The sequence below is a fragment of the Capricornis sumatraensis genome, chromosome 14 (assembly GCF_032405125.1).
Source record: "Capricornis sumatraensis isolate serow.1 chromosome 14, serow.2, whole genome shotgun sequence".
NCBI classification, from domain to species: Eukaryota; Metazoa; Chordata; class Mammalia; order Artiodactyla; family Bovidae; genus Capricornis; species Capricornis sumatraensis.
Genome location: NC_091082.1, coordinates 78161661 through 78233189, shown reverse-complemented (window position 1 = coordinate 78233189; position 71529 = coordinate 78161661). Strand labels below are relative to the sequence as shown.

The 71529-nt window shown below is 46.0% G+C and overlaps 2 protein-coding genes across 2 annotated transcripts; both read left to right on the top strand.

The window, feature by feature from the left end:
* Positions 1-41091: 41091 nt before the first annotated feature.
* On the top strand, positions 41092-53834 carry ATF3 (activating transcription factor 3). The gene is made up of 4 exons (XM_068985990.1): positions 41092-41164; positions 47343-47586; positions 50898-51005; positions 52399-53834. Exons 2-4 carry the CDS (start codon positions 47347-47349, stop codon positions 52594-52596), a joined length of 546 nt encoding a protein of 181 aa, XP_068842091.1. The 5' UTR covers positions 41092-41164; positions 47343-47346; the 3' UTR covers positions 52597-53834.
* A 5645-nt stretch (positions 53835-59479) lies between these two features.
* On the top strand, positions 59480-61192 carry GARIN4 (golgi associated RAB2 interactor family member 4). The gene has a single exon (XM_068985597.1). It carries the CDS (start codon positions 59480-59482, stop codon positions 61190-61192), a length of 1713 nt encoding a protein of 570 aa, XP_068841698.1.
* The last annotated feature ends 10337 nt before the right edge of the window (positions 61193-71529 follow it).

Here is a 71529-nt window from a genome sequence, read left to right as displayed (position 1 = left end):
TTTTCCCCCATATTCTCCCTTTATATCTTTTCCCCTTCTTTCCTTCCCTCTCTTCCTTCTTTTCTCTTTCTTATGCTTTGTTTGTTCCTTTTAGTAGATGTCTTCCTAAAAAAAATAAATCTTGAAGAAGATAAGAAAAGCTAATTAAGTCTCCTGGGTCTGGAAGGATTATTTTCATCATGCATTTTTTGACTGTTTCAATTTCTGATCATGTGCCTATATACTTTTTCCCAATTTAAAAAAAAAAAAAAGGTTAACTGAAACAGTATTTTACACTTTCTCTTTTTATTTTTTTACGTGTCTTTCCCCCGCCCAGTTTTGAGGCTAGCCTATTTGTTCTTCCCAGAACAGCTTCCAAAGGGAAATGGGAAACAAGGAAAGTTGATAGGAACCAAATGCCCGTGTGTCCACAGCATTGATACAAGGGAATGGGTTAGCCTAACAGGATGAAGGAATTTTTGGCCTTTTTTCCTTTTTTTTCTAACTCAAGATGTAAACATATTTCCATACCATTAATTATTTTATGATATCATTTCACATGGTTGTGCAGGAGTGCTAAGTTATATTAATATCTTGTACTGTAACTTATTTCATTAACACTCTCTGTATTAAGCATTTGTGTTAACACCAGATTTGTCAGTGTTTCAAATGATGCTGCAATAAACATTTTTGTAGCTAAATCCTTGTGCATAACTGTTCTTGTTCTCATTAAATATCTCTTCTCAAAGGAGAATAAATATATTTCTCAAAGGAAAATAAATCAAAAGGCATACAACTCCTAGTGCCTTTGATGTGTATATTGCTCCTGATATAATTTAAAATTTCTGTAAATGAGAGAAAATTTCTGTAAACAAGAGGAAATTTCCTTCATGTTTGTTAAATTTTATTTACAATTTATGAACTTTGTGTTCGGAGTCTTTGCCCTCATATCTGTTGGTAGCTTAATATTTGCAATGATTTAGAATGTTTTACACATATAACAAATATATAGACAAAACCCTCCTTTTCTAATATTTTTAAAAAACATAATTAATCTCTGGCTTGATATTTGCATTTAGTGTTGGTTATATTTATATGTCTTTGACACACAAAGATTTTTGGGTTTAAAGTAATTAGGGCTTCCCTAGTGGCTCAGATCTATCAATGTTTTCTTTTCTGAAGAATGACCCTTTCTACATAGAACTTTGAAATTTATTTCATATTTCCCTCTAATAAAAAAGTTTTAAAGATAAAGTTTACATACATATTTACAGTGAAATTCTCAAATCTCAGGTCGATTATTCATTGAGTTTTGATAAATGAAAATCCATAAATCTACAAAGATTTAAAAATTCAAAGGGTACGATTTCTCTTTAAGCTGGTGGTTGCACATATTGAAGAATAGATGTTAATCATTAATATATTCACATAATATATTAATCAGGGGATTGTACACTTTAAATGGGTGAATTGTATAGCATGTGAATTTTATCCAAATAAAACTATTAAAATATGTATAGAAAGAAATTAATATCATCCCAGAAAGTTCCCCAGTGTCCTTCCCCCATAGGTCCTTACTCTCACTTTACACCAAAGGCAACCGCAGCCTTTAGTTTCTTCTCTGTCAGTTAGTTTTGCCTGCTTTAGAACTTTATATAAATGGAATCAGGCAGCATGAACTCTTTTGTGTACAGTTTGTTTCACTCAACATGATATTTAAAAAATTCATCTGTGTTGATGTGTTCCAAGACTTTCTTTTGGTTGTCAAAAGTAATAGTTCATATGTGTCTATATTACAGTTGCGTGTCCATCCTCTACCGATGGACATCTGAACTATTTCCAGTTTGGGGCCATTATGAACATTCTTGTGCATGCACTTTTATGGGCATATGCTTTCCTTTCCTTTGGGGAAATACCTAGAGGTGGAATTGCTGAGTCATAGTGTGAATATTCGGAGAAGGCAATGGCACCTCACTCCAGTACTCTTGCCTCGAAAATCCTATGGATGGAGGAGCCTGGTGGGGTGCAGTCCATGGGGTCGCTAGGAGTCGGACACGACTGAGCGACTTCACATTCGCTTTTCACTTTCATGCATTGGAGAAGGGAATGGCATCCCACTCCAGTGTTCTTGCTTGGAGAATCCCAGGGATGGGGGAGCCTGGTGGGCTGCCGTCTCTGGGGTCACACAGAGTCGGACACGACTGAAGTGACTTAGCAGCAGCAGCAGCAGCAGTGTGAATATCAGCTTCCCTGGTAGCTCAGACGGTAAAGCCTGTGATGCGGGAGACCTGGGCTCAATTCCTGGGTTGGGAAGATCCCCTGGAGGAGGGCATGGCAACCCACTCTAGTATCTTGCCTGGAGAATTCCATGGACAGAGGAGCCTGGGGGATTACAATCAATGGGGTCACAAAGAGTCGGACACAACTGAGTGACTAAACACAGCACACGGTGTGAATATATGCTTTCATTTCTTTGGGGGAAATACCTAGGAGTGGAATGGCTGCGTCAGAGGATGTATATATAGACTCAGTTTTATAAGAAACTGCCAGACTTTTTTCCAAAGTAGTTGTATCATTTTATACTCCCACCAACAATGCATCAGAGTTTCAGTTGCTCTGTATTCTCGTCAACTTTTGATGTTGTCAGTCTTTTTCATTTTAGCCATTTTCTGTTGGGTGTGCAGTGGTGGCTTATTATAGTTATAATTTACATTCCCTTGATGACTTAAACTACTAAACTTTTATTTATTTATTTATTTTTACTAAACTTTAAAAAATGTATTTCTAGTCATTTTAGTTTTAATGGTTTTACATTTATATATTTACACCTATTTATCCATCTAATGTTATTTTTATTATATGCTCAGTTGCTAAGTCGTGCCCTACTCTTTGAAGCTCCATGGACTGTAGCCCACCAGGCTCCTCTGTCCATGGGATTTCCCAGGCAAGAATACAGGAGTGGGTTGCTATTACCTTCTCCAGGGTATCTTCCTGATCCAGGGATCAAACCCATGGCTTCTGCCATGTCTTCTGCTTTGCAGGTGGATTCTTGACCACTGAGCCATCTGAATCTTTAAATTTATATTTTCTTAATAGTTAACCCAGCCTAGTTTATTAAGTAATAATTTTTCCCTACTGACTTGCAATGCTGTGTTTATTGTAGATTAAGCTCTTGTGGTTAATATAGTTTCAGAATATCTATTCTGTGCAACTGATTTGTACATTCATATATTTGTTCTTTAGTCAGTTCTGCACCATTTTATTTACACCTGCTTCCTAAAATTGTTTAATACAGGGCAGGGCCACTTTCTCATCATTCCTTTCCATGTTCAACATTTTCTTTGCTGTTTATACCTTGTTATTCTTTCAGTAAACATTATTGTGATAATATCAAGTTCTGAAAAGAATCTTATGAAATTTTTATTGAAAGTATATTGAGATACAAACTAATTTGAAAAATACCGACATTGTTGCCATGGAACAATATCCAAATTCTCTTCTGGATTTGTCAGTAACATTTTGTAGTTTTTATTATATAGATCCTTTACTCTCTCATTAAAACTATCCCAGGGAATTTAATAGAGGTTTTCAATGTCATCATTGCTCATTTTTACTACTGTAGTTTGAGTTTTTAAAGTTATACCTTCTAACTGGATAGTATTTCTATGTAGAAAATCTACTGGCTTTTGTATCTCTTTTTTACATATAGCAGTTTTCTGCTAGGATGTATACTGTTAAATTGGTGAGAACTTCCTTCCAGTTAAAAATCAAATAAAATTGGCAATGAACTGTATCCCTGCTTGTTTCCTGATTTTAATACTATTACCTTAGTATTTCATTCTCACAGGTAGTTTTGAAATAAATATTTTGTTATTGTTAAGGAGTTCTTAAATTTCTGGTCATTTTAAAATAAGGACTAGTTGACTTTTCTGCATCTGTTGAGAATCTCATTTGGATTTTCTTTTTAAACTGGTGGATGCGATATATTATACTGTTGGATTTTTCAAATATTAAGACATAAAACCTTTTCACTCTAGGTTAAATCCTTTTGGGGTTATTCTCTTGATACTCTGTTATCTGTGTTTGGATTTGTTCTCTATGTTCATAATTTAGATAGATTCATTATTTTCTTTTTTTGAGCTTTTTTTTTTTAGGTTTTGACATCAAGGTTATCTTTGTGAAGTAAATTAGGTACACGTTCCAAGTCTTTCAGTGTTTTTAAATAATTATTGAAGCATAGTAATTACCTAATTCTAAAGATCTGAAAGATTTTCCCTATACAGTTTTCTAGGCCTAGACATTTTTTCCCAGGAGGGAATTCTCTCCATCTTTTCTTCCCTTAGTTTCTTCAGTGTGATTAATGTATTTAGGCTTAATATTTCCAATTTTTGCAATATGTGTATTTACAGAAGATGATTTCCTCTAAGTTAAAATTCATAACTTACAATTTTGCTAAGTGTTATCTTATGTTTAAACTATATCCTCATCTGACATTGAATCCCTTCTTTATATTTCCATTTTATTATTTGCAAGTTTTTCCTTTCTTCACTTTCTCTAAACTTTGTCTATCTTATTGTTTTTAAATAAGCCCTCAAATTAATTTTATAAATTTTCCTATATTCTAACTCATTTAATCTTGTTGTTGCCTTTATTTTTTTCTTTCTCTTGACTTTCGAGGGATTTTATTTTTGTTGTTTTTGTTATTAAATCCTTGGACTGAAAGCTTTCATTTTGCCTTTCCTTAAAGATAATGAAAACTTGAAGACCATGATTTCATCTTTCAGGATACCTTAATAGCATTTCATAAATTTTGATATGGTGTGTTCTTACTTTAGTTATCTTCTAACTGCCATGATCTTATACTTTAATTGTTATTTTGTTTTAATTTCTGTTTATTAATAGTGTTATTGCCCTGTGATCAAAGAATTCTGCTTGTGTAATTACTGCTTCTTAGACTATCTCCTATTTATGGTTGTATGCATTGCAAATACCGTCTCCTGTTTTATAATTTCTTTCTATTGCGTTTGTATGTCTTTTTTTCTTGTGCATAATCTTTTGATTTAATGTAATCAGATATATCCCTCTTATTTGGTTGTTTGTATGTTTGTATATTATATAAGAAATCTTTCCCTTCTTGGTGATAATAAATGTATTTTCCTACATTTTCTTCTCAAAGTTGCAAGCTCGCTTTCACATTTAGGTCTTTAGTCTTTATGGCTGGGGGAGTAGGAGGCGGTTTTCTCTTGTTTCCCACCTGGGTAACTAGTTTTCTCAGTCCCTCTGTTTCCCCCACTGTTCTGTGATGTACAGAGAGTTTCCTCATGTGTCTAGGTCATTCCTGGGATTTTGTTCTGTTCCATTCATCTATTTATCTGTCCCCTGACTCAATACCATCACGGTCTTTTAAAATATCAAAATATCTAATAAGACAAATCTACCTTCTTCTTCAAAGTTGTCTTGATTCTTCTTGTCCCTTTCACAAGAATTTCAGAATTATCTTATTAAGAATCACACACAAATACACACACATTTTGAGGATTTTTAAAATTAAAATTGCTGTAAGCCCATACATCTATATGGAGAAAATTGACATTTTTATGTTACTGAATACTCTAATGAACATGGTATTTCTCTAAATTTATTTAGGTCTTTATATTGTTCAATAATGCTTTTATAATTTTTTTCACAGAGGTCTTGCACTTGTTTTAATAAATTTAATACTAAGTGTCACATAATTTCTACTATGGTGGATAGAATTCTTTTTTTCCTATTATATTTTCTAATTAGTGACTACTGCTAAGAATGATATTAATTTTGTGTGATCTTTTTATCTAGCATCCTCACTGAACACCTTTTAACTCTAAGAATTTCTCTGTGAATCTTCTTGAATTCTTTATGTAGACAATTACATTTTCTACAAACAAGAACAATTTTCTTTCTCTTTTGGTCTCTGTCTCCCTCCTTTCTTTGCTAGTGCAAAGAAGACCAGTCAAGACCCTTAGTACTACGCTGAATACAGGCTTCTAACTGCTATCCTTATGTTATTCCTGACTTAGTGGACATGCCTCTAAAACATAATGAGTTGGTATAATATTTGTAAAATTTTCATATATAGCCTTTGTCAGGTAAAGAAAGTTAACTTCTATACCCAGTTTGCAAACATTTTTCTTTAACCACAAATGAATTCTGCATTCCATGAAATGTCTTTTCTGCATTTATCAAAACAACACTAAAATATAAAAATAAAGGAAAAGGCTTTATGTCTCTTTTAACCTTTAGTAGGGTTTGTAACCAATTATACTTTCAATTTCAGACTAAGTCCTATTTGGTCATGATGTCTTCCTTAAGATTTTATCTCTACATGAAAAGTGAGAGTAAATAAATTTTTCTTTACTTGTACTTTATTTGTCTGACTTTAGTATCTCAAAAAATAAGTTAAATAATGCTCTTCCTTTTTTCTCCCTCATTCTCTGAAATGAGGTTTCTTTTGTTTGTTTGTTTCTAAACAGTGTTTATATTTTTGAAGATCTAGTAAAACTATTTGGGCCTTGTTTCTTTGAAAGATGGAGACCTTTTGATTAACAATTTTTTTATTAGCTAAGGCTTTATTCTGATTTCATCTGAATAAATTACCAAAATTTATTTGTTCTTTCTTAAAAATTACCCATTTCTTCCACATTTCCATATTTATTGACATTAAATTTTTAATAGCATTCTTTTACATATTTCTCTATCTCCACTGAATCTATTTCTAACCTCTTTTTATTCTAATTTTCTGTTTGTGGGGTTTGATGATTTTTTTTCCCCCCATTTTTCAGTTTTGCTCAAGGTTTGTCTATTTCTGTAAGTTGTTTCAAGAAATCAACTTTGGGTTTTACTCATTCTCCCTAAATAATATTTAGTTAATTTTTCCTCTTATATTTATGATTTTCATATTTCTGTTTAAATTTTTCTGCTATTCCTGTTTTCTTAAGTTGATCACTTTATTTACTGAATATATTTTTAAGGTATTATGTATCCATTGTTCTTTTGACTACAACAAAGGCCCCAGCACTTTTTTTCCTCTTTATTTTTTTTATTGGAGGACAGTTGCTTTACAATAGTGTGTTAGTTTCTGCTGCACAACAACATGAATCAGCTGTATGTATACACAAAGCCCCTCCGTTTGAACCCATCCCCACACCATCCCACCCCTTTAGGTGGGACGAGCTGAGCTCCTGGGCTATACAGCAGCTTGCCACTGTGTTGCAGATGGTAGTGTGTATATGTCAATCCTATTCTCCCAATTTGTCTCACCCTCCTGTTCCCTCTCTGCGTCCACAGGTCCCTTCGCTGAGTCTGTGTCTCTTTCCTGCCCAGCAAAAAGGCTCATCTGTACCATCTTTCTAGATTTCCATTCATATCCCAGCACTTTTTAGTAAACTGGTGAATCCTGCTTCCTATCTTGTTGTTTTTGTTTCAGAGTTGTAATTTCACTCTTTTTAAATATTAAAAAAAGGTTTTTGTTTTTTGTGTTTTTTTTTTTTTTTTGCAGTCAATAGCTGGCTATATTTACTAAAGTTTAATTTAGTAGTTATTTTAGTGACAGTCAGTAATTGGTAAACCCTTGGTCTTGGCATCTCTGAAATGTCTTTCTCAGGATATTGAATTCTGGATTGACGATTACTTTCTCTCTTCACTTGGAACATACCCCTTGTCTCCTAGTATCTATTGTTGTCATGAGAAGGCTGCCATCAAACTAATTTTCATTCCTTTGCAGGTAATTCATCTTTTATCTCTATTAACTTCAGACTATCTTTTTCCTTAAAGTTCTGAAATTTTGCTACCATGTGTTTAGGTATGAATTTATTCTTATTTCCATGCTTGGTACTCAAATGTAATTTTGATTGGAAATCTTCGGGTCTGAAAATGTCTCAGAACGATCTCTTTAAATACTGCTTGAGTGTCCACTCCTTGCTCTTCCTTCAGAATTCCCCTTAGATAATGGTCAGTGCGTGTCTCTAAATCAATCCTCCACACCTCTGAATATTTTCTCTTTCTCTGCCTGGACTCTGGGTGTGTTCCTGGCACCCTCTCCACCTTACTACTGCACTCTTCAACTTTACTCAGACCATAAATTTTCTCATCCAGGGCATCTTAAATTTCAATGATTGCATTATTCATTTCTGAGATTTCTAGTTGAGTCTTTAAAAATAATAATAAACCTGGTATTGTTTTTATCTAGTTTGTTTTATAATTTCCTAATTTTTTTTTTTAGCCCTCTCTTTAGATACCTTAGATGTACTTATTCTAAAGTCTTTGTTAGGCTGATTTATAAAGTTAGTTTCAATGTGGAATAAAATCTTGTCCTGATTATTGACTTCATAAAGACTGTCTTTCTGAGCATTAAGTTTCTCCATGTATTTTGGAATTGAATGTGCAGGCTCATTTCAGGTGGAAGTCATATTTGATTTGTTTCTATTTTCTTTCTCTCTCTTCTTCACTCATCTCTCCGTTTTCTTCCACTATCTCATTCTCCCACTCAGTCCTCCACTTCTCAACTTCAAACCAGAGTTTCTGATGGCATTTCAGGGTCACTGCTATATGGCAATGACAAGGACACCGCAGATCCAATCACTGACTCATTCCCAAGGACCAGGCCATGTCTGCATCCTCCTATACTCCTAGGGCTGCAGCTTCTAGCAGTTAGAGCCCAGGCAACTCCCTGCAACCTCAGCCTCTCTTCCCAAGTTTGGGAAACTGAATTCCGTGTACTTGTTGTTCAGTTGCCAGTTGTGTCCAACTCTTTGCAGCCTCATGTATGCCAGGTCTCCTTGTCTCTCACCATCTCTGGGTGTTTGCCCAAGTTCATGGCCATTGCATCAGTGATGCCATCCAGTTATCTCATCCTCTGACACCCTCTTCTTCTGCCCTCAATCTTTCCCAGCATCAGGGACTCCATGTATTTCCCATCATAAAATCATTAAGCTCCATAAGGAGAGGGACTGTATATATTTTGATCACCACTGTATACCCAGTGCATGAGATAATGACAACATATAGTAAGCTGAATGAATGAATGATGACTAACATGTCGTGCATGTGTGCATGCTAACTCACTTCAGTTGTGTCCCATTCTTTGCGACCCTATGCACTGTAGCTCTGTCCATGGGATTCTCCCGGCAAGAACACTCAAGTGGATTGTCATGTCCTTTTCCAAGGGAACTTCCCAACCCAGGGATCGAACCCATGTATGCCTGTGGCTCCTGCATTACAGACAGATTCTTTACCCCTTAGCCACTGGGGAAGCCCTAGTATACTGTAAACATGACAAAAATTTTGGAGTTGAACCTGGGACTTTGTTTACTCCCGGTCCCCCTGGAGCATGGTCAATCTAATACAGAGGATAACTGGCATCTGTAGAAGAGAAGGGACACTGGTGTAAGAGTTTAAAGATCTTGTTTTCAGGATGCCTCTGCTCCTTGCCTAGCTAAATCAGTTAATCATCCTAAGGCCAGAATTCCTCTTTTATAAAATGAACATCCACGGTTGGACGGTAGCACTCTGTGCAGATGGTGTCCAGCTTTGTCAGCCTGGATTTCAGAGTGAGAATAATAGAGCAGATCTGCAGCTGATGGATATGTAGTATGAACAAGAAACAAATTAATTGTTTTTAAGGCACCAAGATGTTTAGAGCTGTTTGTTACCTACGTAACCCAGGCTATCCTAATGACACAATTACTTACCTGTATCACTCCTCTCCACAGAGTTTGAACTATTGGGGGGAGGGTCTTCTTTTTTGCTGTACTGTTCCCCAATATTCAGTTTACTATGTAAATATGATCATTGTACTTTATTTTCACTACTAAGGACAGGCACATTAAAAGCCAGTAATTATCCCACAGTTGCAGTCTTCCAACATTCTGAGAAAACTGTGACATTTGTCTAGAATCCTTAGGACACTAACACTATTTTCAGAAGTGTCATGGTGCTCTTCATGGAAACGGGAAGACAAAACTTTTGACCTGAATATAATTTAATTTTTGCATGATGACATGCAACATTATCACATGCCTCAGTGACTCAGTGATGCCCCGACAGGAAATGCCCTCTGAGGGTGATGCTTGGTCCTGGGTTTCTGGGGAGCTGACCTGCTGATGGTGGTGTGTGGCCTGGGGTGGAGAATCCAGCCACCTTCCTAACTTGTTCCCCAATGTTCCCTCAAGGTGGAAAACAAGAAAACTAAGAATGCAGAACAATGACGACACAATTCAGTTCTGAGCTGATATCTACAAAAGGTTTAGCAGCGCCCTGAGCAAAGTGCTTCCCTGGTGGCTCAGACGGTAAAGCATCTGCCTGCAGTGTAGGAGACCTGGGTTCAATTCCTAGGTTGGGAGGATCCCCTGGAGAAGGGAATGGCAACCCACTCCAGTACTCTTGCCTGGAAAATTCCACGGACTGAGGAGCCTGGTAGGCTACAGTCCATGGGATCGCAAAGAGAAGGACATGACTGAGCGACTTCAGTTTCAGTTTGAGAAAAGTGTATATGGCCCAAGGCATCTCTTCCGGGTGTGGTGGACTTTCGTTTCTTTTTTGTTATCGCTGTTGTTGTTTTTACCACTGGAAGCATGCTGCGTTGAATTTAAAAGGCAAAAAGTACTTGTGATTCCATAGATGTTTGCCCTGCTATAAATATTAAACTTCATGATATAATTGTTAATGACTTAAGGGAAAGAACCAACATAAACGAAATATGGCCTGCTTTCCTGTTCAAGTCACAAAAGTCTTGCTCACTGTGATTCTCTGCTTATATGGGCTTCCTAAATGACTCAGTGGTAAAGAATCTGCCTTCTAATGCAGAAGACACCAGAGATGGGGGTTCCATCCCTGGGTTGGGAAGATCCCCTGGAGAAGGAAATGGCAACCCACTCCAGTATTCTTGCCTGGAAAATTCTATGGAATTTTGAGATACTCAAGTGGGAATTTGAGATACTCAGCTAATAAAATGTTATATAGAGTCATCTTTCAATGGAGCAAGTTATAAAAAGCGCAGTGATTTTTGAATAAAAGAGAGCTTCTAGAATGTGTATGAGGAGCCAGAAAATAGTGTTCTCTTAGGCCAGTGAAACATCTCTCTTCCCCACCCCACAGGGCTTCCTGATTTAGTGAATAAAAATACACAACGCCCACATGAATGGGAATTTGAGATACAAACGAAGACTTTTTAGTGTATCCCACATAGCGCAGGTGTGTGTGCTGAGTTGCTTAGCCATATCCGACTCTTTGCAACCCCATGGACTGCAGCCCGCCAGGCTCCTGTGTCTATGGGGATTATCCAGGCAAGAATACTGGAGTGGGTTGCCATAGCATATCAGATATACTTATACTAAAAACTTTTTGCTGTTTATCTGAAATTCAGGTTTACCTGGGCATCCTGTACTTTACCTGGCAGCCCTTACCCACCTCACCTCATCTCACTTTTTTTAAGCCTCACTTTGCACTGGAAAGAAGTTGGCCAGCCTCTGCCCCAAACTTGATACTAGTAAGCTTGCATGAATGTGTTTTCAATTACACATTGTGAGGCTTATAAAGAGAACAGAATCACCAACCAATGGGTCTCAAACCCACTGCACCCTTGTAAAGCAACGCGGCCTCTAGAACTTCTCCAGGGGGAGGGCTGTGTGGGCTGGCCCATAACGCCCTATTTTAGTCACTGTCATTAGCGCTGGAGAAGAAACACACTGGTCATGAGATTCACCTTAGGCCATGTCACAAGAGAGTCAAAACTAAATGCCTGAAAGGAAGCTTGGGAGAAAAGATCTGTCTCCTGAGCCGGAGTCTCTGGACTCCTCCTTCTGAAACAGGCCTGTATTTTGTTGGCAGTCAAAACCCCTGACAGCTTCCCTGCATAGAGATTTAACAGCATTTTTTTTTTTTTGACCTGAAAAAGAGACTCAGTGATTTCAGGGACGTGTTCAGGCACTGCCACAAGACCAGGACTGCAGAGAGGTAGGAGACCCCTACTTTACTGAACTGGTGGTGTAAACACACAGGTCGATTCACTCCTCACTCCCTCCTGCTGTGCATGGCCCCACTTTGCAAATCGGGAAACAGAGGTTCAGAGAAGTGAAGCCCCCTTGCTCAGTGTCACATAGCTCCTAGCAGAGCTTGGATTCAAATTCAGGCTTCTGGGGCCACAGAAGGCTAAGGCTAAGCCCTACTTCCACACCACCAGTGTTCCTCTCTGGGAAGAGGGAGGTCTAAAGACTGTCAGGTTCGTAGACCGTTCTACAAGAGATTACAGGATGTCACGGGGTAGGCTCATCCCTAATCCATTTCTGAGAGGGCAGTAGGGGTAGTGAGGTAAAACAAAATGGAAACAGACTTCTGAACTAGACACACCTGGGTTCAAATCCTGCCTCCACCGCCTTTTAGTTTTGTTACCTAAGTTTTCTTCATCAGTCAGGATCCCAGCAGGAAAAGGAATGCACAGACCAGGGATTTAACTGAAGAGAGTTTAATGGAGGGAATATTACCTGAGGCACTGGCAGCGTTAAAGCAGCCCACGGGGAGGCCGAAGGACAGATAAATGGTGCTAGCAGGGAGCCGGATCGGCCCTCCCCCTACCCAGGCCTGCAGGGCAAGGGAGGGAAGATTTTATTGGATCCTGTTGAAAGTCGAGACCATAAAATAGAGGGGCTGCCTGACGAGCCACAGCCCCGGAGGACACAGTCACTGTCGGAACCATACGCTGGAACAGAGGTCTTAACCTTGGCCTCTCCTTCTCTGGCCAGAAGCCCAGGTTATCTCTCTGTAGAGGTCATCTTCGCTGGGCCCGGAGCAGGCGGACATGGATGGAAGGGGTGGGGGTGGGGTGTTGTAATCAGAGAGCTCAAGCTGAGCATCGGTTTGCTTTTTTTAAAAATGGAAATTGCAGTCCTGAGCATGTGGCGTTGTTGTGAAGATGAGGAATAAATTGACTGACAGGGTCAACAAGTACTTAGCAAGCACCTACTGTGTGCCAGGTTCTCTCTCGCAGACGCAGTGGTGACCGAAACAGTATCTCTGCCCTCGGGCGATTATACATACAAGAAAGGCAGATGTTACAAAAGTACAAGGGGAAGGAGATAAAACACTACCAGAGGATACTCACAAACAGTAGCTGCAATTATTTTTTCAAGTCTCATTCACATTATACTTTTCAATTTCACACAACAGAATTTATTAACAACTTTTACCATCAGGCTAGTTTTCCCCACTGTATTACAAAGTTCTGATCACCCTGAAAAGAGAAAACAGCTGTTACTATCTGTATTAGTTGGGGTTCGCTAGTGAAACAGAACCTATAGGAGGGAGAGAGAGGGAGCAAGAGAGAGAGATTTATTATAAGGAATTGACTCGTGCAATCATGGACACTGGCAAGTTCTCAGGTCAGCAGTCAACAAGCTGAAGACCGAGGAAAACTGATGGTATGGTTCCAGTCTGAAGGCCAACAGGCTTGAGACCCAGGAAGAGCTGATGTTTCTGTGCAAGTCTTAATGCAAAGGACTTCAACTGATTGGATAAGGCCCACCCAAGTTAGTAGAGCAATCTGCTTTGCTGAGTCTGTTGATTAAAATGTTGAGTTCATCCAACAACATCCAGAATAATGTTTTGACCAAATATCTGGGCAGTGTGTAGCCCAGGCACGTTGACACAGAAAATTAACTCTCTCACTGCTCTAGAGTCAAAAATTCTTTAAGTTGCCCCTCTGTCTTCTTCCTGCCTAAATCTGACCTCTGTCTTTCTCCTGGAGTTTCTCCAGTTGCAGCTTCCAGGTCACCTGCCTCAAACTCTTGTAGGAGTTTGCTGATTGTACAGATTGCAGGGCCCAGCCAGGCCTCCCGCATGAGAATGCCTGGAGGTAGACTGAGGAATCGGCCCATTTTTTAAGCTCTTTGACCATCTAATAGTGTCCCCTCTCTGACCTGCCAGATACCAAGAAGAGGAGGTGGAGAAAACTCTCCGGGGGAAGGTCTATTCTGAGGACCAGGGAGGCCTCCAAAGGCACAGGGGAGAAGGCCCTCTGTAGAGAGGCAGAACCGCAAGCAGAGTGGGGAAAGAAGGAGGCTTCTGAATGAAGCCATGGATTGAAGGAGGACGTCTATTGGTGGTGGCTTTGGGGCTGCTAATGACAGAAGTACTTGAAGCCCCAGGTGGACCCGCCTACTTCTCCACCACTCCAAACCCACCTTGCTCCCTCCCTTGCTCATGATGCTGGTCACACTGAACTTCCTGCGGTTCCTAAAATAGCCGACCTCTTTCCTGCCTCAGGACCTTGGCTTATGCTCTTCCCTCTGCCTAGAGCACTCTTACACCTTTCTGTGTGGCTGGCTCCTTCTCATCCTTCATGCTTCATCTTAAGGAGAGCCTTCCTTAAAGGGCCCTCAGCATCCCACCCCGTTCCACACGGATGCTCCCTCTCAGCCTCTGTTGTCCCACCTGCTTGTTTCCTCCAGAGAATCTATGAAGATGTGTGAATTTTAAAATGTTAAGTGAAGCAGGAGCAAATTTTATAGGCTACATACTTATAGGTGTAAAATGTAGTCAAATATATTTCATAATTATTCTTTGTCATAAGAAAAACAATCTAGTCTTCTTGGGATAAAGTTGCTCAGCTTAATGATTATGGAATGATTTCAGATTATCCATTCAGTCAAGTTTTGCATTCTGCCCTTGTGTCTCTTTCTCAAAATACTGACCACTGCCATTCATTGTCCTGGCTTCCTCGCAAATGATCCAGGTCTTGTTGTGGCCTCCCATGGTCTCTGGCATCTTCCTTTCCCCAAACTTCCCGGTTCTCCAGCCTCTCTCGACTCTCCTGGGTCCTGCCTGTGGGCAGGGGAGGTGGGGGGTAGGGGGGTCTTGGCTACTCTTTGTGCACCACGCCGTGAATCTGTTCTGGGCCCATCCCGTATGCATCACTCAGCCACACCTCTTTACCCTCACACGTAGGCTTCTCAGGGAAGTTACTTATGGTAGGGGGTGCAGGTCTCCTCTCTTCTGAGGTTACCCAGTTTTTCATCAGGTTTCTCTGATTTGCTGAGTCTGGAACCTGACTGGAGATGGAGGGACACCAACAAGGCAGGATCCCCACTTCTGGCTCTCCTGATTCTTCTGTCCCAAGCCAGCAGAGTTTTATCTGGGGTAGCGGGAGGTGAGTGGGTGGGAATACTCTTCTTGGACCACGGTACATAGTTGATGGTGCAGAGTTGATGATACAGAGTTGGTGGTACAGGGTTTCAGATGGTACTCATATCAGTATGAGTTTTCTATCTTGGAGGATAACTCCTGCCCAGAATAACCTTGGAGAAAGTGCCAAAGAACTTAGTTTGGTGAGAGTTTCAAATGTCCCCTGCGAAGTAGTCATCCCCTCTCCTCCTGAGTGAGAGCGCTGCTCTCTGTGAGCCAGGAGTGAAATAAACACACAAAGTGTCCCACTGGCTACAAGCTCCAATCACCTTTGAATTTTATGGGAAGGCAAAAAATAACCATCAGTTATCAGCCACAAGCCTTCAAAAAATGGACTCTTTGTTCATGTCAGTGCTAAAGACTCAGAAATCTCAAAGATAGCTGAAAAAAAGCTCATTCCCAGTTTTACCCAAGTCCCTGCAATACCCTGGAGAAAGCATGATGATTACTTTCTAGAAGGGCCCTGCCTGGGCACAGGAGCCCTCTGGGTGTAGCGAGAATCGTTGGGGACCTTCCGTCTGACAAATGAACGTTTGGACTGACTCTGACTCCGGCTTCGCTTCTTTCTCTTAAGGTGAGGTGGGTGAGTTGGGGGAAGGACAGAGGAAGAGGGTTATGTTTGGGAAAGGGGTGACCATCTGGAAGTTAAAAACAGTGAGAGCCAAAAACTGAGCAAAGTGATGTATTTAAAAGACTGTGTATTTAAAAGATCTGATGTATTTAAAAGATCTGATGATGATAATATAGTTCTCAAATCACACATAACTTGTGTTCAATAAATTTGGGGCATGGGTACATTAATAAATACAGGGAGGCCTGGCGTGCTGCGATTCATGGGGTCGCAAAGAGTCGGACACGACTGAGCGACTGAACCGAACTGAACTGAATTCATATCTATGAGCTTAAGAAAGCTGGCCTGGGAGCTAGAATATTCCTTTATTATATATTGTTTCTATAGAAAAATATGTTTTGCATTCCAAACAACTGACTTTAACTGGATTTTTGCAGAAGTTGGGTTTGCTGCCATGGGGGTGGGTTACATGACACAAACCACAGTCTCTAGCCTGGGCCTCTTGTGACCAACCCACACATTTAGAAGCCTACGGGGTCGGCTCAGGGAAGTAGCCATTGGCTGAGGGACAAAGTATTGCTTACAGGGTGATACCCTAGGATGTAAACTCACAACAGAGAGCAGGAAAATGGTGAATAAAACCCAGCCTTTCTGCTTTAAAGTCAATTGCAAATTAGTTAACCATTAACCATTCATTCACTCATTGCTCATTCAAAATTAACTGGGTAATCTCCATTTTCTCTCTCCACAAATGCTCTGAAAATAACACCACAGGGATTTTTAAAAATTGCATTAACTTATAAGGACAGAAAGGACAGGATAATAGATAACAAGAGAGATATCAGCAGAATTGTGGAAGACAGAAAGTGGGCGTGGGATGGGGCACATGTAATTAGCAGAGCAGAAGGAGCCCAAGTGAGGTGCTTATTGGAGAGGGTGACGGGGCAGGGTGGCAGGTGTGGGGGTGGAGGTCTTTCTACAGATCCCTGTGAGGCTCAGCATCTGGGGGCACCAGTTAGCTGGAGTAAGAGTGAGGGGTGAGGCTGAAACCAGGGAGGTAACTTACAAATCTGAATCGAGAGGATCACCCCCTAAGTAGCTTATCCGACCCCCAACAGCCAGGTGGCTACCCTCCCACCCTGAGAAGGTTCGTTTCAAGGAAAATTGAAACTGGGGAGGTTTAGGACATGAAGATTCCAGGCAGGGCATGGACTTGGATGAAAACTAGCAGGTTCAATGAGGCTCTGTGCATTCTAAACTTTGGGATGCTCAGTACCACTTCCTACCCTACTCACAGACAGCCCCCAACACAGGGAAGTTGGAGAAAAGACAGGGATGCTAACATCCCTGGTTTTCCAGTGAAGAATCCATCGCATCACCGTGGGGCATCATCACCAGGCCATACGGCTCAGTTCAGTTCAGTTCAGTTCATTTCAGTCGCTCAGTTTTGTCCGACTCTTTGTGACCCTATGAATTGCAGCATGCCAGGCCTCCCTGTCCATCACCAACTCCCAGAGTTCACTCAAACTCATGTCCATCGACTCAGTGATGCCATCCAGCCATCTCAGCCTCTGTCATCCCCTTCTCCTCCTGCCCCCAATCCCTCCCAGCATCAGAGTCTTTTCCAATGAGTCAACTCTTCACATGAGGTGGCCAAAGTATTGGAGTTTCAGCTTTAGCATCAGTCCTTCCAATGAACACCCAGGACTGATCTCCTTTAGGATGGACTGGTTGGATCTCCTTGCAGTCCAAGGGACTCTCAAGAGTCTTCTCCAACACCACAGTTCAAAAGCATCAATTCTTGAGTGCTCAGCTTTCTTCACAGTCCAACTCTCACATCCATACATGACTACTGGAAAAACCATAGCCTTGACTATGTTTGACATAGTTGACAAAGTATGGACGGACCTTTGTTGACAAAGTAATATCTCTGCTTTTGAATATGCTGTCTAGGTTGGTCATAACTTTCCTTCCAATTAGTAAGTATCTTTTAATTTCATGGCTGCAATCATCATCTGCAGTGATGTTGGAGCCCAAAAAAATAAAGTCTAACACTGTTTCCTCATCTATCTGCCATGAAGTGATGGGACCAGGTGCCATGATCTTCGTTTCCTGAATGTTGAGCTTTAAGTCAACTTTTTCACTCTCCTCTTTCACTTTCATCAAGAAGCTTTTTAGTTCCTCTTCACTTTCTGCTATAAGGGTGGTGTCATCTGCATATCTGAGGTTATTGATATTTCTCTCAGCAATCTTGATTCCAGCTTGTGCTTCTTCCAGCCCAGTGTTTCTCATGATGTTCTCTGCATATAAGTTAAATAAGCAGGGTGACAATATACAGCCTTGACAATATATTCCTTTTCCTACTTGGACCCAGTCTGTTGTTCCATGTCCAGTTCTAACTGTTGCTTCCTGACCTGCATATAGGTTTCTCAAGAGGCAGGTCAGGTGGTTCGGTATTCCCATTTCTTTCAGAATTTTCCACAGTTTATTGTGATCCACACAGTCAAAGGCTTTGGCATAGTCAATAAAGCAGAAATAGATGTTTTTCTGGAACTCTGTTGCTTTTTCCATGATCCAGCGGATGTTGGCAATTTGGTCTCTGGTTCTCTGCCTTTTCTAAAACCAGCTTGAACATCAGGAAGTTCACGGTTCACGTATTGTTGAAGCCTGGCTTGGAGAATTTTGAGCATAACTTTACTAGTGTGTAAACAGTGTCAGACTTTATTTTGGGGGGGCTCCAAAATCACTGCAGATGGTGATTGCAGCCATGAAATTAAAAGACACTTACTAATTGGAAGGATGGAGAAGGCAATGGCAACCCACTCCAGTGCTCTTGCCTGGAAAATCCCATGGACGGAGAAGCCTGGTGGGCTGCAATCCATGGGGTCACTAAGAGTCGGACACGACTAAGCGACTTCACTTTCACTTTTCATTTTCATGCATTGGAGAAGGAAATGGCAACCCACTCCAGCGTTATTGCTTGGAGAATCCCAGGGACGGGGGAGCCTGGTGGCTTGCTGTCTATGGGGTCGCACAGAGTTGGACACGACTGAAGTGACTTAGCAGCAGCAGCAGCAATTGGAAGGAAAGTTATGACCAACCTAGATATCATATTCAAAAGCAGAGACATTACTTTGCCAACAAAGGTCCATCTAGTCAAGGCTATGGTTTTTCCAGTAGTCATGTATGGATGTGAGAGTTGGACTGTGAAGAAAGCTGAGCACTCAAGAATTGATGCTTTTGAACTGTGGTGTTGGAGAAGACTTATGAGAGTCCCTTGGACTGCAAGAAGATCCAACCAGTCCATTCTAAAGGAGATTGGTCCTGGATGTTCTTTGGAAGAAATGATGCTGAAGCCGAAAGTCCAGTACTTTGGCCACCTTATGTGAAGAGTTGACTCATTGGAAAAGACTCTGATGCTGGGAGGGATTGGGGGCAGGAGGAGAAGGGGATGACAGAGGATGAGATGGTTGGATGGCATCACCGACTCAATGGACATGAGTTTGAGTGAACTCTGGGAGTTGGTGATGGACAGGGAGGCCTGGTTTGCTGCAATTCATGGGTTCACAAAGAGTCAGACACGACTGAGCAACTGAACTCAGCTGAACTGAACTGAGATGAGTGCAATTGTGTGATAGTTTGAACATTCTTTGGCATTGCCTTTCTTTGGGATTGGAATGAAAACCGATCTTTTCCAGTCCTGTGGCCACTGCTGAGTTTTCCAAATTTGCTGGCATATTGAGTGCAGCACTTTCACAGCATCATCTTTCAGGATTTGAAATAGCTCAACTGGAATTCCATCACCTCCACTAGCTTTGTTCATAGTGATGCTTTCATGCGGCTCACCCCCATGCAAAAGAGCCCCTACATCCTTTTTTTAGCACCTCACTCTCACCTGCCAGATTGGGTCAGCGGTGAGTATCTTGAAAGTGAGATGAGAGGGATAATTACTCTTTTTTTCAAATTTAATTGTAATTCTTATCAAAGTGATACGTGTACAAAGTTTTAAAAGTCCAACAATACTACAAGGCTCCAAAATGAAAAATGCAAGTATCCCAGCTCCGGCAGCCCCATTCCTGACTTCTATTCCCCAGAGGCAATTATTTTCCATTCTTTTAGCCATTTCTTCTCTGCATTTATAAATAATATGTTTATTCTGCTAACTTCCCTACTTTTCCATTTTTGAATGCTACGTATTGATTCCAACTATGGACATTTTGGCTGTAGCTCTCTTCTTCCACCATCCACATAATCTCTCCTTAAAATGCTCAAAATAATGCCACATGTTAGTTGTCTTCAAAGTTGATCGATAGCTTCCTTTTAAAAAACGTGTAGACATAGGTATATTTTTTAAAAAAGAAAGTGATTGTCTGAACTTGAAGCCAGATAAACATAGCATCACTTTGAGCAAAAGACACAATCCAATTGACTGGTTTGACTACGTATGTTTTCCGTTTAGTGGCAGAGAGATGGTGATTCTGAGTTAGCAGAGAAGGAAATGTAATACTAGCTGGTCCCAGGGAACAGTACAGACAGTGTCGGCTTATAATGCTTCTGTTCAGTTGCTTATAATGCAACTGTTCAACTTGATGATGGTTTGACAGTAATATGCATTCCATAGAAACCATACTTCAAAGTTTAAATTGTGATCTTTTCTCCGGCTAGTGATACACAGCGTATACTCTGTCCGAATGCTGGGGAGGGGCATTGAGCCACAGCTCCTATCCAGCCACATGATCACCGGGGTAAACGGCTGATACACTTAAAACCATCCCGTTTTTCACTTTCAGTGCAGTGTTCACTGTATGACATGAGATATTCAACCCTTGATTATAAAATTGGCTTTGTGTTAGATGATATTGCCCAACTGAAAGCTAATGTATGCATTCTGATCATGTTTAAGGGTGGCGAGGCTAAGCTTCAGTGTTTGGTAGGTTAGGTGTATTAAATGTATTTTTGACTTAGGATATTTTCCACTAATGATGGGGTTTATCGGGATGTAACCCCAGCATAAATTGAGGAAGATCTGTAATCCCAATTTACTTTGTTGCAATGATGCAAACCCTGTCTATTAGCTTTTCACCCTTAAAGTCAAACTACCCCCAAGGCAAGGACAACTTATGGTGGTGACAGAGCTGACTAAAGATGCTTTCCTTCCGGATGTAAAAGTAAAGGCACAGATAGCAGATAATGGGAAGGAAAAGAGAGAGACTGAAAGAAGGGAACTAGGCTAATATCCTCAGCTTACGCTGCAGAGAGTTCAAAGGTACTGCATAGGTGGGAGAGAAACTGGAGGAATAAGCATGTATCAGTGTGCAAAGGGGACCAAGAGAATTAAATTATAAATCAGAAAGCTGGGGGCAGGGGGTAGGAAGCTTACGTCCTCATATTTTATGGAGATGAGTCCAGAAGAGTCATAGTCTTAAACTGACCAAGAAATTGGCTTTTAAAAAATCTGAACGATTTTTTAAAATAATTTTTAAGACAGGCAAGTGAAAATAGTAGTCTCTGAAAAATGGCATGAGTATCAGGGTGAATACTGTTGCTTTTCTTTAAAAACACTTCCAAACTATTGGGAAAACTTTTCATCTTGTGCATATGTTGCTTCAATGTTAAAAATGTAAAAGAGGGAAATGCCTTGAAGAAGCACAGCTTTTTTAAGGTTTTTTAACTTTTTCTTTTATATTGGGGTATAGCTGATTAACAATGTTGTAACAGGTTCAGCTGAACAGCAAAGGGACTCAGCCATATATTTACATGTATCTATTCTCCCCCAAACTCCCCTCCCATCCAGGCTACCACATAATATCTAGCAGAGTTCCATGTGCTGTACAGTAGGTTCTCGATGGTTATCTATTTTAAATACAGCAGTGTGTACATATCCATCCCAAACTCCCTATCTCTTCCCTCCATCCTTCCCCTTCAGGCAACCAGAAGTTCCTCCTCTAAGTCTGTGAGTCTGTTTCTGTTTTGTAAGTTCATTTGTATCATTTCTTTTTCGATTCCACCTATCAGGGATGTCATGTGATATTTCTTCTTCTCTGTCTCACTTACTTCATTCAGCACGACAGCATGGCTTTCCATCCGTGTTGCTGCAAATGGCATTATTTCATTCTTTTTAATGGAAGAAGCATACATTTTTAAAAGTTGAATTCAGTGTGAATACAGGACCCCAAACTACAAATGTTTATTTTGCAATGGTCATGTGTCACTATTCCTTCAAAAACCACACACTTTCCAGGCACTTCTTTAAATGGTAATATAAGCTTAATGGGTCTCTTGTTGAGAGATGTAGGAAGTTGCCATTGGCTACAGGCAGCACTGAGGGAGCAGGATAATGATTTTCATTGCTCTTACTTCTGGCTACAGGAGCTAACCACTTATATAAGGAGGAGAGGCTGCACGGAGTGAGAAACTTCTCTTTTTTATGAACCTGGTTCCTTGTATCAAGCTCTATTTATAGTCTGGAATCTTCTTTTAAGTCCTCAGCAGGTGTCTCTTACTTGCCCTGGTCCCACTTCATACCTGCAAAGCTGGGTGAAGGGGGATTAGAGAGTCAGTGTGTAACATATCACTCTGGACCCTACAGCCGCATGTCCCAGGTGGTACAGTGGATGATCACTTCCCTTCATCATCTTTCTTCTTAAACTTCTTTGGAGGAAAGGAGCACTGCTCATCTTTGCGAAGAATGTGCCCCTTAGTAGGCTCAGTTTGTTGAAAGGATGAAATTCCTAGCAAGACATATCAAAGCATCCACCACCTGATGCCAGCTAGCTTTTCTAGCCTCTTCTTCCCTCCTGGGTCCCTGCACCTGGAGACATTCCCCTTTGGGCCCCAGGCCTTGGTAGATCCTGATTCCTCTATCGGGAATGTCTTTCTCCATTGTCTTAAGGATATGTCTACAAGACTCACTTTCTTTAAGGCAACCTCTCCCGTGAAGCCTCTTCAGGGACCTTAGGCAACAAGGGTTCCTCCCAAGTGTTTTTAACAACTGGTATCATCCTGTTGCTCAATAGAGGTTCTTTATACTCAGCAATTATCACCAGGCCACTATGACAAGGAAAAATCTAAAGCAATATCTTGGCTTATGCTTGTGGAAAAAATATAATCTAGAAGCTCATCAATCTGGTTGAGAAAAGTTGAGGAAGGTATTAGGTGTTCCCCTAAGGGCAGAGGTCAGGAAAACACTGTCACTGAGGGATGCAGCCTTGAAAAAGCCAGCACTCCTGAGACACGGATGGCCTATAGAGCATCACAGGGGATTCGGCAGAAGAGGGTCTCCACAGCTCTGCTCCCAGTCCATGGCGGGCCCTTTCCAATCAAGCTGGGCCCAGTTACATTTGCTGACAGATTTGCACTGTATGTTTTTACTCTTGAGAGCTAGTCATTAAAAAAAAAAAAATTAATGGTGGGATTTTTTTCAAACATGTACTTACAGATTACCCAGCCTTAACAATGATTAGTATTTTGCCAGTGTTATTATCTGTCCTTCCACGTGTTTTTTTTTTTTAATGGGGGAGGGGAAGGGAGAGTAGGAGCATCTTAAAGCAAATCATGGGTATCTCAGGGTATATCTTTTTTTTTTTTTTTTAATCTTTTAGCCATGCTACATGGGATGTGGGATCTTGGTTCCCTGACCAGGGATCAAACCCATGCCCCCTGCAGCAGAAGCACTGGGTCTTAAACATTAGACCACTAAGGAAATCCCTCAGGGTATATATCTTTAATAAATAAGTACTTTAAAAAAATGTGGTAACGTACACAAACATAACTTTGCCATTGTGTCCATTTTAAGCACACAATCCACTGGCATTCACATTGCTGTGGAAACGTCACCACCATCCATCTGCAGAACACTATCGTCCTACACTGAAACTTCACGTCCATTAAACACCACCTCATCCTCCCGTCTCCAGAGCCTCTGGTAACTTCTGTTCTACTTTTTGTCCCTGTGAATTTACCCATGCCACACAGCTCATATGATTGAAGTCAAACAATATTCATCCGTTTGTATCTGGCTCATTTCACCTAGCATAATGTTTTCAGGGTGCATCCATGCTGTAATGTGTATCAGAATTTCATTACTTTTTCAGACTGATGAGGACGTTTAAAATAATAATCACAACATACCTAATAAAATGAACACTGATTTTAACAGTCATCTGATGAGCTAGGCTGTGCTATGTTCCTGGTTCCAAAATTATCGCTTGAACTGTTATTTACAGTTTGAATCAGGTGTCAAAAGACAATGTGTTGCTGTTAAGTCTTTTCAGTCTCTTTTAATCTATGATAATTCCTCCTTTTTTTTTTCATGCTATTTATTTGTTGAAGAAACAAGGTCATTTGACTCGCAGAATTTCCTCCGTTCTGAATTTTGCTGATTGCATCCTCATAGCATCATTTAATCATTTCCTCTGTCCCCTATCCTGAAAACCAGGGGTCAGATCTAGGGTATTATTAGATTCCAGTTCAGTTCCCTTGATGTGGTGTTTGCTTCCTAGTACACCAGAGCAAGCGGTCCCACTTCTAGGGATACCGCTAAGATCAGTGGGTTCAGGTGCTGCCAGCCTGACCCACTCATTGATAATATGGCTTTTAAAAATTAGTGTTTCCCCCTCAAAAAAGTTAATGTTCTCAAGTCTTTGTAAGTGATCTTAAGCATGCGTATTTATGTCTCTCCAAGTATGTGGTTTTAGTCACCAGGCTCAGCCTAGAGCTGTCATTTACTTGTTCCGTAGATTCTGAAAGCTCCCCATAGTCCTGCTCACTCTATGATACCTAATAGCCACTCCTGGAACTCTTGAGCTCTCTGATTACACCCAAGACAGCTTTCAGTTTCCCGTCAGTCCTTGAATTGCCTACAAATGAGTACCCACTCAGAGCCACACAGACCTACCTGAAAGAAGTCCTCTCTCAACTGCCTTGATAGCCTGTTCTAATGGCTAAGCTCTCATGAGAGTAAATGTTCCTTCTGTCTATTCTAGCCCTCTTCCCGGAGTTGAATCCTGTTTCCTCTAGTTTAGGGCTCAGTGGCACTGAAGAGCAGGTGGCCAGCAGACCTTGCAGACGGGAGCTGGGGAAATGATGCCCCGGGGCTAAGACCGATCCCAGGTACATGAAGCATCTACACGGTTCACGAATTTAAGGAAAGAATGGCAAGGATTAGACTACGTCTTATTATAACTTCCCAGCTTGCATTTGTTACTTTTCTTTTAAAATTAAATACAGGTTAAGTTATTTTTTCAAAGTAAATATCCAGAGAATATTCTTAAACTAAAAAAAAAACAACCCAAAACAAACCTTGATAACTTTTCAAAGTTGATGTAGTGCTTATTCTGTGCCCTTAAAAATTAGTAGAAAGCAACAAGCATCAGGCTTAAAAGTCTGTCTGCCTCTTACACATTCTGTCCCATTAGGGAGGAAGGATGGAAGATCAAGGAGGGAGAAGGCAGAGCAGAGACAGTGGGGCAGACAAGCCTCAGATAAGGGTGGCCAGAGGAAGAGGAGAGCTTGAGTCTATAGATAGAAACAGAGCAGGAGCCAGGATGCTAGCTCTAGATCAGCTATCCAAAAGAAATAAAATACGAACCTTGAATGTGAGCCGCATAGATGATTTTTAATTTTTTAGTAGCCACATTAATAAAAGTAAATTAGATGAATGGCATTCATTTCAACAATGCATCTTATTTCACTCAATGTATTTAAAGTATCATTTTGATGTGCAATTAACATAAAAATTAATGTGTTTTTTTGTCCTAAGTCCTCAAAACCCAATGTGCATTTTACACTTTCAGCACATCTTTATTTGAATTAGTGGTCACTGGCCACCTGCAGCAGGCGGCTATCGTGTTGGACAGCGGTGCTCTAGATTTTGACAAAACTGCCCAGACTCTTCCTTCAACTTCTAGTCTGTACAACAGAGATAACCCTCCCTGTTCAGATCCCTTCCCAGGGTTGTATGGGACACACAGGGGCTAATGGGTGTAGGTCCTTCACAGGCCCCCACCTGAGGAGAGAGAAGACAGTGTTGTCGGCCCCTGTGAGCAGAAGTGACCCATCAGCTTATCACTGGGTCATCTGGACTCAGCACGCACTAAACGAAGTGGAGGTACGGCAGCGCCACTAACATAGGCTTCCCTGATAGCTCAGTTGGTAAAGAATCTGCTGCAGTGCAGGAGACCCTAGTTCAATTTCTGGGTCGGGAAGATGGCCTGGAGAAGGGATAGGCTACCCACTCCAGTATTCTTGGGCTTCCCTTGTGGCTCAGCTGGTGAAGAATTGGCCTGCAATGCAGGAGACCTGGATTCGACCCCTGGGTTGGGAAGATCCCCTGGACAAGAGAATGGCTACCCACTCCAGTATCTGGCCTGGAGAATTCCTTGAACTATATGGTCCATGGAGTCGAAAAGAGTCAGACACAACCAAGCAACTTTCACTTCACTTAGATTTCACAAAGAAAAAAAATCAGAGTAATAAAGATGAGGTGACCAACTGTGGTTTCTCCACCCACTATCACAATCGTTCTGTTTGTTTTCAAGTTGAAAGGATATTTCAAGACTATCCCAAGCATCCAGGGATGGTAAGATGAAACAAATGAGCTTCTTGCTCCCAAGGAACTCATAAACAGTGAGGGAACACATACAAAAAATGTATAAGAACCAAATAGTGTGTTTCCCTGGGATTCTTGTTTGCAGGTGTCAGAAAACCCAATTCCAAATAGCTTATGCAAAAAGGAGGGATTTACTGGCTCAGATAACTGAAAAGTGCTCAGTACCTGTGCCTGGAGGCCCACCTTGCTGCAGAGCCTCTCACATTCTCTATCTCCTGCTCCATGTGACAACCCCAGTAACCTCTGGCTCACAGCAGTCCCCCACGCCCCTCACTGACACATTCTAGTCTGGCAGGAAAGGGAGTGAGTTGCCTCAGTCAACCGGTCCCAACAGCTCATTAGCTCTGATTGGGTTCTGAGCTGGTTCCTGGATCAATCACCGTGGCCCTTGGCAAGGGGCGTGGCTTTCCCAGAGGGAAACTGGGAAACCTAAATTGGGGTGGATGGATGTTGAATGGCCAAGAAACAACAATATCGACTAAGAATTATGGGAACACAGAATAAATGTTACCAGGGCTGGCTCGGTGAATATGTGATCTGCCATCCCACTCTTTAAAGGTCCCACGCTTAAAGCTCCGCTGTCACAGTTTGAAATTCTTAATCATTTTTGAACAAAGAGATTCATGCTTTCATTTAAATTACAAATTCATAGCTCATCCTGGTTGGGACTGAAAATGCATACGTGAGAAAGTGACTTCGGAACTGGATTTTGAAAGATAAAACACGATAGCAATTTTCCGGGCAGAGAGGGCTGGGTTGTGGGAAAAAGGAGGGAATTTCAGGCAGAAGGGTCAGGATACGCAACAACGTAGTGATGTGAAGGCAATCGCACCCCACTCCAGTACTCTTGCCTGGAAAATCCCATGGATGGAGGAGCCTGGTGGGCTGCAGTCCATGGGGTCACGAAGACTGAGCGACTTCACTTTCACTTTTCACTTTCATGCATTGGAGAAGGAAATGGCAACCCACTCCAGTGTTCTTGCCTGGAGCATCCCAGGGACGGGGAAGCCTAATGGGCTGCCGTCTATGGGGTTGCACAGAGTCCGACACACTGAAGTGACTTAGCAGCAGCAGCAAAAGTGATGTGAAAGGCTCAGTGAAAAGCTGGAACTACTAGTACCTCAAGTAGTTGGGACGGATAGTGCTGATGGGAGTGACCCCAGCTGAGCTGGGAAGAGGGGCAGAGAAGGACCTGGAGTGGCAAGTCAGGAGGTTGGCACTCAATAAGTATTCCTTAAATGAATTAATACATACAAGCCAAGTGAATTGCAACCTTAGAGAAAAAGTATTTTTAGAACCTATATTATTCCAAATGATCCTTACAAAATAACTGCCCAATTTTCCACTTTTCTTCTGCTCCAGACTAAAGCTCACTTTTCACTGTGTAATATTAGTATCTACTGATCCTTATCATCAGCGTGTTAGCAAGGTTAGCATTCCACCTCTGTGACTTCACGATCCAAGTATTTATGAATCAGAGAGATGTTTCTAAGAACATGTTTTCCAATTGTTTACTTTATAGCAATAATAGTGTGCTTTAATTACAAAGATGACGTTTTTAAATCTAAATAGAACCAGTCTCAATTGTGTGGGAGTGCATTGCTTTGGTGATAAAAGAGAAACACAGACAGTGACTCAGGTAGAACACTTGTTTCGTTTTCATTTCGTGTTTCCCTTAGTTCTACATGTCAGGACATGTAGCAGAGCCAAAGCAGAGGTGCGCTGTGGGGAATGTGAAAATTAAAGCCAAAGCTTTCTGTGGAAGAATGAAAGTACATGGCCCCCATTCGCCCAGCCTCTCCCTTTTCGAGGCCAAAATGAAAGAGGAAAAAAAAGGTGTTGGCTTCCTTCCAGCACATAGACAATGAGCTGGTAAAGGTCAGTATTTTGTTGCCTAATTATTTTTTAAAAAGTGTGACAGAGACAACATTGGTTCTTCTGAGTTGAGAATCCTTTAGAGTTTCCACACCAGCTTTATTTTAATTTAAATTAAATGTAAGAAGATCAATGTTCAGGTATCAGCTAAGTGCCAAATGTGGTGCCTTTGTCTGCCTTGTTCTTTCTTGTCTTCCTAGCACCTTGAACAATATATGGTATGAAGCAGGCATTTAAGAAATATTTGATGGATAAGTCAATGAATTTATTGCCCACAGTAATCTTATGTGGCTGTGGCAACTTTTCAGATCAGAAAACGGAGGCCAAGACTATGAGCTAGAAATTGAGGGAAAGAGATAATCTGTCTGGGCAGGGGGTGTTTCCCAGGCTGGCAGAGATAACATGGGGCTTCCTTGATGATTAACTCTTATGCAACCAGGTAGGTATCTCTTCTGTAGAATCCTCGGTCAACAGAAAATGACATCAAGAGAAAAGGGGCTTTTAAAGCGTCACATCCTCATCGTGGTCATCGTCATCTTCATTGACTTTAAACATAGAGCTTAAGATCAGGGAATTGAAGAATAGTTTAAAAAATTCAGAATTTATACCACTATATTTATATAAGTGAGGTAAGAGACCTGGGTTCAGTCCCTGGGTGGGGAAGATCCCCTGGAGAAGGAAATGGCAACTCCCTCCAGTATTTTTGCCTGGATAGTCCCCTGGACAGAGGAGCCTGGCAGCTACATGTAGTCCATGGGGTTGCAAAAAGTCGGACACAACCAAGTGAGGGACAGCCCTCCAGATGGGATAAGTTCTGCATTAATGAAGGAATTTCAACTTTGCGATGGAAAGAGGGGACAAGCAGTGACTTCACTTTCAGTACACATAAGAGCATATGGTTCATGGATAATTTTTATTTCAGATGAACAACACATGAGAGTGGGGTACCGCCATCTCCTCAGTTCATCTGGTCTTCCATCCTGACCAGTTGCGGCTTTCTGATGCCTCCACCTGCAGCCTCCTCTCCCATCCAGTCCCCCCCTCAGTCCTGTACCAGCAGTTTTCCTAAACAGCACTTGCCGTGTCCGTACACTGCCGAAAGACCCTGTGACCCACCGCTCCCCCTTTGTCCTGGGACACAATCTGAACTGATTATTACAACCTTCAAGGCTGGTCACAGTCTGTTCCCCACCCACTAGCTCCCAATCCCCTTCCCTTCCACACACATGCCTGCTCAACAGCTGCTTCACCATTCTCCAGACCTGCTGTGGGCTGTCACAATTCTGTGTTCTCACTCATGGCATGCACACCTACTGTGTGCCAAGTCGGTGTCTGCAACAGTGCAAGGAGCTGGGGATGAATAGACAGATGAGCAGGGCACAGTCTCTGACTTCCTGGCACCCGCTGCCTCTGCTTCTGCTTCTCTCTGTGCCTGGAATGCTGCCCTCCTTCCCTGCCCAGAAGATGCTCAGCTTCAACATCTGAGCTCAAAAGTCACTTTGTCCATCAGCCTTTGCCAGCTCTCCCAGGCAGAGCTTTCCTGCTCCACTTTAGCCCTTATGACATCAGCTTTACCTGTTGTCAAAGTCTGTCTCTCCACGAGCTGTGAGCATCTTCCAGGGAGGGCAGCAGCACCGTGTATCTGCATCTCATCGTACCACCCAGCACATCGTTAAGTACCCATTAAACGTCTGCTGAAATAAACAACCGCTATGTGCTGGATACTGTTTCAGGCATCTTCATTTGCCACCTAAACAAGATTTTAAACTCTTCAAGGGCAAAGGATACTCTGGCATTGCCCTTGTAATCCCAAGATGTCTAAACATACTGCCAAGCACATGATCTGGCAGTAGCACAGAATCTGAAGGATTGACTGGTAGGTATACAACTCACCGGAGTGACTCACTCCACCCTCAGCCACTCCAGTTTCAAGTACAAGTTCATCATCAGATGATTTCAGTTCATCGTATTTTGGGAAACTGAACAAAAGTCCGAAAAGCCCTACTCAGTTTACTCAGTCAATAGCCGGGCTTATGTTTGTGGTTAAAGCAAATTATGGAATAATTGCAAATTTGGCAGACAGGATAGTATCACGAGGGCACAGGGATCTGGAATTTGTCACATGGGAGACTTCTGAGACTTTAGGAGTATGGTAAGGTCAACACTAGAAGGTTCCAGGCATTCAACAAGACTTGGGTGGGAGGGTGGGTGTGGGGGGGAGGCTTTTCAACAAGAGAGGCAAGGCTAAAGGAAAATGAGCACATTTTAAAACTCTCTAATATTTGGGGGGTAGTGGAAGTTAATAGAAGTTTTGAAGGGAATTAGACCTGTGTTTGAGTTAAGTGTCTAAGATTCAACCTTTCTGAGCTTTGGTTTCCTCATCGATAAAGCTGAAGCAATAATACCTGCCTCACAGGGTTGGCACAAGGATGAAAATAAGATACTGGATATTTTTTAAAGTGCTTACTATTGTGTCTGGCATGTAGTGTGTGCTCAGTATATAGTAAAAGCTAAATATGACCTAGCCTCCCATTGATTTTTTAATTTCTTTTAAAATCAGTTGGTAAGTCGACCTGACAGATGGCATTTTTCATCGGGCTCTAGACATTTCTGATGTATCAGGGTTCTTTATGATGTGTAGGCTTCAAGAATAAGGCAAGGGAAGGAAAACAGTGTAGGTCCAAGGTTCTTTCCACCATCCCTGCCTCCCACCCCTCTGCCACTCACCTTTCAGCTCCGGGGTTGTTGCACATGGTCAGTCAGGATGCCCCCAAAAGGTTGCCCATCCCTCTCACAAGCGGCTGTTCTTTACCTTGACCCCATCTTAGCAATGGAGCATCTTCTGGGGGCAAAGGGCAAGCAGGGAGCTCAGAAGTCTTCTGTTAAGCTTCCTTTCAGTGTAAGAATTTATGATTCTGCACACTAAGTGAAATAATTCAGAGGAAGACAAATGCCACGTGGCATCACTTATATGCGGAATCTAAAATACGACACAAACGAACATGTCTATGGAACAGAAACAGACTCACAGACACAGAGAATGGACTTGTGGTTGCCAAGGTGGTGGGTGGGTGGGGGGGAAGGATGAGGTGTTTGGGATGAGCAGAGTCAAACTATCATATATAGGGTGGATAAACAAGGTCCTACCGTATGGTGGCTCAGCTGGTAAAAGAATCTTCCTGCATTGTGGGAGACCAGGGTTCGATCCCTGGGTTGGGAAGATCCCCTGGAGAAGGGAATGGCTCCCCGCTCCAGTACTCTGGCCTGGAGAATCCCGTGGACTGTAAAGTCCATGGGGTTGCAAAGAGTCGGACACGACTCAGGGACTTTCACTTTCCCTTCACTGTATAGCAGAGTGGAACTACACTCAATGTCCCGTGATAAACCCTCATGGAAAAGAATATAAAAAAGAACATGTATAACTGGATCACAACTGTCCAGCAGATATTCAAACACTGTAGGTCAACTATATTTCAATAAAATAAACACAACTTATGGTTTGTACGAGCGCCACTTTTCCTCTGTGAGTCCAACATCCCACCGCATCCAGCCAGGACACTGAACCTTGTCAGAGCTCCCCAAGTGTTCCTGTGAGCATTTGCTGAGAGGCAGTAGGTGTCATGATCAAGCACCCCGACTTGGGAGCCAGCCTAAGTTAAGTGAAAGTTGCTCAGTCATGTCCGACTCTTTGCGACTCACGGACTATACAGTCCACCAAATTCTCCACACTGGAGTGAGGAGCCTTTCCCTTCTCCAGGGGATCTTCCCAACCCAGGGGTCGAACCCAGGTCTCCCGCATTGCAGGCAGACTCTTTACCAGCTGAGCCACAAGGGAAGCCCACTTGGGAGCCAGCCTACTTGAGCTCAAATCTTGCTCTACCACTCAATAGCTGTGCAACCTGTCCATTATTTACCCTCTCTGTGCTTCAGTTTCCCCATCTACAAAACAGAGATGTCCATAGTAATTACCTAACAGGGCTGTTATGAGGGTGACAGTCACTAACTACATGTGAAGGGTTCAGCCCATTGTCTGGAACACTGTGAGTGCTACACAACAGCCTTTGCTCATATTACTTTATATTTAAAGGCACTTAAGAGAGGGGACTGTTCATACTGTTCACGGGGTTCTCAAGGCAAGAATACTGAAGTGGTTTGCCATTCCCTTCTCCAGCGGACCACAAAGAATGCTCAAACTACCACACAATTGCACTCCTCTCACACACTAGCAAAGTAAAGCTCAAAATTCTCCAAGCCAGGCTTCAGCAATACATGAACCATGAACTTCCAGATGTTCAAGCTGGTTTTAGAAAAGGCAGAGGAACCAGAGATCAAATTGCCAACATCCGCTGGATCATAGAAAAAGCAAGAGAGTTCCAGAAAAACATCTATTTCTGCTTTATTGACTATGCCAAAGCCTTTAACTGTGTGGATCACAATAAACTGTGGAAAATCTGAAAGAAATGGGAATACCAGACCACCTGACCTGCCTCTGGAGAAACCTACATGCAGGTCAGGAAGCAACAGTTAGAACTGGACATGGAACAACAGATTGGTTCCAAATAGGCAAAGGAGTATATCAAGGTTGTATATGGGGTCGCAGAGTCGGACACGACTGAAGTGACTTAGCAGCAGCAGCAGCAGTATATTGTCACCCTGCTTATTTAACTTATATGCAGAGTACATCATGAGAAATGCTGGGCTGGAAGAAGCACAAGCTGGAATCAAGACTGCTGGGAGAAATCTCAATAACCTCAGATATGCAGATGGGAGAAGGCAATGGCAACCCATTCCAGTACTCTTGCCTGGAAAATCCCATGGATGGAGGAGCCTGGTGGGCTGCAGTCCATGGGGTCGCTAAGAGTTGGACACAACTGAGCGACTTCACTTTCACTTTTCATTTTCATGCATTGGAGAAGGAAATGGCAACCCACTCCAGTGTTCTTGCCTGGAGAATCCCAGGGACTTGGGAGCCTGGTGGGCTGCCATCTATGAGGGCGCACAGAGTCAGACACGACTGAAGCGACTTAGCAGCAGCAGCAGATATGCAGATGACACCACCCTTATGACAGAAAGTGAAGAGGAACTAAAAAGCCTCTTGTTGAAAGTGAAAGAGGAGAGTGAAAAAGTTGGCTTAAAGCTCAACATTCAGAAAACTAAGATCATGGCATCTGGTCCCATCACTTCATGGCAAATAGATGGGGAAACAGTGGCTGACTTTATTTTTGGGGGGCTTCAAAATCACTGCAGATGGTGATTGCAGCCATGTAATTAAAAGACAGTTACTCCTTGGAAGGAAAGTTATGACCAACCTAGAGAGCATATTCAAAAGCAGAGACATTACTTTGCCAACAAAGGTCCATCTAGTCAAGGCTATGGTTTTTCCAGTAGTCATGTATGGATGTGAGAGTTGGATGGTGAAGAAAGCTGAGCGCCGAAGAACTGATGCTTTTGAACTGTGGTGTTGAAGAAGACTCTTGAGAGTCCCTTTGACTGCAAGGAGATCCAACCAGTCCATCCTAAAGATCAGTCCTGGGTGTTCATTGGAAGGACTGATGCTAAAAGCTGAAACTCCAATACTTTGGCCACCTCATGCAAAGACTTGACTCATTGGAAAAAGACTCTGATGCTGGGAAAGATTGGGGGCAGGAGGAGAAGGGGATGACAGAGGACGAGATGGCTGGATAGCATCACCGACTCGATGGACATGAGTTTGAGTAAACTCCGGGGGGTTGGTGATGGACAGGGGGCCTGGTGGGCTGCGATTCATAGGGTTGCAAAGAGTCGGACATGACTGAGCGACTGAACTGAAGTGAAGAGAGGGAACAAATCCTTCCCAGGGTCCTCGGAGTTTAACTTTTGGTAGCCTATCCCAAGCCCAAAATGTATTTGATGTCTTCTTCCTTTCCTTAAAAACTCTTGTGTGACGTATTTAAATTCAATGTACCCACATTTGTTTCATATAAAACAATATTTAAGGCACGTATTAATTAAGACAGATGCCCTCCAGCAAGATGCCCTCTGTCTACTGCCTGGCTCTGGCGCCCAACAGTGAAGCCACGAACAAGTTCATGCCCAGTTTGATGCAAGCATATGATTTCCAAAGTCTTCTTGGCGCTGGTGTTTTGTAGTTTGGAAAATCAACGCCACCAGACTCAAGGGACCTGCTCCAGTGGCTGCCTACCTGGCATCACCCATGTCTCCCATGGTGCCGCACTCGCATAGATTTTACACCAGAGCTGAGGTGCGATCTGTGCCATAGGGAACAACTGCCCGGAAGGCACAGTTGCTCCAGCTGTTCTGCCTCTGCGCCACTCACCCGCCACAGACCCGATTGTCTATTTTAAGGTGGATACACAGAAAATAAAGGAGGCTGGCAAAGAAGTGAGCGTGCGTGCATGTCAAGTTGTTTCAGTCGTGTCTGACTCTTTATGACCCCATGGACCATAGCCTGCCAGGCTCCTCTGTCCATGGGATTCTCCAGGCAAGAATACTGGAGTGGGTTGCCATGCCATCCTCCAAGGGATCTTCCCAACCCAGGGATTGAACCTGCGTCTCTTACATCTCCTGCATTGGCAGCTGGGTTCTTTACCACAAGTACCACCTGGGAAGCCCAAAGTAGTGAATGGAAGGATTAAAGGAGATGCTTCATGGGAAAAGTTCCTGCGGGAGTTTTTTGTTTGAATACTTAAGAACCAAGAAAAATGCACTGGTAATCACCATCATTCGGTATCTTCCCATCTTCCACTATGTCCCATGTAGCACTTGAAGATAGAAATGAAGACCCTTCTCTAACTCCGTGCAAGCAACCTGGACAATGATGGAATCTGACACCTCTCCCCGTAATAAAGATTTAAATCTACTGCTAAATGTGTACAGCACTCTAGCAGCACTCTGCTAAAGGTAGAGGAATGACTAAATAAATCATATCACCACTACCAGCCATTAAAAATTATAGTAACAAGAGTTACCATTATGGTAACAAGACAGCAGTGACCTCTGGGAGGTAGAGAGAGGCAGGCGTAATCAGGAATGGTGGCATGGGGGCTTCTAAGGACTTGATCTGGTGGGCTACTTCTTTACTCAAATGATAGGTCCTTGAAGTTTTACTATTAAAATGAGTACATATGTTCTATAATCATCTGTATGTGTGCTACATTTCACAATAAAATGACCAACACTTTTGAAAAGAAATAATTATGGTAATAAGGACCATATTCAATTCAGAGTAATAAGCAAAAGAGCAAACTTCAACATTGCTTGTAATCCCAATCCCAATTCTGTTTGTAAAAATCATAGGCATGAGAAAGAAGACCAGAAACACACCAAAATGCTAATAATGCTGAGATGATGGGTAATCTTTTTCTGTTGCTCATTTCCCAAATTTTCATAATGATTAAAAAAAAATTATACTAAATCCTCCAAAGGAATCTTTAAAAGTACGATTTTTAAAATTGTTTTCAAATGACTTTCACAGCTATTATCTCACTGCTTCTTTTGTAAAATGTGTATTTATTTACTCTTGGCTGTGCTGGGTCTTCATTGCTGTGCGGGCTTCTCTCTAGTTGTGGCAAGAGGGGCTGTTCTCTAGTTGAGGTGCAAGGGCTTCTCATTGCGATGCCTCCTGTGATTGCGAAGCACAGGCTCTAGAGCATCCGGGATTCAGTAGCCGCAGCACATGGGCTCAGCTGTCCTGCGGCACGTGGGATCTTCCTGGCCCAGGGGTCAAACCCATGTCTCCTGCATTGGCAAGAGGATTCTTTACCACTGTGTCACCAGAGAAGCCCCATCTCACTGCTTCTTGCAACAGTTTGGAGGGAGTCAATATTAAAGAGTCAATGAGTGTGTGCTAAGTTGCTTCAGTCGTGTCCGACTCTGTGCTACCCCATAGACTGTAACCCACCAGGCTCCTCTGTCCGTGGGATTCTCCAGGCAAGAATACTGGAGCGGGTTGCCATTTCCTCCTTCAGCTGATAATAAATATGAAATAAATTTTATAGACCAGAACATGGAGGAAGTGTTTATGGCTTGCACTAAGTCACGCCATTGGCTGGAGGGGAAATTTCGACTGGGTCCCAGGTCTCCCGAGTCCTGATAATCCCTTGACTTCAGGGACTCAGGTGTTCTGGGGCTCCAGGATCCCCACTCAGGTGCAAAAAGCTGCTACCTAGGCTTTGGTCCTGTGGTCCAAAGTGGGTGTCTATGGCACACCAGAAGGTCCCCAAAGAGGCAATCTCTGCCTTGGGTACTCCTCTCACAGCCCCTCCTACCTAGCAAGGCACCAAGCTCATGGGTAAAACTCTTTGGAAATACTCCTTAGAAATGTTAAGAGAGAGAAGGAGGAAGAGGAGGAGAAAGGAAGGAAAATGTGTGGATGGAAAATGGGGATTGCTCTCATTGTTTTCTTTGTGGTGTCCTATCCCCGCTCCCCTGAAGATGGTCATTTCCTGGATGTAGCTCAACTTCATCCACAATTCTGCCACTGACTAGGTAGACAGGAGGGCTTCCCTAGTAGCTCAACTGGTAAAGAATCTGCCTGCAAGGCAGGAGACCCCACTTCAATTCCTGGGTCGGGAAGATACCCTGGAGAAGGCATAGCATAGGCTACCCTCTCCAGAATTCTTGAGCTTCTCTGGTAGCTCAGATGGTGAAAGAATCCACCTGCAATGTTGAGACCTGGGTTCGATCCCTGGGTCAGGAAGATCTCCTGGAGGAGGGTATGGCCACCCACTCCAGTACTCTTACCTGCAGAATCCCATGGACAGAGGAACCTGGCGAGCTACAGCCCACAGGGCCGCAAAGACTCGGACACGAGTGAAGCGACTGAGTATACACAGGGAGACAGAATGGGCTCTGGGACTCAGGGGTTTCCCCAGAATGCCTCCCTTGATTGGTAATTAATGATACCCCTACTGAAGACTGGCTGTGTGTCCCATCCTCAGGGAATCCTTACATGTTAAATGCCATTATGAGGGCCATTTTTCAGCTGAGGAACCTTAGGCAGAGAGTGAAATGACTTATCCAAGATGACACAGCTGAAGAAATGTCACAAGATAATAGGCTGAATCCCGAATCAAAGCGCCGCCTGCCACATTTCAGAGCCCACGATATGCTGCCTCCTCGTGTTTCCTGAGGGAGAAGACTCATATTAGTAATCCCCCATGCAAATCCACTTGATAAAAAGTGTGGGTTTTTGGAAAGCAGAAGAGAAAAGAACAGAATTCCCTTCCTGAGGTGCAGAAGTGGGCTGGGCCAGCAGGAGCGGGCTCCAAGTGCTCTTTCCCTGGCGTTTCACTTGGCTCTCTAGAGCTTCGAGCAGATATAATCCGGAGGTTTGAAGAAGAATAATGGAGGGTGGGGGAAGGAGTGGGAAGGGACTATTCCCTGGACTAAAGAAAGGGCTAAAACCTTTAAATATCTCTTGAACTTTTATTCCCCCCTCTCTTTTGGCTCCCTGCAAATGTTTTGATGTTTAGGTTCGGTTGCCACAGTGGGCTGTTTTTAGCTGCCTAGTTCCATCCCCTCTCCTTTTAACTTTTTCCCTTTCCTTTTGCACTTGCCCCAACATGAAGTTTCCAATTCTTATCTCACTCAGCAAAACATACTGGGGCTGGTTCTGAATGTGGATTCCCCAGGCATTTTCTCCAGCGTAAAACCTCAGCAGTATTCAAGTCTCTGCTTAACCCTCTTTCACTGAGGATTAACCCCTGAAATAACTCTACCCAGGCTTCCTTCTCAGGGAGGGGACAGGCATTCTTTGCCTTGTGCAGAGAAGCCCTGTGGTCTGGGAATCCTCCCCTGCCCCTCCCCTAGATGATACACGGGTTGGGGTTCAAAGTTAGGGTGAATTGAGGACGCACCGAACTCACGGATCGATCACCCCACCGGGGCACACAACCTGGGGCTGTCCCCTTCTCCGGCTCTTTCCCGGTGTCTCTCTCCGACCAGGCAGGTTTCACAGTCCTCCTGGGGGCTGGGGGCAGGGAGGCACGCAGCAGTCGTTTTTGTTTTCCTTGGATAAGAGCTTCATTCACAAGGGGGTGGACTGACTTCCCTGTCAAGATTCTTATCGCTTTTCAAGTTTCCGTGGGAGGGCGACGCTCAGACTTCTGCGAAGAGCTGACAGCGTTTCTACCCAGGTGTGACTTGGGTATTCAGAACCAAGAATTATTAGAATGAAGCAGGTCAACGAGGGAAGCGGGAGGTTCCATGGTAATAAAAAATAAACCGACCAGGGGTTGTGGATTTCTCTGGCTTAATTACCCTTCTGTGGTATTGTGTTGCGGAGGCTGGTCTGGCTGTTTGCTTACCTACGCTCCAAGCTGAATTTCCTTTTAACGACAGGACATAAACCTCCACAAATCTGGCTTGGGTGTATTAATGGATTCCTAGTTTAAAATGTAAACCGGTTAAAGATTCCTGTAGGCATTTCACAAAGGGGAAAAAAAACTAGTGGTGGGGGACGGGGGCAGCGGGTAGCCTTCACGTGTTCTCCCCCATCCCCTTGTTTCGCTTTATAAGGGTGGCGTTTACTCGAGGGCAGTGGACGAGCAGCTAGAAAAGATAGGTAGAGACGTTCAAATAACTTCCATGCAAATTTGCAAACGCCCTTCCTCCTGCTCTCGCGGTGTTCTACGGGTTGTTAGGACACGCCCGGGGTTTACCTGGCTGCCCCGGGTCTACCTGCCGGTGCGTGGGCAGGAGGGCGGGTGAAGAGGGGTGGAGGTGTGGGGACGTGGAGGTGGGGCCCGGAAGTCCGTTACCAGGGTGAAAAGTAAAGCAAAAACAACGGCCCCACGCTTCCCGCGCGACTCCGCTGGAGATTCGCTGAGGTCCTCGGCGGCATCCTCTAGGACCCTGCGTAGGACCTCCAGGCTACCCGACGGGCCGGGGGCGAGGGTGGGGGTGGGAGTTGGGTTCGGGATGACTTCCAAGGCCGCTCTCCGCGGGGTCCTGGGCCCCGAAGCTTGTGGGGCGGGTGTGTGTCCCGATGAGGCTCGGGTTCTGGGGAGGGGAATCAGGGTGCTGGGGACTCACCTTTACCTATAGCTCTGAGGGTATCTATCCCAGGCCGCTGGGCAATCGGAGAGGCTGGGGAGACGGGCCGAGCCCTCGAGGGTGCGGGACTGTGTGTGTGTAAGGGAGGGAGACAGACACAGAGAGGCCCTTCCTTGACGGCTGTTAACAGCCGAGTGGGGCGGGGCTGTGGGAGAGATCTGGGCTCCCAGAGCCTTTTAGTTCCTAGCCCAAATTGCCACACTAGAACCCTGGACCGTCTCTCTCTCTAAAGGCAGGTGGAAGCAGGTACCCGTCAACCCCACGGGCGCGCGGGTCTCCCTCTCCCACAGGTGCCAAACAGAGCTGGCCACAGTCGCGTCCACCCACATTCGTCCATGAGCAGTTGAGAAGGTCTCTGGTCCTAGACAGCTGGGCTCGGGGAATCAGAACTGGAAGCTCGATTTTAAGATTCAGATCCAGTTCTGATGAAGACTCGGCTCGAGTCTGGGCCGCGAGATCCCGCCCCCCGCCCCGACTTTAGGGAGAAAAGGATTTCTGCCACGGGGCCTAATTTGCTATGCGGTTAATGCGTCTCCAGCCCCGGCGGTCCGGTCCCCGCGCGATCCTCTCTGGGCGCAGTAAAACACGCGAAAGCCGAAGGTGTATTTTCCAGCAACATTGCCAGAAAGCCGGGCGACCCCCGCCCGGCCCGGCCCGCGGAGACCAAAGCACCTTCTCTTTACTTCTCCTTCTAGTCTCTAGGCTTCAACCTTACTTTTAGCCCTTCTCTGAGTTGACTCTGATTTTTCCAGGTCGCTCATCTTTTCACTGGCTTGTTCGTTTCACTGTCAATTTCAAACGCTTTGTGGCTGTTAAAAAAAAAAAATTATCTCCCTGCCGCTCGCCCTGGCCTCAGCGTCGGGTTCCCAAGCCGCCGGGAGGCGGTTCCGCGTGTGCGCCCACGTGGGGTGTGCGCGAGCCCCGGGCGTGGGCGCACCGTGCCCGCCGATCGCTGACAAGTCTTCTCACGGTCCCGGCCGCAGAGGTTACCCCCGGCGGTAACGGTGTGGATTCACCGTAGGGTGCCTCTGACCTCTTCTTCCACACTGGGGAAATGACACTCCTCTTCGTACCCCGTCCCCTACTTGAAAAGGAGGCTTTTGACGGGGAAGCGGAAGAGGAGGGTGGGTGTCCTTTCCCGAAGCTCCAGAAAATGACCACGCATTTTAGAGAAAGGTCGTTTCTAGCTTCCCAGTCTCACCTAGTCTGGGCAGCGTCCAGGACCCACCTCTCCAACCTCACCGCCCCCCCCACCCCCCACCTCCCACCTCCCCAGCCTAGCGGAGGGAGAGATGCCAGCGCGGTGGAGTCATGCCGCTGGCTTGGGCACCATTGGCTCATGCCTGGAGTACGCACATCTGGCGGCCAGCCCGGGCGGCTCCGGTCCTGATATGGAGCGAGAGGGCGGGCGGGTGCGTGCGTCCCAGGAGAACTCGCCGCGGCCGGCTCCTCCCCGAACTTGCATCACCGGTCCCCCTTCTCCCCTCCTCCTCGTTGGCCCCTCCCCCCCGTCCCCCCCTCACCCCTCCCGTCCTCCGGCCCAGCCTAGTTCTGTTGGTTCGCCGGGGAAGCTATTAATAGCATTACGTCAGCCTGGGATTGGTAACCCAGAGTATTGGGCGCGCCGCCAGCCCGAGGGCTATAAAACGGGTGATGCAACGCGCTGCCAGCCACAGTCGCACGCAGAGAGGCGCGCACTGCACAGCGCTCACCCTGCGCCGCCGCCCCAGCGGACCCGCCAGCCCGCGCGCCGGTCGTGAGCCCCTCTGTGCTCGCCATCCGACCCCGCAGCCAGCCAGCCAGCCCGACCCCACCCCGACCCTGCCCGCCCTCCGGACCCTGGCCGCCCCAAGTGGATACAGGAGGTGAGCGCGGCGAGGGTGGCTTGCTTTATCTTTGCGCCCATCTAGTAACCAGTCCCCGACCCCCGCGCCCACTCCCCCGGCACTTGCCCCGCAGCCTCCAGCTTGGAAAGAACTCTGGCTGAATCTCTCTCCCAACCACCGCTGCTCTTCCGCGCTTTAGAAACTTTCTCGCAAAGAACTTTCTCTTTTGATTTGGGGCGCGAAACGTTCCTGGCAACTGAGAGGTCGTCCGCTGGCGTCGGAGCACAGCTCCTCGCCGCCCTCTCGTTTACTTACTCCCAGGGGGCGATCGAGGTGCTCAGATCGGTGGGTGCTCAGAGTGGCCGAGCCAATCAGGCTCGCCAGCCGGCTCCATCCCTGGCTCGGTGCGCCGGCTCTTGCTACTCCCGAGCCCAGCTTTCCCGAGACGCACGGAGGCCGGGGCTCGCGGAGCGGCTGCCGCAGGGGCGGAACGGAATGAATGGGGAAGGAATGGGCGAGCCGGGGTCGCGGGCGCGGCCGCTGGGGGTCGCCCTGCCCACCCCGGAGCGCGGGGCGGCAGGACTGCGCGGGTAGCCGGCGGCTAAAGTTAGGAAAAGTTTTAAGCGGTGGCGCGCGCTCCTATCGCTGCCCTGGGGCAGAAGACCGAGAGAGAGCACCGGGGACAGGTGCCAGAGACTACTTGTCCCAAGTTTCTCACACGCTTTTCTCTCGTACCTGTGACTCCAGTCCTGGGCTCTTCCTCTGGCGGGCGGCTCGCGGATTTCTCTGCTTTTCATCCTGAGAGACCCACCGTTGTGGAGGGGGGTGGGGTGGGGGTGGAGGAGCGAGAGTGCAAAGCCAGTTGAGATCTTTGAGCGATAGGATCTGTGATCCAGGGAGCCGGCACCCTGAAACTTTCACTGCCCTTAGTGGCTTGGAGCCTCAGCATCCCTGGCCGCTCCGCCTGTTTGCAAGCACAAGACGCTGGTTGGACCGGATAACCATTACAGTCCTTTCTGGACAAAGGTTTTCAGATTCTAGAGTGGTGTTAACTGAAAGAAAAGCAACCTAGGAGGGGACTTGAATGAGGGGGCTTGGATGTTGCTGGCCGACCTCTGAGGCAGTGAGGGGAAAGGGACTTCTGTATGGGGCATCTCTTCCCTTCCCAAGGTGCTTTCCAGTGGATGGTTCTCCTTCTCTGCTCCCACTGCCCGCCCCCCCCCCCCCCCCCGCCATTTTCATCTCATCAAATTACTTCCTTTCCTCCTAACCGTTTCCTTTCCCCTAATTTAATTACCAAATCACAGTAGGCTGCCTTTCCTATGAAGGAGCTGCTCACCCCTTAATAGAGCCAGAAAAAAAATAAACTGGGCACTAGAAAATGTGGGTGCCCTCTGAATGCATCTATTTCAGTGTGGGTGACAGTCGCATCTGTTTGGGGGCCTCCCAGTCTTTCAGTTTGAATGAAGGAGAAATTGGTATGACTGTCCCCTTGTTTGGCAGTTCCCATTTGTTGTAGAATAACACTGCAACAGGTAAGCTGTTGCTGTAAGGATTATCTGAATGAAGACCCGGGTGGGTTGCAGTTGTTACTGTCTAAATGGTTTCAGAGACAGCACTGCAGAAAGCACTCCAGGCGCGCGGTGTAAATAAAATACAGCACCCAGCACCTGTGGCAGCCTCTGGATTCTTCTTGTCTTAACCCCACCATTCTCTCTCTCCCCTTGGTCTTTTGCCTTCGTTATTCTTTCCCCTCCCTGCCCCCGTACTCCTTCCCTGTCTTAATCCTATCAAAGCCTCCTCTCTGGTGGGCACAGGCTCCCTGGACTGTTGACCATTCATCTACCTGGCCATTGGCTCTCTTCTCCGTTTGCCTTCTTGGGAATGGAGCAAAATGAACAGCAGGTGTGTGGTCAACAGCTTGGCCTGGGCTGGGCCATTCACCAGCTTTATGGTGACCTTGGGCAAGTCACTTTACCTTTCTGGACCCCATTTTACTCAGTTGCAAAATGAAGATCTGACCTAAATGACTCTGGTTTTGGGTGTTCTATCCCATCGTACATAGCTCATGATTTCCTCCTTTTTCAGTTGGGCTGGGCAAGGGACAGGGTCCGTGGTTCCAAGTGTTACTCGACCCGGGAAGGAGGAAGTATGCAGCCAGGACACCACAGAAACCAGAAATGGCTTCATGTGTGAGAGCTGGCTATTTCTCAAGTACTTAAGACCAGTGGAGACGAGCTGGTGCCAGCAAAGAGTGGGGTGTAAATGATCTGTCAAGAGCCCTGAGGTCAATCAGAGTGCGAAAGAAGCTGTGACTGAGCTGAGTGTCTTGAGGGCTCCAGTTAACTTCTGATTAATAGGACCTAATTTCATTAACAGGAACTTTACGAGCCCACACCCCCACCCCCCTGAAATGAGGGAAAGTGGATCACATCACAGTAACAATGGCCTTCCAGGATGTGTGTAAATCCACCTTCGTGTTTGATCTTCCTGACAGCCCTGTGAAGGGACTGGGGCAGGCAGTACTGGTCTCTGTTTTACAGACAAGGTGACTGAGGCCCAGGAAGCATATCCCTGAGAGCACAGCGCGTGAGTGGCAGTACGTAGGCCTGCGAGCATCGTCTCTGTCCTGATGCCTAGTCTTCCAGCTACAACTGGAGTGTCTGTGTACCTGCTTCCAGTGGGCTAGGAGAAAGACCAAGACCAGAAGTCAGTGGAAGAACTGGCTCTCTACTTGTTTTACAAGTGGTGCTTAGTGGAAAAAAGATGAAAATTAAAAGTGAAAATTCAATGTAGTAGCAGCTACTAGGAAATAAAATCTGGGAGCTGGATTTCCAGTTAGAGACATAGATGAGTAAAGTTTCACTTTCTTGAAAATGATGAAACTACTGATGATATGACACGATTTTTGACTAGAGATAATGATGCAGAAGCCAAATGCAGGTTCTTTGTAACAAGTCTGGACAATTTTAAGATCAATATAGAAAGTCAGCTCAGAAAATCCTCTGAAATGTTTTTCTCCAAATGGAGATATTCAAGGATCTCAACTTTCTGAAAAACCGAAGCTTTACCTTCATTTTTCTTCTCAGGGACACAGCCTTGAGTCTAGGCTTATCACACTTTTAAGAGAACGAGGCAACAAATAACGAGAAAGTATCTCAGTTCAGGTCAGTCGCTCAGTCGGGTCCGACTCTTTGTGACCCCCATGGACTGCAGCACGCCAGGCTTCCCTGTCCATCACCAACTCTCAGAGTTTACTCAAACTCATGTCGGTGATGCCATCCAACCATCTCGTCCTCTATCGTCCCCTTCTCCTCCCACCTTCAATCTTTCCCAGCATCAGGGCCACCCAAGACGGACAGGTCATGGTGGAGAGTTCTGACAAAACGTGGTCCACTGGAGAAGGGAATGGCAAACCACGTCAATATTCTCGCCTTGAGAACCCCGTGAACAGTGTGAAAAGGCAAAAGATAGGACACTGAAAGAAAGTATCTCAAGAAACTGAAGATGAGCCGAGTGCAGGAATAGCCCAAATCTCTACAGATACCATTGCTTTACTTTCTGAAAAGCTTTTAAACATTTTCATAACCAGTCTGCATCTTCAAGTAAGCCCACCCAATGCTTTTCATAAAAACATTGCATACCACTGGCATCTTCCATTTCTTTCATCAGGACTGCTGACTTTACACTAAGAAGGGGAGAAAAAATCCCAAAGAGCAGATGCCAAGCCCCGAAAGCTCATTAATAAACTTGGGAGGTGAAATGGAACTACACTCAACTGCAGTGGAATTCAAACTGCCTCCGTGCGAGCCGTGCAGTCCTCCAGACAAAGGCCAGCCCAGTGGTAGCTCTGAATTCCATTCCTGAACTATTGGGCTTTTAATAAAGTTGGAAAGGTAGGGAAAACACAAATGCCTGGGAGGCTCTTAAGTCTTTCTGGCTTTGGAAAGCTGGCTTCTCAGAGAGTTTAACACCTGCCAGAAAAGTCTCCTCCCAACATCCTAAGATTATGGGATTAAATTGATAGGAAAGCATCAGTTCTGATTCATGACATATGGCTTTGGGGAGAGAATTAGTCAATTCATACATTTCCTGGGTTTCTTTGAGTAGTCGGCAATGGTGGTGTTTGTCGACCTGGAATTCTTGCCTCCATCAGTGGATCTTGGACCCACTGGGGGCTGTAGAGGTCAGAGCGTTCTGTTCATTAAGTGTTTGAGATCAGAGAGAGTGACGAGCCACCCGTCTACCTGGACCCCCTCAGAGTCAGCCCTGGGCTGGAAAGATCCCTGGGAGGCCCGGTAATAACATATTTCCTAGTTGCATTATGTTTTTCCAGGGCATATTCAGGTATTCTTTCGTCAACGCCTTGCCCAATTCTCTGGGAAAATAGGGTGATTGTTATTAGCCTTCTTTCTCACAGGGGAGAGAGAAGGCTCTGGGAGGTATGATGATGACAGAGGAGGAAATGGGCCTCTAGTCTTGATGTTCTGACCCAGTCTGGGAATTTTGTGGATAAAAGATGCCCTAACACATACTCCCTGAATGTGGGGGCAGCCCGAGTGTGCACCCAGGCAGAGAACGCTCAGCAACTCATCTCAAGCTTTCCATAGCCCTTTGTTTCGTCTCCTTGTCTGTCCCTTCAGCTCCAGGGCCCTCACCCCCTCCCCACACCTGCTCCTAACCACCAAGAAAACTGTGCTCTGGCTTTTTGTTTGCTTTTGTAACATAGAGAATCATATTCTATATTCTGTAAAGTGGGGGTATGCGTCTCGGAGTCAGACTTCATTCTAAATCCTGATGCTGCCGCCTACTAGCTCTGTGACTTTGGCCAAATTATTTAGCTTGTCTAAATGTTAGTCACCTCATCTCTGCAGTGGGACTGGGACCTAAGTGGGTTCTCATGAAGGTGAAGTGAGGTTTCTGGTATGAGGGAGGCACTTGTGAAACGTTAGCAGCTTGCCAAAGGGCTTCTCGTCTGGTGGGATGTAGCTACTGACCGCAGCTTCCCACACAGAGAGGGCTACTCCAAGAGGACCGCCCACCCTGACAGTTCCCACATTCATCGCCCCTGGAGAAGTGACTGCAGGGAGGAGGGGCTTGGCCACTCCTGGAGGGAATATATGGCAGGGAGAGATTAACAGAGGGCTGTTCCAAACTGGAACCGTGGAACCATTATTATTTCTGCCCACTCCCCTTACCTTTTCCCTTGGGATTCCCTGGGCTGTAGAATGATGGAGATAGATGGGACCTCAGAGGCCATTTGATTTGACCGCCTCTCACCAATTTCATGTATTCAATCAGATGGTCTCCAGCGATCGGCAGGCATTGGGAGCAGCCAGAGCCAGGGTCAGGTTCTGGAAAGATCCACAGCGGGACTCTGCGCTGGTGCGGCTGGAGCTCCCAGATGATTGTCAGATGGAGGCTGAGCTCAGGTCTCACACCTCTCCCTAATGCCAGATCCAGTCCCAGCCCCCTGTGTCCCCAGTCCACGCCCCTCCAACCATCACAGGGCTGAACACTTCCTCAAAAAAAAAAATCCACATTCTGCGCGCCTCACTTTTCTTTGAGGTCTTTTGCTTCACCAACCTTAACCTTGAGGGGTGACCTGAATTCCCACACCCAGTTCCTCTTAAACTAGGGTGAAGAAACCCACCTCCGACCGTGACTGTCCTTACTCTCACTGACTCGGATCCGACTTCCCAAGGGAGAGGCTTCAGAGATAGATTTCCCAAACTCAAGGGTCCCCGCTCCTTGCTTTTACTTACCACTCACAGACAGATTCTACTTGGTTTCAAATATGCTCCGAGTTTCTTTTATAAAAGAGACTGCAGATGGGGTTACATAAGAGTCTCTGATTTTTTTTTTAATGCTCTTCCTCTTTCAGGACTGTTTGAGGCTATATTTGCATATATGCACACCAGCCAACACTAATAGCTCCTGTGAATTCAGAATAGCCTGAAACACCACCCTTTATAAACTTCAACCAAGCATTTTATCCACATCACTGAGCTGGGTTTTTAAGAACCTGTTTTACTTAAGACAGGATGGCACAAAATGAAAAGAAAGCAGAAGCCCAAGGGCTGATGGGATCTTCCTCTGGAGGTGGGGAGGTGGGACTTGGGTATTGGAGGTCTCAGGTGCGGGGGTGAGGGTGGGGGGACTTGATCCCGAGCCCCCAGATCCCTGAAGTAGTTTGGGTTTCCATGTGTCTTTTCAGCAAAATGATGCTTCAACACCCAGGCCAGGTCTCTGCCTCGGAAGTCAGTGCCTCTGCCATCGTCCCCTGCCTGTCCCCTCCTGGGTCACTGGTGTTTGAGGATTTTGCTAACCTGACACCCTTTGTCAAGGAAGAGCTGAGGTTCGCCATCCAGAACAAGCACCTCTGCCACCGGATGTCCTCGGCGCTGGACTCCGTCACTGTCAGCGGCAGGCCCCTCGAGATGTCAGTCACCAAAGCCGAGGTGGGTCCTCCCAGCGGTGGCCGTTCTTCCTGTGCTTACCTGTCGCACAGCTCGCCTGCGCCAGGCATGCTGTAGGCAGGGGGTCACGGTTGGCTATTGGGTCTGGAGTTTAGAGGAGAGTCAGGGATAGAGATAGTGTTGGAAGCCACCAGAGTGTGGAGGGTATGGAAAGCCATGAATCCGTACGAGATTACCTTCTGTGCCCAGTTGTTCTGAAGAAGCAGAGAGTGCGGTGATGGTTTTCAACACCGTAAGAACCCAGACTGTGGAGCAAGGACCAGCCAGCCATGCTCACTGCCTTGGTACAGATTCTGACCGACGTTCACTTCTGTCTCTGGCACCTGTGCAGTTCTCCACTTGGCAACCTTTTATAAGATGCCTGGAGTAATAGGCATGCTGAGAAGTTTGAGAGGTGGTTGCTGGCGATGCTGGGGGGGCTCTCAAGGACTTCAGAGCTGAGTTCTCCACTGCTCTGTTGGCCTTGCCCTGCTGGATGCAAGATGGGAGTGTTTCTGACTCACTTACCTGGCATGATCACTGCCTTTGGGCAAGAGGTAGTAGACCTAGCCAGAAAAGAACTGAGCTCAAAAGGAAGTTGGGGAGGGGGGGTCTCTTATGATTCTAAAAAGGAAGGTGGAAGGGGTAATAATGTCCTCCGTAGAATTGATCCAAGGGGTTAAATAAGATGGCATTTGTTAAGAGTCTAACAGAGGGCCTGGCTGAGAGTTAGCATCCAGTGAATGGTAGGCAGGATGATGCTATATGATGCTGTATTCATAAGACATCATTAGGGACATTGGCTGTACCCTAATTAACGTCAGAGGAAGTCATTGGTGCCCAGTCCAACACTGGACAGTGTATGGTGAAACATGAGACCCTCAAGGAAAAAATTTAAAAACAATTTTTTTCTAATTAAATATCTTGAAATAACAGAAGCAGCTATACTCCAACAAAAATTAATTTAGAAAAATACCTTGAGATAACAGGATAGCCTGGAAGTAGTGGGGCCCATGGAAAGAAGGAAAGCATTTCAGAAGGATGTGTGGAGGGCTCTTCTGAGGAAGAAGCAGGCCTCTTGCTTATGGAAACATTCCTTGAAGCCACTCATCCACTCTGCTTCTGTGTTCATCCAGTGATCTTCTGATCTTTGATCAGTTTAACAAGTAGACTTTTCTGTAGGGAAGAGGATGCACCTAATGGTCTAATTGAGTGGTCTGGTCTCCTTAGTGGTGACTGTAATTCACAACCCTGTGGGCATCCTTTGTGTCTGGGCAGTGCGAGCCTCCTCCCCAGGTCTCGGCCCCCTCTGAGAAGGGAGCCTGGGGTGACGAGGCAGCTGTGACCCAGAGAGGATGTGGGATAAGGAGACACACGCCTGGGTTTACATCCGGTTTTGCAGCCTGCTAGTCTGGTCGCCATGAGCTAGTGACTCCTAGTCCTCCTTGAGCACAATACTCTTGGCCACTCTGCCTTAGTTCCATGTCCATAAAGTGAGGGGATTGGGACTTGCCTGGTGGTCTAGTAGTTAGGAAGTCACCTGCCAATGCAGGGGACACGAGTTCGATCCCTGGCCTGGGAGGATCCCACGTGCCGTGGAGCAACTAGACTCGTAAGCTGAGTGCCTGGAGCCCCTGCTCTGCAACAAGAGTAGCCCACACACTGCAACAAACAGTAACCCCTGCTCTCTGCAACTAGAGAAAGCCCGCCTGCAGCAACAAAGACCCAGCACAGCCAAAAATAAATTAATAAATAAATTCTTTTTAAAAAGTGAAGGGGTTGAACTACATGGCCCTTAGAAAGGCTTCTCCGTGCCTGACAGTGTGTGACTCTTGAGATTTGCTCTACTTTCAAGTACTTCCTCTTATGAGAAAACTTTGAATCCTTCCTCTACAAAAATATCTGCAGAGCTAGTTGCAAAGGAGACACTAGAGTTGCTGATTTCTTGATGAAGAAACCTGTGATGAAGTTACTGATGATAACTGAAGCCTTCCATACCACTGACCATAAGTTAAACCTTATGCAGGGGACTTTATTGACATTAACTTGACCCTCATCACAACCCTATGAGGTAGGTAAGATGATTGATCCCATTTTACAAGTGAGGAAACCGAAGCTCAGAAGAGTGTAATAATTTGCACAAGGGCTCACACCTGATAGGTGGTGGAGCTGAGATTCACAGGCAGTTTAGTCTAAACCCAGCGTCTGCCTGTGGTTCTAGGATCTAAGACATAAAGGGTAGAGGTGCCTCTCATTGTGTTTCCCTCTTGGGCTTGGTTTCCCTATGTTTTGAAGCCTTCATCTCAGCCTAAGCTAAGTCAGCGTCATCTAACCGAGAGTCAGATATGAGGTGATCATGGTGGTCCAAGATCTCTTCCGTTTGAGGTGGGGCTCCCATGCTCTTTCCAGCTGTCTGGAGCAGTGACAAGTGACATGGAGGCCTGACATTAGTGGCCTAAACCGTCACCCACTCTGCCCTCTGTGAGTTCACTCCAGCTGGACTCCAGTCTCTGAGTCAGTCCAGCAACTGGACTTTGCTGATTCCCCATCAGTCCTCAGACAAAGTCAGAGTGATCGTCCATGGATGACCAGATCCTAAAGCCAGACCCAGGCCGGATCTCCGAGGATCCCAGGGCTGACTCAGGGTGGGGCTCAGAAGGAGAGATCAATATCATCAATACTTGTTGGATGAGTCAATGGATGGTTCTAGTTCTCCACCCACAGGTGGCACCAAGCCATGGGCTGATGATGCCTCTTTGATTGAGGAATAGGCTTGGGTTCCTGTTCTCTAGGAGTTGCGTGGGCTTCCTCTGAATTTAGGAAGGAGGTGCTATGATGATGCTCCAGGTGATGATAGAGATGGATAGAATATGAATAAGAGAGGCAGGGGAGTGAGTGGCGAGGTGATGCTCCTGAGGTCATTCTAGAGGAAAGGCCATACTTACTGAACAAAATCTGTTTCTTGCTCTAGTTGACTACAGTTATTACCAGTAGTTATCACTTTGAGTATCAAACTCCTATTTTAAAATCCAAATGCTTTTAAAAGGTAAAATTTTAGTTTACTAGTATTGCCAATATAGTTTTAACAGTTCTTTGATTTCCGTTATTCATTCTTAAGTGTGAGTGTGTGCGTGTGCATGCATGTGTGAGTATGTGCAGTGTGTTAAGGTTTCGTGCAAAAGTCTAGAGCTTTACTTCTAGATTCTTCAAGGCTGTCCTGGTTTGTCAGTTTTAGCCGGAAATAAAAGGCAGTGTATTTGAGGTGGGTTGAATTTCTGGCCTCCCTTTAAGCTTGTGCCTCTTGAATTTTACAGGTAGCCCCTGAAGAAGATGAAAGGAAAAAGAGACGACGGGAAAGAAATAAGATTGCAGCCGCCAAGTGCCGAAACAAGAAGAAGGAGAAGACAGAGTGCCTGCAGAAAGTGAGTGCCTGTTTGCCTCGCCCCTCCCATCACTCTCACCTGGCCCCTCTGACCTCACGCCCCACCCTTCCTGTCTCCTCTCTCACACCTGGCCCCCTCTGACCTCACAGTCCCATGCGAGAGGAGTTTGAAAGACTCCACCCAGAAGTGCTCTCCCAGGAAGGACATTGTAGCTGGTGGCAGAAATGCCAATTGCAGAACAAGGAAGTAGCAAAGCTGTTAGTAAGATAAATGTCTCTGGATGTATAAGATGCAGGTGTGTGAATTGAAAACGACAGGGTCATCTGATGCCCGCACTCATCCTCAGTCAGTCCATACATGTCCAGATACTTCCAAGCTGTCGGATATGTCCGTCTAGTTCAAGGGGATTCGCTCGCCCATTTTCCTGAGAAAAGGAAGCTGCCAGCTTTCATTTGGCTCACTGTGAAAAGCCTTTAATTAACCTCTTCAAACAAGTTATCTCCTTGCCCCGCAGGCAGAGGCTACATTTCTTTGCATTCTTATCTGGTTCTTAACTCTGCAGCCCTTCTCGGTGCAGCTGAGTCTGTGCTCCCAGCTGCGTTCAACAGGCTCCCCTTCCGGAAGGGAGAAACACCCGTGGGAGGGGTGTCTCTGGGCAGGTGGAGCGGGGCTCTGGTGCAGTCCTTGCAGCGGCCGTGTCCCCTTCCCCAAGAGAGGACAGGCCAGGGCAGAGTCTTCACTTGGCTTCCACATGTCTCAGGTTCCACAGGTTGCATCAGGGGGTGTCAATGAAAGTTAAGACATTTTGTTTATTTCTACATACATTCTTTCTGTGGAGATGAGCTTCTCAGTGAAATCAGACTATAAACGTATAAGACTATAAACACCATTGAGTCTGGATTTCTTTCCAGCCCCCAAGGTCCTTTCAGGTCCAGACGACCTGCCTATGGCCTATTTGATTCTTAGAAAGGAGGTCTCTGCGGTTGGTTCTACTGCTGTTCCATTACTATTAGGATCACAACCTGCCTCCACCTTGAGTGGAAAGGATATCTCTGAAGGAGCTCTGAGTTCAAAGGCTTCTCCAAGCTCTGGACTCTTTCAAACCTAATGCTGCTCTCCCAGCTTTGTGGGGCTTCATAACAGGGTGCCAACGGCATTCCTCTGCAGGCCATTCCCTACTTGATGAGCCCTGATGTGTTCCAGCCGTTGCCCCTGCCATCCAGGGGCCACCAGCAGGCCACCCCTTCCTCACTGGACCTTGGTTCCTTTCCTTGTTTTATTTTTTTGGCTGCACCAGGCAGCTTGTGGGACTTTTGTTCCCCAACTAGGGATCGAACCCGGGCCCCAGCAGTGGAAGCAGAGTCCTAACCACTGGACCACCGGGAAAGTTCCCTTGGCTCCTTTCCCAATACCTCTGTTGCTTGTGCCCCAGGAGTCGGAGAAGCTGGAGAGCGTGAATGCTGAGCTGAAGGCACAAATTGAGGAGCTCAAGAATGAGAAGCAGCATTTGATATACATGCTCAACCTGCACCGGCCCACGTGTATTGTTCGGGCTCAGAACGGGCGGACTCCGGAAGATGAGAGGAACCTTTTTATCCAACAGATAAAGGAGGGAACACTGCAGGGCTAAGCAGCCGTGGTATGGGGCGACTGGGGAGTCCTCATCGATCCTCCTTTTACATCCGAAACCCTGAAGCCATTGGAGATCTGACTTCGTATGCACCTCTTGAATCCCAGCAGGCAAGAACCATCAAGGTGAGAGTGCCCTCCGTGACTCAGCCGGGCCTTTCCACTCTACTCCAGAGTGGACTTTGGACCGGGGCAAGGGCATCTTTTGCCTCCACTCCAGGATTTAAGCCTTAACATCCCGGCCATCCTTGGATTCTCCAGATGACCCCCAGTTAGGGTCCTGCCTCCCTCGCATCTGGATTCTGCAAAATTCAGGACTCCACCATTAGCATCCATGCAGAAGTGTCTGTAACCTTGGGTGGGTGGGGTGGGGCCACCTCCTCCGCTGCTGCCGCCACTGTCACTTGTAGGGGACATGGAGTGAGAATGGCATCTCGTGAAGTTGTGCAATGGCCAGGGCTGTGCTTTCTAGCAAATACGCTGTTCTGTACAGGAGTTGCTGTGTGCAAGGCGTTCGTTTCAAAACTAGGCGTTGTGCTCTACTGATGTTTGTGCCGCACGACACCGCCGTGACTTTTTCGTGACTTAGCTCAGACCTGGTTTCTGAGAGTCTGGGGGGCTGTCGCCATGTGCAGTGTCTTGCTAAGTGTTCAGGTGGCCAGAAGGGCTTGCCAGCTCTGGCAGGAGAGAACTGGGCTGGGCAGTGCTGAGTGCAGTTTTGTGCCAACAGAAAAGACCTCTTCCGCTTGGCTCTCAGGCATTAATGCGGGCCCTCTATCGCAAACTCAGTTATAAGGTCACAGGAAGAAAGCAGAAACACGAGTCCAGCTTCCAAAGGCTTAGGAGTCTCTGCTCAGTGACTTAGGTCAGGAATTTTTTCCTAGGCGGGAAGAGCCAAAGAATATTCCACTTTTCCTGTTCTTGCAACTGAAAACCACATTCAGTGGACACGCATTTGAAGCCAGGTGATGCCTAGGCTTTAGCATTATCAGATGTTAATGGCATCGTTTCTGTCATGCAGATGTTTGTGGAAATCTGGCCCAGAGCACTGATAGCTGTGAGAAAGTCGACTCACACTGGCCAGGAGGTCTCTGGCTACTGTCTGTTTAAATTCTGACGTTTCTGTGAAATCCTCAGAGTGTTTAATCCTACTCAGTAGTATCATTACAATTTTCTGTAAGAGAAAATATTACTTATTTATCCTAGTATTCTTAACTTGTCAATATAATAAATATTGGAACCAAGACATGGTGAACTAAAGTGTGGTGCTGGTTTCTGTTCTTTTAAAGCAGTTGGTCCTTGAGCTCTGACCATTCTTCTCCCCTCCCCTTTGGAGACGGTGATGTAGGGGGTGATTTGAACTTTGACTATTCTTCAAGGGTTCTTCTTTGTTCTCTGGGGTGCCACTTGGTGGGCTTTTTGACTTTCAATCCTATTCCTCAATTTCTGGCTTTTAATGCTCAATCTCTCATTGACAAACACTAGGACACAGCAGCAAGTATATCCTTTAGACTTTGGGTACTAGGATAGAAATTTTATATAAAATCTGAATACCTGAACTTCCTGTTTCTCTATATTCAAAGGCCTAAAATATACACCTGTTGTTCAACTTGAACCTTACAATCTGTGGTAGAACTCTTCGTGAAGGCTTCACTCGAATTACATTTCTTGTAATGTCCAAATGTGTCTCACTGTTGCAAATAAGCATTTCAAATTTTGGAAAAGGACGGTGGGGAGGAAGAGAGAGTATAATTTCAGACAGGATTAGTTCAGTTCAGTTACTCAGTCGTGTCCGACTTTTTGCAACCCCATGAATCGCAGCACGCCAGGCCTCCCTGTCCATCACCAACTGCCAGAGTTCACTCAGACTCACGTCCATCTAGTCCGTGATGCCATCCAGCCATCTCATCCTGGGTCGTCCCCTTCTCCTCCTGCCCCCAATCCCTCTCAGCATCACAGTCTTTTCCAGTGAGTCAACTCTTCGCATGAGGTGGCCAAAGTATTGGAGTTTCAGCTTTAGCATCATTCCTTCCAAAGAAATCCCAGGGCTGATCTCCTTTAGAATGGACTGGTTGGATCTCCTTGCAGTCCAAGTGGCTCTCAAGAGTTTTCTGATAGGTGTGATAATTCAGAGGAAATAGTCCACCTAATTTTCTGGAATCTCTGGAGCATGTGATTCTGTTAGGTCTCCAACAGAATCACGGTGCCTTGCTCTTGCCCTGTGCACACACCCGACACTCACAGGCTGGCAATAAAAATTGGCTCCTCTGTCATCAGTGCCGTTTTACAGAGCGATCCTGACTTTGTTGACTGTTCATACATGTGGATGGAGCCTGCTCCTTTGAACTCATGTTTGTTTTCTCCAAACTATCACCTGAGACACAGGTATCCTAATTTTGCTGTTTTAGCTACATCTCAGGGGCAGCTCCTAATCTGTACAGAGCATCTGGTGGAAGGACCAGTCACCGCTTCTTTCAGGAGATAGTCTGTTTTCTTTATCTTGGTGGAGGGGGAAGAATTTCCTTGCATTAACCTCCTGCTTGTGCCACCAATCAGCTGTTAGGAAGCTCAAGACAGTTTTAAAGTTGCCACGGACAGCAATGAATTAGAGCGGAAGGAAGGGGGAGGCGGCTGTTGCAAGAAAAAGTGATCTGAGAAGCGCACTGTAAATCATCAGTGGAACTGTAAGTTCTTTGAACAAATGCATTAAAAATAGTTTTGTTGTCTGTCACCAAGTTTATGTTTCCACTTAAAAAAAAAGGGTTAATATGTATTTACCATCAAGTTGCTTGGTTCATCTTGTTTCACACTCAGCAGCTAGGGGAGGTGAGGGTTCTGAGAGGATAAATTGGGATGGGACCTCTGCTGGAGCCAGACGCCTGGTTAACAAGGCCGTTTCCTCGGGCCGTCACCTGCAGGGGTGGTAATGTCACACTGGCCAGGCGTGGAGAGCCCACCCTGCCCTGTCTCTTGCCCTCATCCTGTCCCTGTGTCTCTCCCTGAGATCTGGCCTGACACTTGCTTCCGAGTATAAGAGCCATAAGGGGTCTGGCCCAGGACAGGGTTTCTGGGATCAAAGCTTCCACTTTCTGCCAGAAGCTAAAATGCTAACTGTTTTCCATCTTTATCCTAATTTCTCCCACGGGCTTTGAATAAACCTGAAATCCAAACTCACAGTAAGCTTTTCCTGTCTTCTGCATCCCATGCTCTTCGGTGGGGTTCAAGCAGTTTCTCAGTGGAGTAGTGTTTTCACGGATTTGCCAGAGGAAAAACCTCCGAGGAGGCCAGCTTTGCCCAGTGAGGATCCTTCTCAGTTCTCACCATGGCTCTAACCACAGAATCTTCTCTGTCTTACCGAAACCTGCTGTCAGGAAGGAATTCACACCAAGGCTTAAAGGGCCAGCTGAGACTGATGTTAATAATAGCTGACATTTACTGAGAAATGCTACTCAATACTTTACATTATCTCATTTAATCCTCACAGCAACTATTATCCCCACTTTACAGATGAGGAAGTGGAGAGTTAAGTAGTGTGCCCAAGGTCACACAGGTGACCTTTCTAAAGCTGAAAGCTATGTTTTTTAACTATAAAGCTTCTGAGCAGAAGTGTGTGTGTGTATGTGGTAAAATACACATGAAATTCACAACTGCAATTTTAAAGTGTACAGTTCAGTGGCATTCACAATACCATGTAACCATCACCACTATCAAGCTCCAGAACTTTTCATCACCCCCCCAAAAAAATCCAATACTTCTCATTCTCCCCTCTTTCCAGCCCTAGGGAACCACTGACCTAGTATCTGTCCATATGGATTTGTCTCTCCTGGATATCTCATAGAAATAGAATCATTATAATACGTGATCTCTTTCACTGAGAGATCCATGTCTCTTTCAACGTTCATCCATGTCATAAAATGTATCAGTACTTCATTCCTTTCTTTGGCTGAATAGTATTCCACAGCATAGATAGACTACATTTTGTTTATCCAATCATCTGTTGATGGGCATCTGTGTGTATTTTAATGGAAAGATAGCCCTTATCCTCAAGGTATGACTCCCTAAGGTGGGAGTTCAGGCATTGTATCAAACTTCGGATAAGAGAATTGGGAACAGGGGCCTTTCTCAGAACTTTCAAGTCACAATTTAGAAATTACTTATTCTGTGATTAGCTCTCTGAGAGTGGCAGTGAGACAGAGTGTCTAATAGTACATGTTCCCTGTAGGTGTCAAGGCTTCCAAACCATTTCTGCCCAGTAGAGAGATATTACCCTCCAGGAGGGCACCTAGCAGACTCTTGGAACTGGAGCTTACATTTCAGGCTACCCATCCCCCAATTCACCACGGGAGGACATGTGCTGAGAGCGAAGAGGTAGGTTTCCATGCAGGAGCTCTTTGCACAAGCATAAAGAAGAAGGGCAATGCCAAAGAATGTTCAAATTCCTGCACAATTGCACTCATCTCACACACTAGCAAAGTAATGCTCAAAATTCTCCAAGCCAGGCTTCAACAGTACTTGAACCGTGAACTTCCTGATGTTCAAGCTGGATTTAGAAAAGGCAGAGGAACCAGAGATCAAATTGCCAACATCCTTTGGATCATCAAAAAAGCAAGAGAGTTCCAGAAAAACACCTACTTCTGCTTTATTGATTAGCCAAAACCCATAACTGTGTAGATCACAACAAACTGTGGAAAATTTTTCCAGAGATGGGAATTCCAGACCACCTTACCTGCCTCCTGAGAAATCTGTATGCTGGTCAAGAAGCAACAGTTAGAATTGGACATGGAACAACAGACTGGCTCCAAATCGGGAAAGAAGTACATTATGCTGTATATTGTCACCCTGCTTATTGACTTCTATGCAGAGAACATCATGTGAAATTCTGGGCTGGATGAAGCACAGACTGGAATCAAGATGGCTGGGAGAAATATCAATAACCTCAGATATGCAGATAACACCACCCTTATGGCAGAAAGTGAAGAGGAACTAAAGAGCCTCTTGATAAAAGTGAAAGAGGAGAGTGAAAAATCTGGCTTAAAACTCAACATTCAAATAACTAAGGTCACGGCATCTGGTCCCATCAGTTCATGGCAAGTAAATGGGGAAACCATGGAAACAGTGACAGGCTTTATTTTCTTGGGCTCCAAAATCACTGCAGAGGGGGACTGCAGCCATGAGATTAAAAGACACTTGCTCCTTGGAAGAAAAGCTATGACCAAGCTAGACAGTATGTTAAAAAGCAGGGACATTGCCTAAAAAGCAGGGACATTGCCTAAAAAACCATAGTCAAAGCTATGGTTTTTCCAGTAGTCATGTATGGGTGTGAGAGTTAGACTATAAAGAAAGCTGAGTGCAGAAGAATTGATGCTTTTGAACTGTGGTGTTGGAAAAGACTCTTGAGAGTCCCTTGGCCTTCAAGGAGATCAAACCGGTCAATTCTCAAGGAAATCAGTCCTGAATATTCATTGGAAGGTCTGATGTTGAAGCTGAAAACTCAATACTTTGGCCACTTGATGTGAAGAACTGACTCACTGGAAAAGACCCTGATGCTGGGAAAGATTGAAGGCAGGAGGATAAGGGGATGACAGAGGATGAGATGGTTGGATGGCATCATTGACTCTATGGGCATGAGTTTGAGTAAGCTCTGGGAGTTGGTGATGGATAGGGAAGCCTGGCGTGCTGCAGTCCATGAGGTCGCAAAGAGTCAGAAACGACTGAGTGACTGAACTGAAAGTGGGGAGGATCTGAGGCGATCTCTCAGGTAATTCAATCCCCAAACCAGCCCATGTGATGCCTTGGGTTCTCTCCATAATATATATACACACATAGAATTATGCAAATTCTAAAAACAGGTCTTCTCGTAAAGGTAGTTAAATCAGTCCAGTGTGAATACTTTTGGTGGGCCCAAGCATTGTTTGTGAGGCTAAGTACTATAGCATTCAGAACAAAGATTCTAAACAACATTTAGAATCAGGTAGACCTGCATTCAAATACTGCCTTTTCTACCATCAGATCTAAGAGAAGGCACCTCAGTTTCTTTACCTGTGAGCTGGGAACAGTAGCAACAGTACCAAACTCAATGGACTCTTACGAGCATACGTGAAGAACGCTGCATGGGCTTGGAGAAGCAATTTTTAATGTTATTATTAAAATCACCATCAACATTTACTGAGATTTTATAAATGGACAGACTAAGGACTGAGACTGCCAATTCTACATTGTTCGATACAATTAAACCATGAGCTCGAATGCCTCAAGTGCATCCCATCCTCTGACATTCCTATAGGCTTCATCCAGTTGCCGAATTTGGGGGAGGGTAAAAGAGAACCAGACAAAACTTTCCCATTTGTAGACATTTTTATTTTGGTACGTGCCTGAGCCCCTGGCAGGGTGGACCTGTCCTCTATGCAGGGCAATGGGGTGGCCCTGCCTGGAGGGGGTGGCTGAGGGATGGGACAAAGGCATATGAGACAGTGACAGGTCACAAAGGATAGCCAGGATAAATATGGCTGCACAGGGGGTTTAGGCTGAGAAACTGGTCACTTCTTTCACTAGGAGTGCAGTTTCACAGCCTCTCGCAGAGACAAAAAGCCAGAAGCAGAAGCGAGGTGAGGCTAAGTGTGGCCTACCATACCTCTGCAACACACTTGAAGAGACTCAGCCTGGGGTCCAGGCGCCCTGCAGCATCCTCACGGCAATTACCCACACCCTTACGCCCACTCCTGCCTCTGGGAGGCTCTGTGGGGTGTGGTGGGGTTGGGGGACCTGCCGTGGAGCCGTCTGCGTGACACAGGAGACCGCGGCTCCCTCTTCTGCCAAGGAGGCCAAGGAAAGGAAGACCCAGGGGCCCGTCTCGCCAGAGCAGCTTGTCGTGATCACAGTCAGCCATGAACCGGGAGTCTCTGCTACCGTATCACACGGCCCAGAGCGGCGCCGGAGCAGGCCTGTTCAACACCACCATGGGCAAACTGCAGCGACAACTGCACAAGGGTGAGTACGATATATTCAAGTATGCCCCAATCTTCGAGAGCGACTTTATCCAAATCACCAAGAGGGGAGAAGTGATCGACGTGCACAACCGCGTCCGCATGGTGACCGTGGGCATCGCATCCACCAGCCCCCTCCTTCCCCTCCCAGACGTCATGCTACTGGCCCGGCCCGCCACCGGCTGCAACGACCACACAGGCCGTGGCCAGACCACCAAGGCCAGGAGCCGCAAGGCTGCAAAGACCTTAGAGCTCACCAGGCTCCTTCCCTTGAAGTTCGTGAGGATCTCCATTCACAACCGCGAGAAACAACAGCTGCGCCTGAAGTTTGCCACCGGTCGCTCCTGCTACCTGCATCTGTGCCCCCCGCTGGACTCGCAGGAAGACCTCTTCGCCTACTGGGAGCAGCTCATCTACCTCCTGCGGCCGCCGGTGGACAGTCAGAGCAGCACCTATGCCATTCCAGCCGGGGACATGATCTGCATGCCCGTGTTCGAGGAGGACAGGAGGAGCCCGACGGCCATGGATTTCCAAGGCCGGGGGGATCAGGACCAGGTAAGCGTCAGGAGCCTCCACGTGGGCTCCGAGGTGTCCGGGGCCACCTCTGCAGCTTTTGCCGGCGGGGAGGGCCTCCCACTGGACTTCTACAGTCCCGATCCTATGCCCGACGGGGCCATGGCAAACACCAAACCCAGGAAGCTTGATGAAGAGTCAGCAGCAGGGGCGATGATGCAGGTGGCCGCAGCAGATGCCACAGAGGGCAATCTGAACGTGACCAAGTCCCATGCCTCTGAAGAGCGGACCACGGCCATTGAAGTCACCGTCACCAAGGGCCCAGAAGGAAGCAAAAGCAACATAGCCATGGCAGGTGCTGCCAAAACCTCCCTGAGGACCAGGAAAACAGCCTTGGCTCATGGTGCCAAAAACTTGGAGTACCCTTCCAGCACATCCACCAGCCTCTCCCCAGAAGCCAGCATGACTATGTTTGGAGCGGAGGCCACCAGGAAGACCGCCAAAGGAAAAGCCAATCAGGAGGATGAGGGGACCCTCATCTCAGCCTTGCCGCAGGAAGACCAAGAGAGTGAACAGGAAGAGAGGCCCCAGAGAGTGTCCCAAGCCCGCAGGGGAAGAAGGGAGAGAAGGGAACGCCGCGAGAAGGAGCACGCTCTCAGGGGCTCACGTCCCCGCGGGTCAGCCGAAGGCCGCCACAAGACCGTGGGGGACAAGGCAATCCTGAAGACAGCCGGCCAGTCCTCAGGTGGCCGGAGAGCCACGAGGGATGACAAAAAGGAGAAAGGCCACGGCAGCCCGGGGGACAGCAAGCGGGGCACTGTGCACAAAGGCGTCAGCCACGCTCCCATCACCAAGGAGTCCAGGACCTCGCACAAATCGGCCAGGAGCTTGTCTACCGGGAGTTCACTTTCCACCAACAAGAGACTCAGCAGGATCAGCTCTTTCTTGAGGAATGTCCGTGCCAATCTCACTACGAAGACAGTGGCCTTGTCACACAATAAAGACGTGGACATCTTGGCAGAGAGTGGCCAGGGGCTGGAAATCGCTGGGAGTGTGACATCTGAGGCCACGGAGACAGTGACCGTTGCAGCTCATCAATAGGACCCAGAGCTGGAAGCTGCAAAGGGGACCAGAGCTCAGGGAAATATCCCTGGCGAGCGTATGCCAGCTTCCTTACTGCAGGTTAAATAAAAGAACCATACAACCTGAAAGTGGCCTGCAGCGTTCTCTCTGCATTTCCAGGTCCCGAAGCCCGACTGTGATGTCACAGTGGATTCTGTGATGTCAGCTGAGCCGGAGCCTGAGACTGGTCCACTCAAGGACAACCCCACCTCACACACATGCCCAGTGCCAACAGCGGTGCCCCGTCCGGCCTCCATTCCTTTCTGGCTTTGCTGCTCAGGGCTGTGGCTGAAAGTCAGACTGTGGCCTGGGAAACTCTTCTTCACTGTCTCCCTATCCTTTCTATAAATGTTTATTACCCCTGCAGGTCTGTAAACAAATTGAGAACAGAACTCCCATCCCCCCTGGCTGTTCAGTGCACGGAAATAAGGTGCAGCAGTGTTTGCTGGCAGTCAGAACAGCGAGGACTCTCATCTAGACTTAGCCATTCCCCTCCCAGGTATATACCCAGGAGGAACACACATGTTCTAAGAAACAACTATGAGCATGTTTATGGCAAAATAATCTAATAGCAAAACACTGGAAACAGCCCAAATTTCCATCAACAGGATTAATACAGTAGGATAGGAAGAGAGTGGGATATTCAATAGTGAGAAATGGAGCTATACACATTATCACAGATAACTTCTCATGATTTTTAAAGACATCAAAGAATGGGATGTAATCTACTTACAGAACCATTCAGAAATAAGATCAATGTATTGCATAAGGGGTAGGTTTCATAAAACTGTACCAAAAGTGAGGGAATAATAAACGCAAAATTCAGGACAGTTTTCTCTAGGATGGACAGGCTAGATCAAGGAGGTGGGTCCAAGTCTATCAGTGTTGCTGGGAACTGTTCTGTCTTAAGCAAGAGAGTGGGTACATAGGTGTGTTTTTCACATTGTACTATCTCTGAAGTTGGATCACTGCGGCAGTTGTGAAATTATTGCCAATGCCTTTCCCTCATGTTTTCACTTCTATATATGCACAAAAGTGATCTGTCTGAAATGCCTGGTCTCTTCACCTTGCATTTATTTAAGGTAAATTACAAGAACTCTGGTTATTAGAAAAAGAAGGAACGATATGCCTATTTTACAGATGAGAACACTGAGGCTCGGAGAAGGTAACCTGCTTCAGTCGCACAACAGGATCTTTGCAGAATAGTGATCTACCAGCCCACTCTTTTATGCAAAGTCCTGTCTGAAGTATGGCAAGGAGGCAAGTAAACAAGCCTTAGACAGAAGCAGCACAGGAACCTGAGGCACCAGCATTCTTACCACCATGTTCCAAAACCACAGAGAGGAGCATCAGTTTTACCGGATTGAGAAGTGGGGGCTGGGGACACTCTGTGAATCCGTTTTTGAACTTTAGTAAACCCACAGCTGGCCTTAACTCCAAGACTGTGCCTGGCTCCCAAGCTTCTAGCCCCTGGCATGACCTGCGTCGCAGCCATAAACAGGCTCCTGCCTGGAATTCCAGGGTCCACTCCTAAATGGAGCTGCCTCTTTCTGCAATCCAGTCCTTCTGAGCTGCTAATTAAACTCTTGAATGCTAGGCTCAGAAGGGTTTCTCCATACACAAGCTTCAGGGACATTTTTATTCCTGGGGTTCCAACACCAAATCCTTAAATCTCATATGAAGGAGATTATTTGTTAGGCGACAGCTTCCTGGACCTTCAGTCTGTGACTTCCACAGATTGCAGCGTGGGGAGTGGGGAGAGGAGAGGTCTCTTCTGTTTGCTGGGGGATAGTGGGCTCTTGGTGATGGTGGGGCCACCGATGAGAAAGGGAGACACCCTGAGACCTGCACACATGCACTGCGTTTCCTAGCAGAACAAGTTTCCTGACCCCAGGATGAGTCAAGTTTTTCTTAAGAAAGAAAGGACACACCATGCCAAAGATTAGATACAAATTGACCCTGTGAGGAAAACAACCTCAGAATCATTAACCCAGGGCTTCTGAGAAGACTAGGAGCTGCTGGAGGGGACAGAATTAATGGTTTACCCTTCACCAGCTTTCCCCTGGACTCAAGGTGGAGAAACTACAAAAAAGATCACATCCACATTCCTTTGATTTTATGATTTCCACACAGGCAAGTGCAGGTAAACACTAGTCTGGAGGAAGAAAATGCAACAAAACCATGTGCCATTAACTGTTTATTAGCTTCTTTCACGTACATGCCCCCTTCCAAAGCCCACATCTCTTCATTTTGCAGATCAGCAAAGGGGACGTTCAGGAGCATTTAAAGGACTTGTTCAAGGTGGGAGGTGATGGTGCAGAGAGCCAGCTACCTAGGTGCAACAGCTTTCGGGCAACATGCCACCCCAGTCCCATAGGGAGGTCCAGAGACGGGGAAGGAGGCCAGACAAGCTACAAGGAAATATCACAACTCTGAGCGACAGACAAGAGATGTGTGTTTGGGGGACAAGATCTATTCAGAGGAGGGGTGCTGGGGCATGGGAAGGAGCTGGGGTTTAGGGCAGGCCTCGCAGGGGCACTGGCAGCTCTGAGGATGAACAGGGCTCTGCCAGGTGGAAGAAGGATGAGGAACAAAGGTGAAGGTGGGGGAGGCTGGGAGAGAGGTGGGTAGACCATCAGGCCACGGGAAAGATTGCGGGCAAAGTACAAAGGCTTGCAACGTCACTTGTGTTGAGCAACCGCAAGTATTTCAGTGCAGCTGGTTGGAGGGCAAGAGAGGAGGGCGGTGAGGCTGGAGAATCGGGCCGCTGGGTCTTGGGGAGCCCTGGAGTACTGTCTGAGTGGCCAAGACTTCGGGGACCACTGAAAAGCCAGTGCCTGGTGAGAGTTACATCTCTCTGGCTCCAGGGTGGAAAGCAGATGGGCAGGGGGCAGTCTGGAGACAGGAAATCCTCCAGGAAGCCATTGCATTCATCCTGGCCAGAGTCAGGGAGCCTTGAACTTGGGGGGCAGAAGCGGGCAGTGTGGGCAGAAGTGGGCAGGCAGGAGGTGTTGAGGAGACAGAACGGGACAGTTTCCTAGCCCACATCCTGAAAGACAGGGAGCTCATGGTGTAGGTGTGGCCCTCATTTAAAGGAAGAGGAACTGACAAAAGCAGAGGTGACCTCCCCCTGTGGCCGCGAGCAGTAGAGGGGGTGCCCAGAAGAGAGGCTCATGGGAAAGCAGAGAGTACTGGGTTAAGATAGAAAACAACAGCTTACAGATGGCTACGGGTAAAACATCAGGATGGGCAGCCAAGAGGGATAGTGGGGCATCAGCACTTGGAGACCCCCCAAGGCTTCATCAGGGAAGAGCTGCCCACGAGTGACCTTCTCCCCTGGGTGAAGAGGCACCTCCAGAGAGCCCCTTGTGGCCACTTTCTGGTATTGCAGGCTGGCTCTTGAATGAGGGGAGCCAGGACTGAGGCTGGGTCACCGGGACACTTTCCCTTTGTACAACACAATTAGCCTAATGCCAATCCCAGCGCTGTGAGCTGGAGGAGGTGAGGGGGTCTGGGCAATGAGGGTGTGTCTCATCCAGGCAGCATGGCTCCAGGACCCTGGCAGTGGAGGGCCTGTGCTGCGGTGCTTGGTTACCTAGTCATGTCTGACTCTTTGTGACCCGATGAGCTGTAGCCCGCCAGGTCCTCTGTCCATGGGATTCTGCAGGCATGATTACTGGAGGGGGTTGTCATTCCCTTTCTCCAGGGGATCTTCCTGACCCAAGGATCGAACCCAGGTCTCCCACACTCCAGGCAGATTCTTTACTGTCTGAGCCACCAGGGAAGCCCAAGAACACTGGAGTGGGTAGCCTATCCCTTCTCCAGGGGATCTTCCCGACCCAGGAATCAACCCGGGGTCTCCTGCATTGCAGGTGGATTCTTTACCAGCTGAGCTACCAGGGAAGCCCAGTGGAGGGGCAGAGCATGAAATGGCTGAAAGACAGGTCTGAGAGGCTGGGATCTGGACTCATGGGGACAGTGAGTGACCACCAAGAACAAGGGTGGAGTTAGTGTCAGGGTCCCTCTGCAGCCTGGAAGTCATTTGAGAAATAATTATTGATCACCTACTGTGGGCAGGATAGGAAATCAGAAACCACAAGGATGTTCACAAAGACACATACACACTTATAAACACAAATCACAGTATGGTAGTGGCCTCAATGTATAGAAAGAGGCTTTATGAGAAACTATAGCACAGGGGCCTCTACTCAACATTCTGTGGCGACCTAAAGGGGACGGACATCCCCAAAAGAGGGGATATACGTATAGGTGATTTACTTTGCTGTACAGCAGAAACTAACACAACATTGTAAAGCAGGTATCAGTTCAGTCACTCAGTCGTGTCCGACTCTTTGCCACACCATGGACTGCAGCATGCCAAGCTTCCCTGTCCATCACCAACTCCCAGAGCTTGCTCAGACTCACGTCCATCAAGTCGGTGATGCCATCCAACCGTCTCATTCTCTCTCATCCCCTTCTCCTCCTGCCTTCCATCTTTCCCAGCATCAAGGCAACTGTACTCCAATAAAAAAATTAAAAAAAAAAAAAGAATGAAAGAAAGAGTCTTCATAGAGAAGGGGAGGACTTAGCAGAGAGATGACAGGCTGAACACACTGGTGGAAGGAATAGTGTGATGGAGAGAAAGAATCCTAAAGGAAATCAGTCCTGAATATTCATGCTGAAGCTGAAATTCCAATACTTTGGCCACCTGATGTGAAGAACCAGCTCATTGGAAAAGACCCTGATGCTGGGAAAGATTGAAGGCGGGAGGAGAAGGGGATGACAGAGGATGAGATGGTTGGATGGCATCACCGACTTGATGGACATGAGTTTGAGTGAACTCCGGGAGTTGGTGATGGACAGGGAAGCCTGGCATGCTGCAGTCCATGGGGTCAGAAAGAGTCAGACAGGACTGAATGATCGAACTGAACTGAGAGAGGAGGACTGAAGAAATGTTCACAGATGACAGACAAGTACAGTGTGCCCCGGGTGTGATGTGCTTGGGAGAGAGGGTGAGGTGTGGGATGAGGGTGCAGTGGGAAATGAGGCTGGAAATAGAAGTGAGGTCACAGCATAGAGGAGAACCCAGAATGTCGCTCAGCCCTTCTGAACCCCATGATATTCATGACTGCAAATGGGACCTGAAGTGCAGGGGTGAGGGCTGTGCAGAGCTGGTTTCTCCAGGAGCAGAAGGGCCATGGAAGCCCAGACTCTCCCCCTTTGCCAGTTCAGAGCATGTGAAATGAATAATGGAGGCCAATGGCTTCCCATACACTCTCTAGAGGATGTTACCCCCCACAGGTGTGCCGAGGTATTGATACCCCTCCTCCTGGGAGCATGTGGAGGACCAGGCCAGTTGGCTTCGGCCGCCAGGAGCCCCACCTGCTACCCCAGTGTGCCATTCCAATGTCGCCATCTTCTATACATGCCATGGCCTATGAAAGGCTGGGAGACACCTTTCTAGACAAGCACGCACATACATGTAAGTGATACAGCTTGAGCGTGGACTGTGAGTGCAGCAGCCAGGAGCTGCTGAGATGTACCCCCTGAAAGCTGGCCTGCTCCCCACAGCTTTGGTTGATGTTCACCATGTCACCCCTCTTTCCTCTTCCCACTGACACTGTCACATTCCCAGGACCCTGCCATAACAATAGATGCTGATTCAAGGAGAAATTAGAAAAACAGTAACAAATACACTGCTTTTCATAAAACTTCTTATAAAGCTAAATTAGCTTTTTGAAGATCTATCCTTTGCTTTGAGATCATGTCCTGCCTCCCTGTTTTTTAACATTTTATTTTGAAGTGCAGTTGAGCTTTACACAACATGAGTTTGAATTGCCCCGGTCAACTCAATTTTTTACTGAATACATACTATAGTACGACACGATCCACAGTTGGGTAAACCCGCATATATGTAACTGTGGATTCAGAGGGCTGACTGTAAAGTTATACGCGGATTTTTACCTGGAAAAGGAGAGTGGGATTCCTAACCCCTATTGTTCAAGGATCAATTTACAACATTCATACAAAAAGGTGTATCATTGTAAGCATTCCACTGGATGAGGCTTCATAAATGAACAATCCCATGAAACTAGCACCTGGTGAAGAATCAGAGCATCTCCCTAACCCTGGACATGCTACCCTGCAGTTACTCAAGGGTAACCACTACCCTAGCTTCTAACACCATAGATGAATGTCATTTGCTTTTCAACTTTACATCAGTGGAATCACATACTGTGTACTCTTTGCGTCTGGTTTCCTTCCCTTTACATCATATTTATGAGTTTTGTCCATGACTTTGCTGGCAATCATCCATTTATTTTCACTGCTATACAGTATTCCATTGTGTGACCATAATTTACTCATTCTGTGTTGATGTGAGTTATGATTAGTTTTGACCTATTGAAAATAGTGTTACTATGAACATTTATATACAGATCTTTTGGTAAAAATATAAACTTCTGTTGGGCATAAACTTAGGAATGGAATTGAATATATGCATATGTTCAGCTTTTGACTATACTGCCAAGCTATTTGCCTTCCAAAATGACTATGAAAGTAACAATTTCCACCAGAAATGTATGAAAATCCTGGTTGTTCCATATCCTTGCCAATACTGGATACTTTTTATTGCTTTCATTTTAGCCATTCGGCTGGGATATAATGCCTTTTCTCCCTTTTTCATGATAAAAATATACTTAAAAATATACAATATGGTGACCTACAGAAAACGGTAGTTTTGTTGTAATGTCCTTAATAGGCAAAATTCAAAGTTGGTTTACAAATTAATTTTGAAATTTCACACATCTCTGGACTCTTAAAAGTCTTGTTCAAACATTTAAAAAGATTTTTCTCAAAGGACTTTTCATTTTGAGGGGGTTTATCTACTACGTGTTTCTTTACAGTTGGCTGCGCTGGGTCCTCACTGCCACTTGCGGGCTTCTCTAGTTGCAGCGAGCAGGGCCCCCTCACTGTGGTGCAGCTACTCTTCTCACTGTGGTGGCCTCTCTGGCTGCAGAGCTCAGGCTCCAGGGTGTAGGGGCTTCAGCAGCTGTGACCCGCGGGCTCGGAAGTCGCAGTCTGCCGGCTCCAGAGTGCAGGCTCAGAAGCTGTGGTGCACACACTTAGCTGCTCCGTGACATGTGGCATCTTCCTAAACCAGGGGTTGAACCTGTGTCCCATGCATTGGCAGGTGGATTCTTAGCCACTGGACCACCAGGGAAGTCCGGGAGTTTGCATTTTTAAACATCTCCTATCATCTCATTCTAGTACTTTTTGCCTTATAACAAACTACCCCAAATCTTTGTGGCTTGAAACAACAGTCATTTTCTTATATCTCCCAGACTCTTCTACATGAGGAATATGGGCAGGGCTCAGCAAGGTGAATCTTCCACTTCTTGTGGCATCAAGCGAGGTTGACAAGTAGTCTGACCTGGAGAGTCAAAGGTAGCACCATTCACAAGTCTGGTGACTTGAGGGATATGCTAGAAGGTGGGACTCAGCTGGAACTGGTCAATGGGAATGCCTACCTGTGGCCTCTCCAGCATGATGGTCTCAGGCAGTCAGATGGCTTCCCTCAGATCAAGTGCCCAAGATAACCAAGTGGTGTTGGGACCTAACAAACGCCATGATAGGCTTCAGGGACTAAGGTAGGACTCACGGGCAAGGCTGAGTCATTGCCCAGTGAGGTCATCCCTGCAGATGCCAGGACTTGTCTAATCAGCATACTCCCCGTAACCTGGTTTGAGTTTATCAGGACGTAAAAGACATCCCCCTGCAGCCAATAGCCAATTAGTAAATACCAGGAACCCCCTGCAGCCAATAAAGATTAGTCAATTAGTAAATACTAGGAAACTCCTGCAGCCAATCAGCCCTTGCCAACGCTCTGTTCTAAAACCTATAAATACTGCTGCAAACCTGGGCTCGGGGCTCCTTGCTCCACTCCACTGCGTTGGATGTGGCGGGAGCCCTAGCTCAAGCTAGAAATAAAACCCCTTCATGCTTTTGCATTGCTGTGGACGTCTTATTCTCTCAGTTTTGGGGACTTGGACTCTGGGCATAACAGTGGAAGCTACTTCTGAATGAGCCTCAGAAGCAACCCAGCCTAACTTCTACTACATTCTGTGGTTACAACCAAGTCATAAGGCCAGGTCAGATTTAAAGGGAGAGCAACTAGACTCCGCCTCTTGATAAGGAAATGGGAAGCTCACAGTGAAAAAGAACAGGGGGCGGTGGCAATATCACCGGGGCCCTCTTTGGGGATTAGAGTCTGCCACTCCCACCCCACGCCCTTCCCAACAAAGTAAACCTGCCCCTCAGGCACATCCTGCCTGAGGAGCCCTGAGGCTACCGTGCTGAGACCACCTATCCCCTCCTCTTATGCTCTTCCTCCGCCCCATTTTCACTTGATTGTCTTACCCCCCTCTCTTCCTTTCCCCTTTCAGTTACTGCAACTCACTCTTGCTGGACCTTTCTTAGTCCCTTCCTCCCTATCTCTCTTCACATGCCTTCAAGCTCTTTGGCCTCTGATGGACAGATTACTGGAGCACCTAGAGCCACAGCAGGTCAAGCCCAGAAGGAGCTTGGCTAATCCTATGCGCAAACCCAGATCTCCCACATTCCAGATGAGGAAGTTGAGGCCTACAGAGGAAAGGGGCTTTCCCAAGATCCAACTTCAAGTAAATAGCAGAGTTCTGGCTAGCACAGCACAAAAGATAGCCTACAATGGGTCTCAAAGAATGGCAACACTTGCTTTCCATTTCGGACTTCCTGAAACTAAAGTCGCTGGTTTTCTGTTTCACGTTCAGTGCCTTACCATCACAATGTCCTTTTGGCCTCTTGGTTCAGGAGTGAAATCAATGCTGGCAGGTCTCTGTGCCCAGAGAGAGCTGTCCCAGCCCTGGCCTGGGTCTCAGCCTTTAGAGATGAATGCGGAAGGGGTGATCACAGACGCAGCATGTTGGGATCCACACAACCAGCCTCCCTCCAACCACTGCCTTGTACTCCAGACATAAGTAGCCCCTTTTGATTCCAAAGTCCAAGAATTCCCTGAATTCAAGAATCAACTAGCAGCCAGTTTTGAAATTTTCTAGGCCCCCAGGATCTAACTTAGGCTGACGATGACTGGAGTCAGGCTGAGGATAAATCAGAAATGACATAAAACAAGAAGACCCAACTCTTAAGGCCAGGCCCGAGAGATAGCAACTCTGTTACATTAAAGGCAATTTCCTCTGTTCACTCCAAACAAGGGGAATCTGGGGCCTGGAGTATGGATCCCAGGCAGGACCACCAGACATCCGATAGCATATTAGCAGCTGGATATTGAGAGAAGAGCAAGAGCTGGGGAAAAAAAGGGGCTGGCACACTGCTCTGGGTTCTGAATAGTAATGACACGGAGAACAGCCAGCTAGGGACTTTGTGTAACCCACCAGTCCAGTGCTTTTGGCCACAGAGAGCAGCTCTGTGAGTCGGTGAGAAACTGAGAGTGAGAATGGGTGTGCTGTCAGGGAAGTCACCTTAGGCAACACCTAATGAGCTAAGTCACTTTAGGTCAACAGTGAGTCACCCCCAAGGCCATCTGTGTGCCTGGAGCGGAGGGAGAAATGGTATCTGTGCAGTATCCTGTCAAGAAGTGTCAATCACTCAGTCGTGTCCGACTCTTTGCAACCCCGTGGACTGTAGCCCACCAGGCTTCTCCATCTATGCAATTCTGCAGGCAAGAATACTGGAGTGGGTTGCCATTTTCTTCTCCAGGGGAACTTCTCAACTCAGCAGTCAAACCCAGATCTCCCACATTCCAGGCAGATTCTTTAGTGTCTGAACCACCAAGGAAGCCCGTTGAGAAGAAAGGGATTGAACTAATTCTTTTAACTGGTACAGCCCTGGGTCGGGAAGATCCCCTGGAGAAGGAAATGGCAATCCACTCCAGTACTATTGCCTGGAAAACCCCATGGACAGAGGAGATTGGTAGGTTACAGTCCATGGGGTCGCAAAGAGTCGGACACGACTGAACGACTTCACTTCACTTCACTTCATAACCTCCTAAGGTCCGTCTAGTCAAGGCTATGGTTTTTCCTGTGGTCAGGTATGGATGTGAGAGTTGGACTGTGAAGAAGGCTGAGTGCCGAAGAATTGATGCTTTTGACCTATGGTGTTGGAGAAGACTCTTGAGTGTCTCTTGGACTGCAAGGAGATCCAACCAGTCCATTCTGAAGGAGATCAGCCCTGGGATTTCTTTGGAAGGAATGATGCTAAAGCTGAAACTCCAGTACTTTGGCCACCTCATGCGAAGAGTTGACTCATTGGAAAAGACTCTG

Coding starts and splice junctions, on each gene's coding strand:
- ATF3 (XM_068985990.1), top strand. CDS start 47,347: ATGATGCTTCAACACCCAGGCCAGGTCTCTGCCTCGGAAGTCAGTGCC. Junction 47,587..50,897: donor TGTCAGTCACCAAAGCCGAG/GTGGGTCCTCCC, acceptor TGAATTTTACAG/GTAGCCCCTGAAGAAGATGA. Junction 51,006..52,398: donor AGACAGAGTGCCTGCAGAAA/GTGAGTGCCTGT, acceptor CTTGTGCCCCAG/GAGTCGGAGAAGCTGGAGAG.
- GARIN4 (XM_068985597.1), top strand. CDS start 59,480: ATGAACCGGGAGTCTCTGCTACCGTATCACACGGCCCAGAGCGGCGCC.